Below are 70,605 nucleotides of genomic sequence, written 5' to 3' on the forward strand. Positions count from 1 at the left end.
GCGCCTACCTAGAGAACAAGGGAAAACAGTTCAAGTTTCGAGGAAAAAGCAGTGCAAGTGTTGGAAATGGCCCACTTGGAGAACAAGGGAAAATAGTTCAAGTTTCGAGAAAAAATCACTGCAAGTGTTGGCAATCATGCAACCACCTGGAGAACAAGGGAAAGCAGTTTAAGTTTTAAGGAAATTCAGTTCAAGTTCAGCAATCAGGAGCAAACTTGGAGAACAAGGGAAAGCAGTTCAAGTTTCAAGGAAAAACAGTGCAAGTGTTGGAAATCAAGCGCTCACCTGGAGAACAAGGGAAAAAAGTTCAAGTTTCGAGGAAAAGGTAGTGCAAGTGTTGGAAATCAGGCATCCACCTGGAGAACAAGGGAAAATAGTTCAAGTTTCGGGTAAAAAGCAGTGCAAGTGTTGGAAATCAGGCGCCCACATGGAGAACAAGGGAAAATAATTCATGTTTCGAGGAAAAAACAGTGCAAGTGTTGGCAATCATGCGCCCACTTGGAGAACAAGGGAAAGTAGTTTAAGTTTCAAGGAAAAGCAGTTCAAGTTCAGCAATCAGGCGCCCACTTGGAGAACAAGGGAAAGCATCAAGTTACAAGGAAAAACAGTGCATGTGTTGGAAATCAAGTGCCTACATGGACAACAAGAGAAAATAGGTCAAGTTTCGAGGAAAAAGAAGTGCAAGTGTTGGAAATCAGGCGCCCACCTGGATAACAAGGGAAAACAGTTCAAGTTTCGAGAAAAAAGCACTTCAAGTGTTGGCAATCATACGACCACCTGGAGAACAAGGGAAAGCAGTTTAAGTTTCAAGGAAAATCAGTTCAAGTTTTGCAATAAGGCGCCCACTTGGAGAACAAGGGAAAGCAGTTCAAGTTTTGAGAAAAAAGCACTTCAAGTGAAGGCAATCATACGCCCTCCTGGAGAACAAGGGAAAGCAGTTTAAGTTTCAAGGAAAATCAGTTCAAGTTCAGCAATCAGGCGCCCACTTGGAGAACAAGGGAAAACAATTCAAGTTTCGAGGAAAAAGCAGTGCAAGTGTTGGAAATCATACGCCCACCTAGAGAACAAGGGAAAACATTTCAAGTTTCGAGGAAAAACAGTGCAAGTGTTGGAAATCAAGAGCCCACTTAGAGAACAAGGGAAAACAGTTCAAGTTTCGAGGAAAAATAGTGCAAGTGTTGGAAATCAGGTGCCCACCTAGAGAACAAGGGAAAACAATTCAAGTTTCGAGGAAAAAGCAGTGCAAGTGTTGTAAATCAGGCGCCCACCTGGAGAACAAGGGAAAACAGTTCAAGTTTCGAGGAAAAAGAAATGCAAGTGTTGGAAATCAGGAGTCCACCTGGAGATCAGGGGAAAATAGTTCAAGTTTCGAGGAAAAAATAGTGCAAGTGTTGGCAATCATGCGCCCACTTTGAGAACAAGGGAAAGTAGTTTAAGTTTCAAGGAAAAGCAGTTCAAGTTCAGCAATCAGGCGCCCACTTGGAGAACAAGGGAAAGCATCAAGTTTCAAGGAAAAACAGTGCATATGTTGGAAATCTAGTGCCTACATGGACAACAAGAGAAAATAAGTCAAGTTTCGAGGAAAAAGAAGTGCAAGTGTTTGAAATCAGGCGCCCACCTGGATAACAAGGGAAACCGGTTCAAGTTTCGAGAAAAAAGCACTTTAAGTGTTCGCAATCATACGACCACCTGGAGAACAAGGGAAAGCAGTTTAAGTTTCAAGGAAAATCAGTTCAAGTTTAGCAATAAGGCGCCCACTTGGAGAACAAGGGAAAACAGTTCAAGTTTTGAGAAAAAAGCACTTCAAGTGTTGGCAATCATACGCCCACCTGAAGAACAAGGGAAAGCAGTTTAAGTTTCAAGGAAAATCAGTTCAAGTTCAGCAATCAGGCACCCACTTGGAGAACAAGGGAAAGCAGTTCAAGTTTCAAGGAAATATAGTGCAAGTGTTGGAAATCAAGCGCCCACCTGAAGAACAAGGGAAAACAATTCAAGTTTCGAGGAAAAAGCAGTGCAAGTGTTGGAAATCAGGCGCCCACCTAGAGAACAAGGGAAAATAGTTCAAGTTTCGAGGAAAAACAGTGCAAGTGTTGGAAATCAAGCGCCCACCTGGAGAACAAGGGAAAACAGTTCAAGTTTCGAGAAAAAATAGTGCAAGTGTTGGCAATCATGCGCCCACTTGGAGAACAAGGGAAAGTAGTTTAAGTTTCAAGGAAAAGCAGTTCGAGTTTCAGCAATCAGGCGCCCACCTGAATTACAAGGGAAGGCAGTCCACGTTTTGAAGGAAGAGAGTTCGAGTGTTGGCAATCTGGCTCCCACCTGGAAAACAAGGGAATGTAGTTCAAGTTTCAAGAAAAAAACATTGCAAGTGTTGGAAATCAGGAGCCTACCTAGAGAACAAGGGAAAGCAGTTCAAGTTTCACGGAAAAACAATGCAAGTATTGGAAATGAGGCGCCTACCTAGAGAACAAGGGAAAACAGTTCAAGTTTCGAGGAAAAAGCAGTGCAAGTGTTGGAAATGGCCCACTTGGAGAACAAGGGAAAATAGTTCAAGTTTCGAGAAAAAATCACTGCAAGTGTTGGCAATCATGCAACCACCTGGAGAACAAGGGAAAGCAGTTTAAGTTTTAAGGAAATTCAGTTCAAGTTCAGCAATCAGGAGCAAACTTGGAGAACAAGGGAAAGCAGTTCAAGTTTCAAGGAAAAACAGTGCAAGTGTTGGAAATCAAGCGCTCACCTGGAGAACAAGGGAAAAAAGTTCAAGTTTCGAGGAAAAGGTAGTGCAAGTGTTGGAAATCAGGCATCCACCTGGAGAACAAGGGAAAATAGTTCAAGTTTCGGGTAAAAAGCAGTGCAAGTGTTGGAAATCAGGCGCCCACATGGAGAACAAGGGAAAATAATTCATGTTTCGAGGAAAAAACAGTGCAAGTGTTGGCAATCATGCGCCCACTTGGAGAACAAGGGAAAGTAGTTTAAGTTTCAAGGAAAAACAGTTCAAGTTTAGCAATCAGGCGCCCACCTGGAGAACAAGGGAAAACAATTCAAGTTTCAAGGAAAAATAGTGCAAGTGTTGGCAATCATGCGCCCACCTGGAGAACAAGGGAAAGTAGTTTAAGTTTCAAGGAAAAGCAGTTCAAGTTCAGCAATCAGGCGCCCACTTGGAGAACAAGGGAAAACAATTCAAGTTTCGAGGAAAAAGCAGTGCAAGTGTTGGAAATCATACGCCCACCTAGAGAACAAGGGAAAACATTTCAAGTTTCGAGGAAAAACAGTGCAAGTGTTGGAAATCAAGAGCCCACTTAGAGAACAAGGGAAAACAGTTCAAGTTTCGAGGAAAAATAGTGCAAGTGTTGGAAATCAGGTGCCCACCTAGAAAACAAGGGAAAACAATTCAAGTTTCGAGGAAAAAGCAGTGCAAGTGTTGTAAATCAGGCGCCCACCTGGAGAACAAGGGAAAACAGTTCAAGTTTCGAGGAAAAAGAAATGCAAGTGTTGGAAATCAGGAGTCCACCTGGAGATCAGGGGAAAATAGTTCAAGTTTCGAGGAAAAAATAGTGCAAGTGTTGGCAATCATGCGCCCACTTTGAGAACAAGGGAAAGTAGTTTAAGTTTCAAGGAAAAGCAGTTCAAGTTCAGCAATCAGGCGCCCACTTGGAGAACAAGGGAAAGCATCAAGTTTCAAGGAAAAACAGTGCATATGTTGGAAATCTAGTGCCTACATGGACAACAAGAGAAAATAAGTCAAGTTTCGAGGAAAAAGAAGTGCAAGTGTTTGAAATCAGGCGCCCACCTGGATAACAAGGGAAACCGGTTCAAGTTTCGAGAAAAAAGCACTTTAAGTGTTCGCAATCATACGACCACCTGGAGAACAAGGGAAAGCAGTTTAAGTTTCAAGGAAAATCAGTTCAAGTTTAGCAATAAGGCGCCCACTTGGAGAACAAGGGAAAATAGTTCAAGTTTTGAGAAAAAAGCACTTCAAGTGTTGGCAATCATACGCCCACCTGAAGAACAAGGGAAAGCAGTTTAAGTTTCAAGGAAAATCAGTTCAAGTTCAGCAATCAGGCACCCACTTGGAGAACAAGGGAAAGCAGTTCAAGTTTCAAGGAAATATAGTGCAAGTGTTGGAAATCAAGCGCCCACCTGAAGAACAAGGGAAAACAATTCAAGTTTCGAGGAAAAAGCAGTGCAAGTGTTGGAAATCAGGCGCCCACCTAGAGAACAAGGGAAAATAGTTCAAGTTTCGAGGAAAAACAGTGCAAGTGTTGGAAATCAAGCGCCCACCTGGAGAACAAGGGAAAACAGTTCAAGTTTCGAGAAAAAATAGTGCAAGTGTTGGCAATCATGCGCCCACTTGGAGAACAAGGGAAAGTAGTTTAAGTTTCAAGGAAAAGCAGTTCAAGTTCAGCAATCAGGCGCCCACTTGGAGAACAAGGGAAAGCATCAAGTTTCAAGGAAAAACAGTGCATGTGTTGGAAATCAAGTGCCTACATGGACAACAAGAGAAAATAGGTCAAGTTTCGAGGAAAAAGTAGTGCAAGTGTTGGAAATCAGGCGCCCACCTGGATAACAAGGGAAAACGGTTCAAGTTTCGAGAAAAAATAGTGCAAGTGTTGGCAATCATGCGCCCACTTGGAGAACAAGGGAAAGTAGTTTAAGTTTCAAGGAAAAGCAGTTCAAGTTCAGCAATCAGGCGCCCACTTGGAGAACAAGGGAAAGCATCAAGTTTCAAGGAAAAACAGTGCATGTGTTGGAAATCAAGTGCCTACATGGACAACAAGAGAAAATAGGTCAAGTTTCGAGGAAAAAGTAGTGCAAGTGTTGGAAATCAGGCGCCCACCTGGATAACAAGGGAAAACGGTTCAAGTTTCGAGAAAAAAGCACTTTAAGTGTTGGCAATCATACGACCACCTGGAAAACAAGGGAAAGCAGTTTAAATTTCAAGGAAAATCAGTTCAAGTTCAGCAATCAGGCGCCCACTTGGAGAACAAGGGAAAGCAGTTCAAGTTTTGAGAAAAAAGCACTTCAAGTGTTGGAAATCATACGCCTAGTTCAGCATGGCGTAAGTTGAAAAAAGCACTTCAAGTTTTGAGAACAAGGGAAAGTAGTTTAAGTTTCAAGGAAAAGCAGTTCAAGTTCAGCAATCAGGCGCCCACTTGGAGAACAAGGGAAAGCATCAAGTTTCAAGGAAAAACAGTGCATATGTTGGAAATCTAGTGCCTACATGGACAACAAGAGAAAATAAGTCAAGTTTCGAGGAAAAAGAAGTGCAAGTGTTTGAAATCAGGCGCCCACCTGGATAACAAGGGAAACCGGTTCAAGTTTCGAGAAAAAAACACTTTAAGTGTTGGCAATCATACGACCACCTGGAGAACAAGGGAAAGCAGTTTAAGTTTCAAGGAAAATCAGTTCAAGTTTAGCAATAAGGCGCCCACTTGGAGAACAAGGGAAAGCAGTTCAAGTTTTGAGAAAAAAGCACTTCAAGTGTTGGCAATCATACGCCCACCTGAAGAACAAGGGAAAGCAGTTTAAGTTTCAAGGAAAATCAGTTCAAGTTCAGCAATCAGGCACCCACTTGGAGAACAAGGGAAAGCAGTTCAAGTTTCAAGGAAAAATAGTGCAAGTGTTGGAAATCAAGCGCCCACCTGAAGAACAAGGGAAAACAATTCAAGTTTCGAGGAAAAAGCAGTGCAAGTGTTGGAAATCAGGCGCCCACCTAGAGAACAAGGAAAAATAGTTCAAGTTTCGAGGAAAAACAGTGCAAGTGTTGGAAATCAAGCGCCCACCTGGAGAACAAGGGAAAACAGTTCAAGTTTCGAGAAAAAATAGTGCAAGTGTTGGCAATCATGCGCCCACTTGGAGAACAAGGGAAAGTAGTTTAAGTTTCAAGGAAAAGCAGTTCAAGTTCAGCAATCAGGCGCCCACTTGGAGAACAAGGGAAAGCATCAAGTTTCAAGGAAAAACAGTGCATGTGTTGGAAATCAAGTGCCTACATGGACAACAAGAGAAAATAGGTCAAGTTTCGAGGAAAAAGAAGTGCAAGTGTTGGAAATCAGGCGCCCACCTGGATAACAAGGGAAAACGGTTCAAGTTTCGAGAAAAAAGCACTTTAAGTGTTGGCAATCATACGACCACCTGGAGAACAAGGGAAAGCAGTTTAAGTTTCAAGGAAAATCAGTTCAAGTTTAGCAATAAGGCGCCCACTTGGAGAACAAGGGAAAGCAGTTCAAGTTTTGAGAAAAAAGCACTTCAAGTGTTGGCAATCATACGCCCACCTGAAGAACAAGGGAAAGCAGTTTAAGTTTCAAGGAAAATCAGTTCAAGTTCAGCAATCAGGTACCCACTTGGAGAACAAGGGAAAGCAGTTCAAGTTTCAAGGAAAAATAGTGCAAGTGTTGGAAATCAAGCGCCCACCTGAAGAACAAGGGAAAACAATTCAAGTTTCGAGGAAAAAGCAGTGCAAGTGTTGGAAATCAGGCGCCCACCTAGAGAACAAGGGAAAATAGTTCAAGTTTCGAGGAAAAACAGTGCAAGTGTTGGAAATCAAGCTCCCACCTGAAGAACAAGGGAAAACAGTTCAAGTTTCGAGGAAAAAGCAGTGCAAGTGTTGGAAATCAGGCGCCCACGTGGAGAACAAAGGAAAACAGTTCAAGTTTCGAGGAAAAGCAGTGCAAGTGTTGGAAATAAGGCGCCCACCTAGAGAACATGCTAAAACAGTTCAAGTTTCGAGAAAAAACTACTTCAAGTGTTGGCAATCATACGCCCACCTGGAGAACAAGGGAAAGCAGTTTAAGTTTCAAGGAAATCAGTTCAAGTTCAGCAATCAGGCGCCCACTTGGAGAACAAGGGAAAAAAGTTAAAGTTTTAAGGAAAAACAATGCAAGTGTTGGAAATCAAGCGCCTATCTGGAGAACAAGGGAAAACAATTCAAGTTTCGAGGAAAAAGTAGTGCAATTGTTGGAAATCAGGCGCCCACCTGGAGAACAAAGGGAAAACAGTTCAAGTTTCGAGGAAAAAGCAGTGCAAGTTTTGGAAATCAGGCGCCCACCTGGAGAACAAGGGAAATCAGTTCAAGTTTTGAGGAAAAAGCAGTGCAAGCGTTGGAAATCAGGCGCCCACCTGGAGAACAAGGGATAACAATTTAAGTTTTGAGGAATAAGCAATGCAAGTGTTGGAAATCAGGCGCCCACATGGAGAACAAGGGAAAATAGTTTAAGTTTCTAGAAAAAAGCAGTGCAACTGTTGGCAATCATGCGCCCACCTGGAAAACAAGGGAAATCAGTTTAAGTTTCAAGGAAAAGCAGTTGAAGTTCAGCAATCAGGCGCCCACTTAAAAAATAAGGGAAAATAGTTCAAGTTTCAAGGAAAAACAGTGCAAGTGTTGGAAATCAGGCGCCCACCTGGAGAACAAGGGAAAACAGTTCAAGTTTCAAGGAAAAAGCAGTGCAAGTGTTGGAAATCAGGTGCCCACCTGGAGAACAAGGGAAAACAGTTCATGTTTCGAGGAAAAAGCAGTACAAGTGTTGGCAATAAGGCGCCCACCCGGAGAACAAGGGAAAACAGCTCAAGTTTCAAGTAAAAATAGTGTAAGCGTTGGCAATCAGACGCATACCTGGAGGACAAGGGAAAACAATTTAAGGTTCAAGGAAAAACAGTTCAAGTTCAGCAATCAGGCGCCCACTTGGAGAACAAGGGAAAGCATCAAGTTTCAAGGAAAAACAGTGCAAGTGTTGGAAGTCAAGTGCCTACATGGACAACAAGGGAAAATAGTTCAAGTTTCGAGCAAAAAAGCAGTGCAAGTGTTGGAAATCAGGCGCCCACCTGGAGAACAAGGAAAAACAATTCAAGTTTCGAGAAAAAAACACTGCAAGCGTTAGCAATCATGCGCCCACCTGGAGAACAAGGGAAAGCAGTTCAAGTTACAAGGAAAAGCAGTTCAAGTTCAGCAATCCGGGGCCCATTTGGAGAACAAGGGAAAGTAGTTTAAGTTTCAAGGAAAAGCAGTTCAAGTTCAGCAATCAGGCTCCCACTTGGAGAACAAGGGAAAGCATCAAGTTTCAAGGAAAAACAGTGCAAGTGTTGGAAATCAAGCGCCTACATGGAGAACAAGGGAAAACAATTCAAGTTTCGAGGAAAAAGCAGTGCAAGTGTTGGAAATCAGGCGCCCACCTAGAGAACAAGGGAAACCAGTTCAAGTTTCGAGGAAAAAGCAGTGCATGTTTTGGAAATCAGGCGCCCACCTGGAGAACAAGGGAAATCAGTTCAAGTTTTGAGGAAAAAGCAGTGCAAGCGTTGGAAATCAGGCTCCCACCTGGAGAACAAGGGATAACAATTTAAGTTTCGAGGAAAAAGCAATGCAAGTGTTGGAAATCAGGCGCCCACATGGAGAACATGGGAAAATAGTTTAAGTTTCTAGAAAAAAGCAGTGCAAGTGTTGGCAATCATGCGCCCACCTGGAAAACAAGGGAAATTAGTTTAAGTTTCAAGGAAAAGCAGTTCAAGTTCAGCAATCAGGCGCCCACTTAGAAAATAAGGGAAAACAGTTCAAGTTTCAAGGAAAAACAGTGCAAGTGTTGGAAATCAGGCGCCCACCTGGACAACAAGGGAAAACAGTTCAAGTTTCAAGGAAAAAGCAGTGCAAGTGTTGGAAATCAGGTGCCCACCTGGAGAACAAGGGAAAACAGTTCATTTTTCGAGGAAAAAGCAGTACAAGTGTTGGCAATAAGGTGCCCACCTGGAGAACAAGGGAAACAATTTAAGTTTTGAGGAATAAGCAATGCAAGTGTTGGAAATCAGGCGCCCACATGGAGAACAAGGGAAAATAGTTTAAGTTTCTATAAAAAAGCAGTGCAACTGTTGGCAATCATGCGCCACCTGGAAAACAAGGGAAATCAGTTTAAGTTTCAAGGAAAAGCAGTTCAAGTTCAGCAATCAGGCGCCCACTTAGAAAATAAGGGAAAATAGTTCAAGTTTCAAGGAAAAACAGTGCAAGTGTTGGAAATCAGGCGCCCACCTGGAGAACAAGGGAAAGCAGTTCAAGTTTCAAGGAAAAAGCAGTGCAAGTGTTGGAAATCAGGTGCCCACCTGGAGAACAAGGGAAAACAGTTCATGTTTCGAGGAAAAAGCAGTACAAGTGTTGGCAATAAGGCGCCCACCTGGAGAAAAAGGGAAAACAGCTCAAGTTTCAAGTAAAAATAGTTTAAGCGTTGGCAATCAGACGCATACCTGGAGGACAAGGGAAAACAATTTAAGGTTCAAGGAAAAATAGTTCAAGTTCAGCAATCAGGTGCCCAATTGGAGAACAAGGGAAAGCAGTTCAAGTTTCAAGGGAAGCAGTTCAAGTTTCAGTAATCAGGCGCCCACCTAAATAACAAGGGAAGGCAGTCAAAGTTTTGAAGGAAGAGAGTTCAAGTGTTGGCAATCAGGCTCCCACCTGGAAAACAAGGGAAAGTAGTTCAAGTTTCAAGAAAAAAACATTGCAAGTGTTGGAAATCAGGAGCCTACCTAGAGAACAAGAGAAATCAGTTCAAGTTTCAAGGAAAAATAGTGCAAGTATTGGAAATCAGGTGCCCACCTAGAGAACAAGGGAAAACAGTTCAAGTTTCAAGGAAAAAGCAGTGCAAGTGTTGGAAATCTGGCGCCCACCTAGTGAACAAGGGAAAATAGTTCAAGTTTCGAGAAAAAATCACTCCAAGTGTTGGCAATCATGCACCCACCTGGAAAACAAGCGAAAGCAGTTTAAGTTTCAAGGGAAATCAGTTCAAGTTCAGCAATCATGCGCAAACTTGGTAAACAAGGGAAAGCAGTTCAAGTTTCAAGGAAAAATAGTGCAAGTGTTGGAAATCAGGCGCCCACCTGGAGAACAAGGGAAAAAAGTTCAAGTTTCGAGGAAAAGGTAGTGCAAGTGTTGGAAATCAGACGTCCACCTGGAGAATAAGGGAAAACAGTTCAAGTTTCGAGGAAAAAGCAGTGAAAGTGTTGGAAATCTGGCACCCACCTAGAGAATAAGGGAAATCAGTTCAAGTTTCGAGAAAAAAGCTGTGGAAATGTTGGAAATCAGGCGCCCACCTGGAGAACAAGGGAAAATAATTCATGTTTCGAGGAAAAAGCAATGCAAGTGTTGGAAATCAGGCGCGCACCTGGAGACCATGGGAAAATAGTTCAAGTTTCGAGGAAAAAACAGTGCAAGTGTTGGCAATCATAGGCCCACTTGAAGAACAAGGGAAAGTAGTTTAAGTTTCAAGGAAAATCAGTTCAAGTTCAGCAATCAGGCGCCCACTTGGAAAACAAGGGAAAGCAGTTGAAGTTTCAAGGAAAAACAGTGCAAGTGTTGGAAATCAAGCGCCCATCTGGAGAACAAGGGAAAACAATTCAAGTTTTGAGCAAAAAAGCAGTGCAAGTGTTGGAAATCAGGCGCCCACCTGGAGAACAAGGGAAAACAATTCAAGTTTCGAGAAAAAAGCACTGCAAGTGTTAGCAATCATGTGCCCACCTGGAGAACAAGGGAAAGCAGTTCAAGTTTCAAGGAAAAAGAGTTCAAGTTCAGCAATCAGGCGCCCACTTGGAGAACAAGGGAAAGCATCAAGTTTCAAGGAAAAACAGTGCAAGTGTTGGAAGTTTAGTGCCTACATGGACAACAAGGGAAAATAGTTCAAGTTTCGAGCAAAAAAGCAGTGCAAGTGTTGGAAATCAGGTGCCCACCTGGAGAACAAGGAAAAACAATTCAAGTTTCGAGAAAAAAGCACTGCAAGTGTTAGCAATCATGCGCCCACCTGGAGAACAAGGGAAAGCAGTTCAAGTTCAGCAATCCGGGGCCCATTTGGAGAACAAGGGAAAGTAGTTTAAGTTTCAAGGAAAAACAGTTCAAGTTTAGCAATCAGGCTCCCACTTGGAGAACAAGGGAAAGCATCAAGTTTCAAGGAAAAACAGTGCAAGTGTTGGAAATCAAGCGCCTACATGGAGAACAAGGGAAAACAATTCAAGTTTCGAGGAAAAAGCAGTGCAAGTGTAGGAAATCAGGCGCCCACCTGGAGAACAAGGGAAAACAGTTCAAGTTTCGAGGAAAAAGCAGTGCATGTTTTGGAAATCAGGCGCCCACCTGGAGAACAAGGGAAATCAGTTCAAGTTTTGAGGAAAAAGCAGTGCAAGCATTGGAAATCAGGCGCCCACCTAGAGAACAAGGGATAACAATTTAAGTTTCGAGGAAAAAGCAATGCAAGTGTTGGAAATCAAGCGCCCACATGGAGAACATGGGAAAATAGTTTAAGTTTCTATAAAAAAGTAGTACAAGTGTTGGGAATCATGCGCCCACCTGGAAACCAAGGGAAATCAGTTTAAGTTTCAAGGAAAAGAAGTTCAAGTTCAGCAATCAGGCGCCCACTTAGAAAATAAGGGAAAACAGTTCAAGTTTCAAGGAAAAACAGTGCAAGTGTTGGAAATCAGGCGCCCACCTGGACAACAAGGGAAAACAGTTCAAATTTCAAGGAAAAACCAGTGCAAGTGTTGGAAATCAGGTGCCCACCTGGAGAACAAGGGAAAACAGTTCATTTTTTGAGGAAAAAGCAGTACAAGTGTTGGCAATAAGGCGCCCACCTGGAGAACAAGGGAAAGCAGCTCAAGTTTCAAGTAAAAATAGTGTAAGTGTTGGCAATCAGACGCATACCTGGAGGACAAGGGAAAACAAATTAAGGTTCAAGGAAAAGCAGTTCAAGTTCAGCAATCAGGTGCCCACCTAGAGAACAAGGGAAAGCAGTTCAAGTTTCAAGGGAAGCAGTTTGAGTTTCAGCAATCAGGCGCCCACCTAAATAATAAAGGAAGGCAGTCCAAGTTTTGAAGGAAGAGAGTTCGAGTGTTGGCAATCAGGCTCCCACCTGGAAAATATGGGAAAGTAGTTCAAGTTTGAAGAAAAAAACATTGCAAGTGTTGGAAATCAGGAGCCTACCTAGAGAACAAGGGAAAGCAGTTCATGTTTCAAGGAAAAACAGTGCAAGTATTGGAAATCTGGTGCCCACCTAGAGAACAAGGGCAAACAGTTCAAGTTTCGAGAAAAAATCACTCCAAGTGTTGGCAATCATGCACCCACCTGGAAAACAAGGGAAAGCAGTTTAAGTTTCAAGGGAAATCAGTTCAAGTTCAGCAATCATGCGCAAACTTGGAGAACAAGGGAAAGCAGTTCAAGTTTCAAGGAAAAATAGTACAAGTGTTGGAAATCAAGCGCCCACCTGGAGAACAAGGGAAAAAAGTTCAAGTTTCGAGGAAAAGGTAGTGCAAGTGTTGGAAATCAGACGTCCACCTGGAGAATAAGGGAAAATAGTTCAAGTTTCGAGGAAAAAGTAGTGAAAGTGTTGGAAATCTGGCACCCACCTAGAGAATAAGGGAAATCAGTTCAAGTTTCGAGAAAAAAGCTGTGGAAATGTTGGAAATCAGGCGCCCACCTGGAGAACAAGGGAAAATAATTCATGTTTCGAGGAAAAAGCAATGCAAGTGTTGGAAATCAGGCGCGCACCTGGAGACCATGGGAAAATAGTTCAAGTTTCGAGGAAAAAATAGTGCAAGTGTTGGCAATCATAGGCCCACTTGAAGAACAAGGGAAAGTAGTTTAAGTTTCAAGGAAAATCAGTTCAAGTTCAGCAATCAGGCTCCCACTTGGAGAACAAGGGAAAGCAGTTCAAGTTTCAAGGAAAAACAGTGCAAGTGTTGGAAATCAAGCGCCCATCTGGAGAACAAGGGAAAACAATTCAAGTTTCGAGGAAAAAGCAGTGCAAGTGTTGGAAATCAGGCGCCCACCTAGAGAACAAGGGAAAACAGTTGAAGTTTCGAGGAAAAATAAGTGCAAGTTTTGGAAATCAGGCGCCCACCTGGAGAACAAGGGAAAACAGTTCAAGTTTCGAGGAAATGCAGTGCAAGTGTTGGAAATAAGGCGCCCACCTAGAGAACAAGCTAAAACGGTTCAAGTTTCGAGAAAAAAGCACTTCAAGTGTTGGCAATCATACGCCCACCTGGAGAACAAGGGAAAGCAGTTTAAGTTTCAAGGAAATCAGTTCAAGTTCATCAATCAGGCGCCCACTTGGAGAACAAGGGAAAGCAGTTCAAATTTTAAGGAAAAACAGTGCAAGTGTTGGAAATTAAGTGCCTATCTGGAGTACAAGGGAAAACAATTCAAGTTTCGAGGAAAAAGCAGTGCAAGTGTTGGAAATCAGGCGCCCACCTGGAGAACAAGGGAAAATAATTCATGTTTCGAAGAAAAAGCAATGTAAGTGTTGGAAATCAGGCGCGCACCTGGAGACCAGGGGAAAATAGTTCAAGTTTCGAGGAAAAAACAGTGCAAGTGTTGGCAATCATGCGCCCACTTGAAGAACAAGGGAAAGTAGTTTAAGTTTCAAGGAAAAACAGTTCAAGTTCAGCAATCAGGCGCCCACTTGGAGAACAAGGGAAAGCATCAAGTTTCAAGGAAAAACAGTGCAAGTGTTGGAAGTCAAGTGCCTACATGGACAACAAGGGAAAATAGTTCAAGTTTCGAGCAAAAAAGCAGTGCAAGTGTTGGAAATCAGGCGCCCACCTGGAGAACAAGGAAAAACAATTCAAGTTTCGAGAAAAAAGCACTGCAAGCGTTAGCAATCATGCGCCCACCTGGAGAACAAGGGAAAGCAGTTCAAGTTACAAGGAAAAGCAGTTCAAGTTCAGCAATCCGGGGCCCATTTGGAGAACAAGGGAAAGTAGTTTAAGTTTCAAGGAAAAGCAGTTCAAGTTCAGCAATCAGGCTCCCACTTGGAGAACAAGGGAAAGCATCAAGTTTCAAGGAAAAACAGTGCAAGTGTTGGAAATCAAGCGCCTACATGGAGAACAAGGGAAAACAATTCAAGTTTCGAGGAAAAAGCAGTGCAAGTGTTGGAAATCAGGCGCCCACCTAGAGAACAAGGGAAACCAGTTCAAGTTTCGAGGAAAAAGCAGTGCATGTTTTGGAAATCAGGCGCCCACCTGGAGAACAAGGGAAATCAGTTCAAGTTTTGAGGAAAAAGCAGTGCAAGCGTTGGAAATCAGGCTCCCACCTGGAGAACAAGGGATAACAATTTAAGTTTCGAGGAAAAAGCAATGCAAGTGTTGGAAATCAGGCGCCCACATGGAGAACATGGGAAAATAGTTTAAGTTTCTAGAAAAAAGCAGTGCAAGTGTTGGCAATCATGCGCCCACCTGGAAAACAAGGGAAATTAGTTTAAGTTTCAAGGAAAAGCAGTTCAAGTTCAGCAATCAGGCGCCCACTTAGAAAATAAGGGAAAACAGTTCAAGTTTCAAGGAAAAACAGTGCAAGTGTTGGAAATCAGGCGCCCACCTGGACAACAAGGGAAAACAGTTCAAGTTTCAAGGAAAAAGCAGTGCAAGTGTTGGAAATCAGGTGCCCACCTGGAGAACAAGGGAAAACAGTTCATTTTTCGAGGAAAAAGCAGTACAAGTGTTGGCAATAAGGTGCCCACCTGGAGAACAAGGGAAAGCAGCTCAAGTTTCAAGTAAAAATAGTGTAAGTGTTGGCAATCAGACGCATACCTGGAGGACAAGGGAAAACAAATTAAGGTTCAAGGAAAAGCAGTTCAAGTTCAGCAATCAGGTGCCCACCTGGAGAACAAGGGAAAGCAGTTCAAGTTTCAAGGGAAGCAGTTCGAGTTTCAGCAATCAGGCGCCCACCTAAATAACAAAGGAAGGCACTCCAAGTTTTGAAGGAAGAGAGTTCGAGTATTGTAGAAAAAAACATTGCAAGTGTTGGAAATCAGGAGCCTACCTATAGAACAAGGGAAAGCAGTTCAAGTTTCAAGGAAAAACAGTGCAAGTATTGGAAATTAGGTGCCCACCTAGAGAACAAGGGCAAACAGTTCAAGTTTCGAGAAAAAATCACTGCAAGTGTTGGCAATCATGCACCCACCTGGGAAACAAGGGAAAGCAATTTAAATTTCAAGGGAAATCAGTTCAAGTTCAGCAATCAGGCGCAAACTTGGAGAACAAGGGAAAGCAGTTCAAGTTTCAAGGAAAAATAGTGCAAGTGTTGGAAATCAAGCGCCCACCTGGAGAACAAAGGAAAAAAGTTCAAGTTTCGAGGAAAAGGTAGTGCAAGTGATGGAAATCAGACGTCCACCTGGAGAATAAGGGAAAACAGTTCAAGTTTCGAGGAAAAAGTAGTGCAAGTGTTGGAAATCAGACGTCCACCTGGAGAATAAGGGAAATCAGTTCAAGTTTCGAGAAAAAAGCAGTGGAAATGTTGGAAATCAGGCGCCCACCTGGAGAACAAGGGAAAATAATTCATGTTTCGAGGAAAAAGCAATGCAAGTGTTGGAAATCAGGCGCGCACCTGGAGACCATGGGAAAATAGTTCAAGTTTCGAGTAAAAAACAGTGCAAGTGTTGGCAATCATGCGCCCACATGAAGAACAAGGGAAAGTAGTTTAAGTTTCAAGGAAAAGCAGTTCAAGTTCAGCAATCAGGCACACACTTGGAGAACAAGGGAAAGCATCAAGTTTCAAGGAAAAACAGTGCAAGTGTTGGAAATCAAGTGCCTACATGGACAACAAGGGAAAATAGTTCAAGTTTCGAGCAAAAAAGTAGTGCAAGTGTTGGAAATCAGGCGCCCACCTGGAGAACAAGGGAAAACAATTCAAGTTTCGAGAAAAAAGCACTGCAAGTGTTATCAATCATGCGCTCACCTGGAGAATAAGGGAAAGCAGTTCAAGTGTTGGCAATCATCCGCCCATTTGGAGAACAAGGGAAAGTAGTTTAAGTTTCAAGGAAAAGCAGTTCAAGTTCAGCAATCAGGCACACACTTGTAGAACAAGGGAAAGCATCAAGTTTCAAGGAAAAACAGTGCAAGTGTTGGAAATTAAGTGCCTACATGGACAACAAGGGAAAATAGTTCAAGTTTCGAGCAAAAAAGCAGTGCAAGTGTTGGAAATCAGGCGCACACCTGGAGAACAAGGGAAAACAATTCAAGTTTTGAGAAAAAAGCACTGCAAGTGTTATCAATCATGCGCTCACCTGGAGAATAAGGGAAAGCAGTTCAAGTTCAGCAATCCAGCGCCCATTTGGAGAACAAGGGAAAGTAGTTTAAGTTTCAAGGAAAAGCAGTTCAAGTTCAGCAATTTGGCACCCACTTGGAGAACAAGGGAAAGCAACAAGTTTCAAGGAAAAACAGTGCAAGTGTTGGAAATCAAGCGACTACCTGGAGAACAAGGGAAAACAGTTCAAGTTTCGAGGAAAAGGCAGTGCAAGTTTTGGAAATCAGGCGCCCACCTGGAGAACAAGGGAAATTAGTTCAAGTTTTGAGGAAAAAGCAGTGCAACCGTTGGAAATCAGGCGCCCACCTGGAGAACAAGGGATAACAATTTAAGTTTCGAGGAAAAAGCAATGCAAGTGTTGGAAATCAGGCGCCCACATGGAGAACAAGGGAAAATAGTTTAAGTTTCTAGAAAAAAGCAGTGCAAGTGTTGGCAATCATGCGCCCACCTGGAAAACAAGGGAAATCAGTTTAAGTTTCAAGGAAAAGCAGTTCAAGTTCAGCAATCAGGCGCCCACTTAGAAAATAAGGGAAAACAGTTCAAGTTTCAAGGAAAAACAGTGCAAGTGTTGGAAATCAGGCGCCCACCTGGAGAACAAGGGAAAACAGTTCAAGTTTCAAGGAAAAAGCAATGCAAATGTTGGAAATCAGGTGCCCACCTGGAGAACAAGGGAAAACAGTTCATGTTTCGAGGAAAAAGCAGTACAAGGGTTGGCAATAAGGCGCCCACCTGGAGAACAAGGGAAAGCAGCTCAAGTTTCACGTAAAAATAGTGTAAGCGTTGGCAATCAGACGTATACCTGGAGGACAAGGGAAAACAATTTAAGGTTCAAGGAAAAGCAGTTCAAGTTCAGCAATCAGGTGCCCACTTGGAGAACAAGGGAAAGCAGTTCAAGTTTTAAGGGAAGCAGTTCGAGTTTCAGCAATCAGGCACCCACCTAAATAACAAGGGAAGGCAGTCCAAGTTTTGAAGGAAGAGAGTTCGAGTATTGTCAATCAGGCTCCCACCTGGAAAACAAGGGAAAGTAATTCAAGTTTCAAGAAAAAAACATTGCAAGTGTTGGAAATCAGGAGCCTACCTAGAAAACAAGGGAAAGCAGTTCAAGTTTCAAGGAAAAACAGTGCAAGTATTGGAAATCAGGTGCCCACCTAGAGAACAAAGGAAAACAGTTCAAGTTTCGAGGAAAAAGCAGTGCAAGTGTTGGAAATCAGGCGCCCCCCTGGAGAACAAGGGAAAATAGTTCAAGTTTCGAGAAAAAATCACTGCAAGTGTTGGCAATCAGGCACCCACCTGGAAAACAAGGGAAAGCAGTTCAAGTTTCAAGGAAAAACAGTGCAAGTATTGGAAATCAGGTGCCCACCTAGAGAACAAAGGAAAACAGTTCACGTTTCGAGGAAAAAGCAGTGCAAGTGTTGGAAATCAGGCGCCCACCTGGAGAACAAGGGAAAATAGTTCAAGTTTCGAGAAAAAATCACTCCAAGTGTTGGCAATCATGCACCCACATGAAGAACAAGGGAAAGCAGTTTAAGTTTCAAGGAAAATCAGTTCAAGTTCAGCAATCAGGCGCAAACTTGGAGAACAAGGGAAAGCAGTTCAAGTTTCAAGGAAAAATAGTGCAAGTGTTGGAAATCAAGCGCCCACCTGGAGAACAAGGGAAAAAAGTTCAAGTTTCGAGGAAAAAGTAGTGCAAGTGTTGGAAATCAGAAGTCCACCCGGAGAATAAGGGAAAACAGTTCAAAGCAGTGAAAGTGTTGGAAATCAGCCACCCACCTAGAGAATAAGGGAAATCACTTCAAGTTTCGAGAAAAAAGCAGTGCAAATGTTGGAAATCAGGCGCCAACCTGGAGAACAAGGGAAAATAATTCATGTTTCGAGGAAAAAGCAATGCAAGTGTTGGAAATCAGGCGCGCACCTGGAGACCAGGGGAAAATAGTTCAAGTTTCGAGGAAAAAACAGTGCAAGTGTTGGCAATCATGCGCCCACTTGAAGAACAAGGGAAAGTAGTTTAAGTTTCAAGGAAAAACAGTTCAAGTTCAGCAATCAGGCGCCCACTTGGAGAACAAGGGAAAGCATCAAGTTTCAAGGAAAAACAGTGCAAGTGTTGGAAGTTAAGTGCCTACATGGACAACAAGGGAAAATAGTTCAAGTTTCGAGCAAAAAAGCAGTGCAAGTGTTGGAAATCAGGCGCCCACCTGGAGAACAAGGAAAAACAATTCAAGTTTCGAGAAAAAAGCACTGCAAGCGTTAGCAATCATGCGCCCACCTGGAGAACAAGGGAAAGCAGTTCAAGTTACAAGGAAAAGCAGTTCAAGTTCAGCAATCCGGGGCCCATTTGGAGAACAAGGGAAAGTAGTTTAAGTTTCAAGGAAAAGCAGTTCAAGTTCAGCAATCAGGCTCCCACTTGGAGAACAAGGGAAAGCATCAAGTTTCAAGGAAAAACAGTGCAAGTGTTGGAAATCAAGCGCCTACATGGAGAACAAGGGAAAACAATTCAAGTTTCGAGGAAAAAGCAGTGCAAGTGTTGGAAATCAGGCGCCCACCTAGAGAACAAGGGAAACCAGTTCAAGTTTCGAGGAAAAAGCAGTGCATGTTTTGGAAATCAGGCGCCCACCTGGAGAACAAGGGAAATCAGTTCAAGTTTTGAGGAAAAAGCAGTGCAAGCGTTGGAAATCAGGCTCCCACCTGGAGAACAAGGGATAACAATTTAAGTTTCGAGGAAAAAGCAATGCAAGTGTTGGAAATCAGGCGCCCACATGGAGAACATGGGAAAATAGTTTAAGTTTCTAGAAAAAAGCAGTGCAAGTGTTGGCAATCATGCGCCCACCTGGAAAACAAGGGAAATTAGTTTAAGTTTCAAGGAAAAGCAGTTCAAGTTCAGCAATCAGGCGCCCACTTAGAAAATAAGGGAAAACAGTTCAAGTTTCAAGGAAAAACAGTGCAAGTGTTGGAAATCAGGCGCCCACCTGGACAACAAGGGAAAACAGTTCAAGTTTCAAGGAAAAAGCAGTGCAAGTGTTGGAAATCAGGTGCCCACCTGGAGAACAAGGGAAAACAGTTCATTTTTCGAGGAAAAAGCAGTACAAGTGTTGGCAATAAGGTGCCCACCTGGAGAACAAGGGAAAGCAGCTCAAGTTTCAAGTAAAAATAGTGTAAGTGTTGGCAATCAGACGCATACCTGGAGGACAAGGGAAAACAAATTAAGGTTCAAGGAAAAGCAGTTCAAGTTCAGCAATCAGGTGCCCACCTGGAGAACAAGGGAAAGCAGTTCAAGTTTCAAGGGAAGCAGTTCGAGTTTCAGCAATCAGGCGCCCACCTAAATAACAAAGGAAGGCACTCCAAGTTTTGAAGGAAGAGAGTTCGAGTATTGTAGAAAAAAACATTGCAAGTGTTGGAAATCAGGAGCCTACCTATAGAACAAGGGAAAGCAGTTCAAGTTTCAAGGAAAAACAGTGCAAGTATTGGAAATTAGGTGCCCACCTAGAGAACAAGGGCAAACAGTTCAAGTTTCGAGAAAAAATCACTGCAAGTGTTGGCAATCATGCACCCACCTGGGAAACAAGGGAAAGCAATTTAAATTTCAAGGGAAATCAGTTCAAGTTCAGCAATCAGGCGCAAACTTGGAGAACAAGGGAAAGCAGTTCAAGTTTCAAGGAAAAATAGTGCAAGTGTTGGAAATCAAGCGCCCACCTGGAGAACAAAGGAAAAAAGTTCAAGTTTCGAGGAAAAGGTAGTGCAAGTGATGGAAATCAGACGTCCACCTGGAGAATAAGGGAAAACAGTTCAAGTTTCGAGGAAAAAGTAGTGCAAGTGTTGGAAATCAGACGTCCACCTGGAGAATAAGGGAAATCAGTTCAAGTTTCGAGAAAAAAGCAGTGGAAATGTTGGAAATCAGGCGCCCACCTGGAGAACAAGGGAAAATAATTCATGTTTCGAGGAAAAAGCAATGCAAGTGTTGGAAATCAGGCGCGCACCTGGAGACCATGGGAAAATAGTTCAAGTTTCGAGTAAAAAACAGTGCAAGTGTTGGCAATCATGCGCCCACATGAAGAACAAGGGAAAGTAGTTTAAGTTTCAAGGAAAAGCAGTTCAAGTTCAGCAATCAGGCACACACTTGGAGAACAAGGGAAAGCATCAAGTTTCAAGGAAAAACAGTGCAAGTGTTGGAAATCAAGTGCCTACATGGACAACAAGGGAAAATAGTTCAAGTTTCGAGCAAAAAAGTAGTGCAAGTGTTGGAAATCAGGCGCCCACCTGGAGAACAAGGGAAAACAATTCAAGTTTCGAGAAAAAAGCACTGCAAGTGTTATCAATCATGCGCTCACCTGGAGAATAAGGGAAAGCAGTTCAAGTGTTGGCAATCATCCGCCCATTTGGAGAACAAGGGAAAGTAGTTTAAGTTTCAAGGAAAAGCAGTTCAAGTTCAGCAATCAGGCACACACTTGTAGAACAAGGGAAAGCATCAAGTTTCAAGGAAAAACAGTGCAAGTGTTGGAAATTAAGTGCCTACATGGACAACAAGGGAAAATAGTTCAAGTTTCGAGCAAAAAAGCAGTGCAAGTGTTGGAAATCAGGCGCACACCTGGAGAACAAGGGAAAACAATTCAAGTTTTGAGAAAAAAGCACTGCAAGTGTTATCAATCATGCGCTCACCTGGAGAATAAGGGAAAGCAGTTCAAGTTCAGCAATCCAGCGCCCATTTGGAGAACAAGGGAAAGTAGTTTAAGTTTCAAGGAAAAGCAGTTCAAGTTCAGCAATTTGGCACCCACTTGGAGAACAAGGGAAAGCAACAAGTTTCAAGGAAAAACAGTGCAAGTGTTGGAAATCAAGCGACTACCTGGAGAACAAGGGAAAACAGTTCAAGTTTCGAGGAAAAGGCAGTGCAAGTTTTGGAAATCAGGCGCCCACCTGGAGAACAAGGGAAATTAGTTCAAGTTTTGAGGAAAAAGCAGTGCAACCGTTGGAAATCAGGCGCCCACCTGGAGAACAAGGGATAACAATTTAAGTTTCGAGGAAAAAGCAATGCAAGTGTTGGAAATCAGGCGCCCACATGGAGAACAAGGGAAAATAGTTTAAGTTTCTAGAAAAAAGCAGTGCAAGTGTTGGCAATCATGCGCCCACCTGGAAAACAAGGGAAATCAGTTTAAGTTTCAAGGAAAAGCAGTTCAAGTTCAGCAATCAGGCGCCCACTTAGAAAATAAGGGAAAACAGTTCAAGTTTCAAGGAAAAACAGTGCAAGTGTTGGAAATCAGGCGCCCACCTGGAGAACAAGGGAAAACAGTTCAAGTTTCAAGGAAAAAGCAATGCAAATGTTGGAAATCAGGTGCCCACCTGGAGAACAAGGGAAAACAGTTCATGTTTCGAGGAAAAAGCAGTACAAGGGTTGGCAATAAGGCGCCCACCTGGAGAACAAGGGAAAGCAGCTCAAGTTTCACGTAAAAATAGTGTAAGCGTTGGCAATCAGACGTATACGTGGAGGACAAGGGAAAACAATTTAAGGTTCAAGGAAAAGCAGTTCAAGTTCAGCAATCAGGTGCCCACTTGGAGAACAAGGGAAAGCAGTTCAAGTTTTAAGGGAAGCAGTTCGAGTTTCAGCAATCAGGCACCCACCTAAATAACAAGGGAAGGCAGTCCAAGTTTTGAAGGAAGAGAGTTCGAGTATTGTCAATCAGGCTCCCACCTGGAAAACAAGGGAAAGTAATTCAAGTTTCAAGAAAAAAACATTGCAAGTGTTGGAAATCAGGAGCCTACCTAGAAAACAAGGGAAAGCAGTTCAAGTTTCAAGGAAAAACAGTGCAAGTATTGGAAATCAGGTGCCCACCTAGAGAACAAAGGAAAACAGTTCAAGTTTCGAGGAAAAAGCAGTGCAAGTGTTGGAAATCAGGCGCCCCCCTGGAGAACAAGGGAAAATAGTTCAAGTTTCGAGAAAAAATCACTGCAAGTGTTGGCAATCAGGCACCCACCTGGAAAACAAGGGAAAGCAGTTCAAGTTTCAAGGAAAAACAGTGCAAGTATTGGAAATCAGGTGCCCACCTATAGAACAAAGGAAAACAGTTCAAGTTTCGAGGAAAAAGCAGTGCAAGTGTTGGAAATCAGGCGCCCACCTGGAGAACAAGGGAAAATAGTTCAAGTTTCGAGAAAAAATCACTCCAAGTGTTGGCAATCATGCACCCACATGAAGAACAAGGGAAAGCAGTTTAAGTTTCAAGGAAAATCAGTTCAAGTTCAGCAATCAGGCGCAAACTTGGAGAACAAGGGAAAGCAGTTCAAGTTTCAAGGAAAAATAGTGCAAGTGTTGGAAATCAAGCGCCCACCTGGAGAACAAGGGAAAAAAGTTCAAGTTTCGAGGAAAAAGTAGTGCAAGTGTTGGAAATCAGAAGTCCACCCGGAGAATAAGGGAAAACAGTTCAAAGCAGTGAAAGTGTTGGAAATCAGCCACCCACCTAGAGAATAAGGGAAATCACTTCAAGTTTCGAGAAAAAAGCAGTGCAAATGTTGGAAATCAGGCGCCAACCTGGAGAACAAGGGAAAATAATTCATGTTTCGAGGAAAAAGCAATGCAAGTGTTGGAAATCAGGCGCGCACCTGGAGACCAGGGGAAAATAGTTCAAGTTTCGAGGAAAAAACAGTGCAAGTGTTGGCAATCATGCGCCCACTTGAAGAACAAGGGAAAGTAGTTTAAGTTTCAAGGAAAAACAGTTCAAGTTCAGCAATCAGGCGCCCACTTGGAGAACAAGGGAAAGCATCAAGTTTCAAGGAAAAACAGTGCAAGTGTTGGAAGTCAAGTGCCTACATGGACAACAAGGGAAAATAGTTCAAGTTTCGAGCAAAAAAGCAGTGCAAGTGTTGGAAATCAGGCGCCCACCTGGAGAACAAGGAAAAACAATTCAAGTTTCGAGAAAAAAGCACTGCAAGCGTTAGCAATCATGCGCCCACCTGGAGAACAAGGGAAAGCAGTTCAAGTTACAAGGAAAAGCAGTTCAAGTTCAGCAATCCGGGGCCCATTTGGAGAACAAGGGAAAGTAGTTTAAGTTTCAAGGAAAAGCAGTTCAAGTTCAGCAATCAGGCTCCCACTTGGAGAACAAGGGAAAGCATCAAGTTTCAAGGAAAAACAGTGCAAGTGTTGGAAATCAAGCGCCTACATGGAGAACAAGGGATAACAATTCAAGTTTCGAGGAAAAAGCAGTGCAAGTGTTGGAAATCAGGCGCCCACCTAGAGAACAAGGGAAACCAGTTCAAGTTTCGAGGAAAAAGCAGTGCATGTTTTGGAAATCAGGCGCCCACCTGGAGAACAAGGGAAATCAGTTCAAGTTTTGAGGAAAAAGCAGTGCAAGCGTTGGAAATCAGGCTCCCACCTGGAGAACAAGGGATAACAATTTAAGTTTCGAGGAAAAAGCAATGCAAGTGTTGGAAATCAGGCGCCCACATGGAGAACATGGGAAAATAGTTTAAGTTTCTAGAAAAAAGCAGTGCAAGTGTTGGCAATCATGCGCCCACCTGGAAAACAAGGGAAATTAGTTTAAGTTTCAAGGAAAAGCAGTTCAAGTTCAGCAATCAGGCGCCCACTTAGAAAATAAGGGAAAACAGTTCAAGTTTCAAGGAAAAACAGTGCAAGTGTTGGAAATCAGGCGCCCACCTGGACAACAAGGGAAAACAGTTCAAGTTTCAAGGAAAAAGCAGTGCAAGTGTTGGAAATCAGGTGCCCACCTGGAGAACAAGGGAAAACAGTTCATTTTTCGAGGAAAAAGCAGTACAAGTGTTGGCAATAAGGTGCCCACCTGGAGAACAAGGGAAAGCAGCTCAAGTTTCAAGTAAAAATAGTGTAAGTGTTGGCAATCAGACGCATACCTGGAGGACAAGGGAAAACAAATTAAGGTTCAAGGAAAAGCAGTTCAAGTTCAGCAATCAGGTGCCCACCTGGAGAACAAGGGAAAGCAGTTCAAGTTTCAAGGGAAGCAGTTCGAGTTTCAGCAATCAGGCGCCCACCTAAATAACAAAGGAAGGCACTCCAAGTTTTGAAGGAAGAGAGTTCGAGTATTGTAGAAAAAAACATTGCAAGTGTTGGAAATCAGGAGCCTACCTATAGAACAAGGGAAAGCAGTTCAAGTTTCAAGGAAAAACAGTGCAAGTATTGGAAATTAGGTGCCCACCTAGAGAACAAGGGCAAACAGTTCAAGTTTCGAGAAAAAATCACTGCAAGTGTTGGCAATCATGCACCCACCTGGGAAACAAGGGAAAGCAATTTAAATTTCAAGGGAAATCAGTTCAAGTTCAGCAATCAGGCGCAAACTTGGAGAACAAGGGAAAGCAGTTCAAGTTTCAAGGAAAAATAGTGCAAGTGTTGGAAATCAAGCGCCCACCTGGAGAACAAAGGAAAAAAGTTCAAGTTTCGAGGAAAAGGTAGTGCAAGTGATGGAAATCAGACGTCCACCTGGAGAATAAGGGAAAACAGTTCAAGTTTCGAGGAAAAAGTAGTGCAAGTGTTGGAAATCAGACGTCCACCTGGAGAATAAGGGAAATCAGTTCAAGTTTCGAGAAAAAAGCAGTGGAAATGTTGGAAATCAGGCGCCCACCTGGAGAACAAGGGAAAATAATTCATGTTTCGAGGAAAAAGCAATGCAAGTGTTGGAAATCAGGCGCGCACCTGGAGACCATGGGAAAATAGTTCAAGTTTCGAGTAAAAAACAGTGCAAGTGTTGGCAATCATGCGCCCACATGAAGAACAAGGGAAAGTAGTTTAAGTTTCAAGGAAAAGCAGTTCAAGTTCAGCAATCAGGCACACACTTGGAGAACAAGGGAAAGCATCAAGTTTCAAGGAAAAACAGTGCAAGTGTTGGAAATCAAGTGCCTACATGGACAACAAGGGAAAATAGTTCAAGTTTCGAGCAAAAAAGTAGTGCAAGTGTTGGAAATCAGGCGCCCACCTGGAGAACAAGGGAAAACAATTCAAGTTTCGAGAAAAAAGCACTGCAAGTGTTATCAATCATGCGCTCACCTGGAGAATAAGGGAAAGCAGTTCAAGTGTTGGCAATCATCCGCCCATTTGGAGAACAAGGGAAAGTAGTTTAAGTTTCAAGGAAAAGCAGTTCAAGTTCAGCAATCAGGCACACACTTGTAGAACAAGGGAAAGCATCAAGTTTCAAGGAAAAACAGTGCAAGTGTTGGAAATTAAGTGCCTACATGGACAACAAGGGAAAATAGTTCAAGTTTCGAGCAAAAAAGCAGTGCAAGTGTTGGAAATCAGGCGCACACCTGGAGAACAAGGGAAAACAATTCAAGTTTTGAGAAAAAAGCACTGCAAGTGTTATCAATCATGCGCTCACCTGGAGAATAAGGGAAAGCAGTTCAAGTTCAGCAATCCAGCGCCCATTTGGAGAACAAGGGAAAGTAGTTTAAGTTTCAAGGAAAAGCAGTTCAAGTTCAGCAATTTGGCACCCACTTGGAGAACAAGGGAAAGCAACAAGTTTCAAGGAAAAACAGTGCAAGTGTTGGAAATCAAGCGACTACCTGGAGAACAAGGGAAAACAGTTCAAGTTTCGAGGAAAAGGCAGTGCAAGTTTTGGAAATCAGGCGCCCACCTGGAGAACAAGGGAAATTAGTTCAAGTTTTGAGGAAAAAGCAGTGCAACCGTTGGAAATCAGGCGCCCACCTGGAGAACAAGGGATAACAATTTAAGTTTCGAGGAAAAAGCAATGCAAGTGTTGGAAATCAGGCGCCCACATGGAGAACAAGGGAAAATAGTTTAAGTTTCTAGAAAAAAGCAGTGCAAGTGTTGGCAATCATGCGCCCACCTGGAAAACAAGGGAAATCAGTTTAAGTTTCAAGGAAAAGCAGTTCAAGTTCAGCAATCAGGCGCCCACTTAGAAAATAAGGGAAAACAGTTCAAGTTTCAAGGAAAAACAGTGCAAGTGTTGGAAATCAGGCGCCCACCTGGAGAACAAGGGAAAACAGTTCAAGTTTCAAGGAAAAAGCAATGCAAATGTTGGAAATCAGGTGCCCACCTGGAGAACAAGGGAAAACAGTTCATGTTTCGAGGAAAAAGCAGTACAAGGGTTGGCAATAAGGCGCCCACCTGGAGAACAAGGGAAAGCAGCTCAAGTTTCACGTAAAAATAGTGTAAGCGTTGGCAATCAGACGTATACGTGGAGGACAAGGGAAAACAATTTAAGGTTCAAGGAAAAGCAGTTCAAGTTCAGCAATCAGGTGCCCACTTGGAGAACAAGGGAAAGCAGTTCAAGTTTTAAGGGAAGCAGTTCGAGTTTCAGCAATCAGGCACCCACCTAAATAACAAGGGAAGGCAGTCCAAGTTTTGAAGGAAGAGAGTTCGAGTATTGTCAATCAGGCTCCCACCTGGAAAACAAGGGAAAGTAATTCAAGTTTCAAGAAAAAAACATTGCAAGTGTTGGAAATCAGGAGCCTACCTAGAAAACAAGGGAAAGCAGTTCAAGTTTCAAGGAAAAACAGTGCAAGTATTGGAAATCAGGTGCCCACCTAGAGAACAAAGGAAAACAGTTCAAGTTTCGAGGAAAAAGCAGTGCAAGTGTTGGAAATCAGGCGCCCCCCTGGAGAACAAGGGAAAATAGTTCAAGTTTCGAGAAAAAATCACTGCAAGTGTTGGCAATCAGGCACCCACCTGGAAAACAAGGGAAAGCAGTTCAAGTTTCAAGGAAAAACAGTGCAAGTATTGGAAATCAGGTGCCCACCTAGAGAACAAAGGAAAACAGTTCAAGTTTCGAGGAAAAAGCAGTGCAAGTGTTGGAAATCAGGCGCCCACCTGGAGAACAAGGGAAAATAGTTCAAGTTTCGAGAAAAAATCACTCCAAGTGTTGGCAATCATGCACCCACATGAAGAACAAGGGAAAGCAGTTTAAGTTTCAAGGAAAATCAGTTCAAGTTCAGCAATCAGGCGCAAACTTGGAGAACAAGGGAAAGCAGTTCAAGTTTCAAGGAAAAATAGTGCAAGTGTTGGAAATCAAGCGCCCACCTGGAGAACAAGGGAAAAAAGTTCAAGTTTCGAGGAAAAAGTAGTGCAAGTGTTGGAAATCAGAAGTCCACCCGGAGAATAAGGGAAAACAGTTCAAAGCAGTGAAAGTGTTGGAAATCAGCCACCCACCTAGAGAATAAGGGAAATCACTTCAAGTTTCGAGAAAAAAGCAGTGCAAATGTTGGAAATCAGGCGCCAACCTGGAGAACAAGGGAAAATAATTCATGTTTCGAGGAAAAAGCAATGCAAGTGTTGGAAATCAGGCGCGCACCTGGAGACCAGGGGAAAATAGTTCAAGTTTCGAGGAAAAAACAGTGCAAGTGTTGGCAATCATGCGCCCACTTGAAGAACAAGGGAAAGTAGTTTAAGTTTCAAGGAAAAACAGTTCAAGTTCAGCAATCAGGCGCCCACTTGGAGAACAAGGGAAAGCATCAAGTTTCAAGGAAAAACAGTGCAAGTGTTGGAAGTCAAGTGCCTACATGGACAACAAGGGAAAATAGTTCAAGTTTCGAGCAAAAAAGCAGTGCAAGTGTTGGAAATCAGGCGCCCACCTGGAGAACAAGGAAAAACAATTCAAGTTTCGAGAAAAAAGCACTGCAAGCGTTAGCAATCATGCGCCCACCTGGAGAACAAGGGAAAGCAGTTCAAGTTACAAGGAAAAGCAGTTCAAGTTCAGCAATCCGGGGCCCATTTGGAGAACAAGGGAAAGTAGTTTAAGTTTCAAGGAAAAGCAGTTCAAGTTCAGCAATCAGGCTCCCACTTGGAGAACAAGGGAAAGCATCAAGTTTCAAGGAAAAACAGTGCAAGTGTTGGAAATCAAGCGCCTACATGGAGAACAAGGGATAACAATTCAAGTTTCGAGGAAAAAGCAGTGCAAGTGTTGGAAATCAGGCGCCCACCTAGAGAACAAGGGAAACCAGTTCAAGTTTCGAGGAAAAAGCAGTGCATGTTTTGGAAATCAGGCGCCCACCTGGAGAACAAGGGAAATCAGTTCAAGTTTTGAGGAAAAAGCAGTGCAAGCGTTGGAAATCAGGCTCCCACCTGGAGAACAAGGGATAACAATTTAAGTTTCGAGGAAAAAGCAATGCAAGTGTTGGAAATCAGGCGCCCACATGGAGAACATGGGAAAATAGTTTAAGTTTCTAGAAAAAAGCAGTGCAAGTGTTGGCAATCATGCGCCCACCTGGAAAACAAGGGAAATTAGTTTAAGTTTCAAGGAAAAGCAGTTCAAGTTCAGCAATCAGGCGCCCACTTAGAAAATAAGGGAAAACAGTTCAAGTTTCAAGGAAAAACAGTGCAAGTGTTGGAAATCAGGCGCCCACCTGGACAACAAGGGAAAACAGTTCAAGTTTCAAGGAAAAAGCAGTGCAAGTGTTGGAAATCAGGTGCCCACCTGGAGAACAAGGGAAAACAGTTCATTTTTCGAGGAAAAAGCAGTACAAGTGTTGGCAATAAGGTGCCCACCTGGAGAACAAGGGAAAGCAGCTCAAGTTTCAAGTAAAAATAGTGTAAGTGTTGGCAATCAGACGCATACCTGGAGGACAAGGGAAAACAAATTAAGGTTCAAGGAAAAGCAGTTCAAGTTCAGCAATCAGGTGCCCACCTGGAGAACAAGGGAAAGCAGTTCAAGTTTCAAGGGAAGCAGTTCGAGTTTCAGCAATCAGGCGCCCACCTAAATAACAAAGGAAGGCACTCCAAGTTTTGAAGGAAGAGAGTTCGAGTATTGTAGAAAAAAACATTGCAAGTGTTGGAAATCAGGAGCCTACCTATAGAACAAGGGAAAGCAGTTCAAGTTTCAAGGAAAAACAGTGCAAGTATTGGAAATTAGGTGCCCACCTAGAGAACAAGGGCAAACAGTTCAAGTTTCGAGAAAAAATCACTGCAAGTGTTGGCAATCATGCACCCACCTGGGAAACAAGGGAAAGCAATTTAAATTTCAAGGGAAATCAGTTCAAGTTCAGCAATCAGGCGCAAACTTGGAGAACAAGGGAAAGCAGTTCAAGTTTCAAGGAAAAATAGTGCAAGTGTTGGAAATCAAGCGCCCACCTGGAGAACAAAGGAAAAAAGTTCAAGTTTCGAGGAAAAGGTAGTGCAAGTGATGGAAATCAGACGTCCACCTGGAGAATAAGGGAAAACAGTTCAAGTTTCGAGGAAAAAGTAGTGCAAGTGTTGGAAATCAGACGTCCACCTGGAGAATAAGGGAAATCAGTTCAAGTTTCGAGAAAAAAGCAGTGGAAATGTTGGAAATCAGGCGCCCACCTGGAGAACAAGGGAAAATAATTCATGTTTCGAGGAAAAAGCAATGCAAGTGTTGGAAATCAGGCGCGCACCTGGAGACCATGGGAAAATAGTTCAAGTTTCGAGTAAAAAACAGTGCAAGTGTTGGCAATCATGCGCCCACATGAAGAACAAGGGAAAGTAGTTTAAGTTTCAAGGAAAAGCAGTTCAAGTTCAGCAATCAGGCACACACTTGGAGAACAAGGGAAAGCATCAAGTTTCAAGGAAAAACAGTGCAAGTGTTGGAAATCAAGTGCCTACATGGACAACAAGGGAAAATAGTTCAAGTTTCGAGCAAAAAAGTAGTGCAAGTGTTGGAAATCAGGCGCCCACCTGGAGAACAAGGGAAAACAATTCAAGTTTCGAGAAAAAAGCACTGCAAGTGTTATCAATCATGCGCTCACCTGGAGAATAAGGGAAAGCAGTTCAAGTGTTGGCAATCATCCGCCCATTTGGAGAACAAGGGAAAGTAGTTTAAGTTTCAAGGAAAAGCAGTTCAAGTTCAGCAATCAGGCACACACTTGTAGAACAAGGGAAAGCATCAAGTTTCAAGGAAAAACAGTGCAAGTGTTGGAAATTAAGTGCCTACATGGACAACAAGGGAAAATAGTTCAAGTTTCGAGCAAAAAAGCAGTGCAAGTGTTGGAAATCAGGCGCACACCTGGAGAACAAGGGAAAACAATTCAAGTTTTGAGAAAAAAGCACTGCAAGTGTTATCAATCATGCGCTCACCTGGAGAATAAGGGAAAGCAGTTCAAGTTCAGCAATCCAGCGCCCATTTGGAGAACAAGGGAAAGTAGTTTAAGTTTCAAGGAAAAGCAGTTCAAGTTCAGCAATTTGGCACCCACTTGGAGAACAAGGGAAAGCAACAAGTTTCAAGGAAAAACAGTGCAAGTGTTGGAAATCAAGCGACTACCTGGAGAACAAGGGAAAACAGTTCAAGTTTCGAGGAAAAGGCAGTGCAAGTTTTGGAAATCAGGCGCCCACCTGGAGAACAAGGGAAATTAGTTCAAGTTTTGAGGAAAAAGCAGTGCAACCGTTGGAAATCAGGCGCCCACCTGGAGAACAAGGGATAACAATTTAAGTTTCGAGGAAAAAGCAATGCAAGTGTTGGAAATCAGGCGCCCACATGGAGAACAAGGGAAAATAGTTTAAGTTTCTAGAAAAAAGCAGTGCAAGTGTTGGCAATCATGCGCCCACCTGGAAAACAAGGGAAATCAGTTTAAGTTTCAAGGAAAAGCAGTTCAAGTTCAGCAATCAGGCGCCCACTTAGAAAATAAGGGAAAACAGTTCAAGTTTCAAGGAAAAACAGTGCAAGTGTTGGAAATCAGGCGCCCACCTGGAGAACAAGGGAAAACAGTTCAAGTTTCAAGGAAAAAGCAATGCAAATGTTGGAAATCAGGTGCCCACCTGGAGAACAAGGGAAAACAGTTCATGTTTCGAGGAAAAAGCAGTACAAGGGTTGGCAATAAGGCGCCCACCTGGAGAACAAGGGAAAGCAGCTCAAGTTTCACGTAAAAATAGTGTAAGCGTTGGCAATCAGACGTATACCTGGAGGACAAGGGAAAACAATTTAAGGTTCAAGGAAAAGCAGTTCAAGTTCAGCAATCAGGTGCCCACTTGGAGAACAAGGGAAAGCAGTTCAAGTTTTAAGGGAAGCAGTTCGAGTTTCAGCAATCAGGCACCCACCTAAATAACAAGGGAAGGCAGTCCAAGTTTTGAAGGAAGAGAGTTCGAGTATTGTCAATCAGGCTCCCACCTGGAAAACAAGGGAAAGTAATTCAAGTTTCAAGAAAAAAACATTGCAAGTGTTGGAAATCAGGAGCCTACCTAGAAAACAAGGGAAAGCAGTTCAAGTTTCAAGGAAAAACAGTGCAAGTATTGGAAATCAGGTGCCCACCTAGAGAACAAAGGAAAACAGTTCAAGTTTCGAGGAAAAAGCAGTGCAAGTGTTGGAAATCAGGCGCCCCCCTGGAGAACAAGGGAAAATAGTTCAAGTTTCGAGAAAAAATCACTGCAAGTGTTGGCAATCAGGCACCCACCTGGAAAACAAGGGAAAGCAGTTCAAGTTTCAAGGAAAAACAGTGCAAGTATTGGAAATCAGGTGCCCACCTAGAGAACAAAGGAAAACAGTTCAAGTTTCGAGGAAAAAGCAGTGCAAGTGTTGGAAATCAGGCGCCCACCTGGAGAACAAGGGAAAATAGTTCAAGTTTCGAGAAAAAATCACTCCAAGTGTTGGCAATCATGCACCCACATGAAGAACAAGGGAAAGCAGTTTAAGTTTCAAGGAAAATCAGTTCAAGTTCAGCAATCAGGCGCAAACTTGGAGAACAAGGGAAAGCAGTTCAAGTTTCAAGGAAAAATAGTGCAAGTGTTGGAAATCAAGCGCCCACCTGGAGAACAAGGGAAAAAAGTTCAAGTTTCGAGGAAAAAGTAGTGCAAGTGTTGGAAATCAGAAGTCCACCCGGAGAATAAGGGAAAACAGTTCAAAGCAGTGAAAGTGTTGGAAATCAGCCACCCACCTAGAGAATAAGGGAAATCACTTCAAGTTTCGAGAAAAAAGCAGTGCAAATGTTGGAAATCAGGCGCCAACCTGGAGAACAAGGGAAAATAATTCATGTTTCGAGGAAAAAGCAATGCAAGTGTTGGAAATCAGGCGCGCACCTGGAGACCAGGGGAAAATAGTTCAAGTTTCGAGGAAAAAACAGTGCAAGTGTTGGCAATAATGCGCCCACTTGAAGAACAAGGGAAAGTAGTTTAAGTTTCAAGGAAAAAGCAGTGCAAGTGTTGGAAATCAGGCGCCCACCTGGATAACAAAGGAAAACAGTTCAAGTTTCGAGAAAAAAGCACTTCAAGTGTTGGCAATCATACGCCCACCTGGAGAACAAGCAAAAGCAGTTTAAGTTTCAAGGAAAATCATTTCAAGTTCAGCAATCAGGTGCCCACTTGGAGAACAAGGGAAAACAGTTCAAGTTTTGAGAAAAAAGCACTTCAAGTGTTGGCAATCATACGCCCACTTGAAGAACAAGGGAAAGTAGTTTAAGTTTCAAGGAAAAAGCAGTGCAAGTGTTGGAAATCAGGCGCCCACCTGGATAACAAAGGAAAACAGTTCAAGTTTCGAGAAAAAAGCACTTCAAGTGTTGGCAATCATACGCCCACCTGGAGAACAAGCAAAAGCAGTTTAAGTTTCAAGGAAAATCATTTCAAGTTCAGCAATCAGGTGCCCACTTGGAGAACAAGGGAAAGCAGTTCAAGTTTCGAGGAAAAAGCAGTGCAAGTGTTGTAAATCAGGCGCCCACCTGGAGAACAAGGGAAAACAGTTCAAGTTTCGAGGAAAAACAATTCAAGTTCAGCAATCAGGCGCCCACATGGAGAACAAGGGAAAATAGTATAAGTTTCGAGAAAAAAGCACTTCAAGTGTTGGCAATCATACGCCCACCTGGAGAACAAGCAAAAGCAGTTTAAGTTTCAAGGAAAATCATTTCAAGTTCAGCAATCAGGTGCCCACTTGGAGAACAAGGGAAAGCAATTCAAGTTTCGAGGAAAAAGCAGTGCAAGTGTTGTAAATCAGGCGCCCACCTGGAGAACAAGGGAAAACAGTTCAAGTTTCGAGGAAAAACAGTGCAAGTGCTGGAAATCAAGCGCCCACCTGGAGAACAAGGGAAAACAATTCAAGTTTCGAGGAAAAAGCAGTGCAAGTGTTGGAAATCAGGCGCCCACCTGGAGAACAAGGAAAAACAGTTCAAGTTTCGAGGAAAAGCAGTACAAGTGTTGGAAATAAGGCGCCCACATAGAGAACAAGCTAAAACAGTTCAAGTTTCGAGAAAAAAACACTTCAAGTGTTGGCAATCATACGCCAACCTGGAGAACAAGGGAAAGCAGTTTAAGTTTCAAGGAAATAAGTTCAAGTGTTGGCAATCAGCTACCCACTTGGAGAACAAGGGAAAGCAGTTCAAGTTTCAAGGAAAAACAGTGCAAGTATTGGAAATCAGGTGCCCACCTAGAGAACAAAGGAAAACAGTTCAAGTTTCGAGGAAAAAGCAGTGCAAGTGTTGGAAATCAGGCGCCCACCTGGAGAACAAGGGAAAATAGTTCAAGTTTCGAGAAAAAATCACTCCAAGTGTTGGCAATCATGCACCCACATGAAGAACAAGGGAAAGCAGTTTAAGTTTCAAGGAAAATCAGTTCAAGTTCAGCAATCAGGCGCAAACTTGGAGAACAAGCAATGCAAATGTTGGAAATCACACGCCCACAGGGAGAACAAGGGAAAATAGAATAAGTTTCTAGAAAAAAGCAGTGCAAGTGTTGGCAATCATACGCCCACTTGGAGAACAAGGGAAATCAGTTTAAGTTTCAAGTAAAAGCAGTTCAAGTTCAGCAATCAGGCGCCCACTTAGAAAATAAAGGAAAACAATTCAAGTTTCTAGGAAAAACAGTGCAAGTGTTGGAAATCAGGCGCCCACCTAGAGAACAAGGGAAAACATTTCAAGTTTCAAGGAAAAAGCAGTGCAAGTGTTGGAAATCAGGTGCCCACCTGGAGAACAAGGGAAAACAGTTCATGTTTCGAGGAAAAAGCAGTACAAGTGTTGGCAATAAGGCGCCCACCTGGAGAACAAAGGAAATTCGCTCAAGTTTCAAGTAAACATAGTGTAAGCGTTGGCAATCAGACGCATACCTAGAGGACAAGGGAAAACAATTTAAGGTTCAAGGAAAAGCAGTTCAAGTTTAGCAATCAGGTGCCTACCTGGAGAACAAGGGAAAATAGTTCAAGTTTCAAGGGAAGCAGTTCGAGTTTCAGCAATCAGGCGCCCACCTAAATAACTAAGGAAGACAGTCCAAGTTTTGAAGGAAGAGAGTTCGAGTGTTGGCAATCAGGCTCCCACCTGGAAAATAAGGGAAAGTAGTTCAAGTTTGAAGAAAACATTGCAAGTGTTGGAAATCCGGAGCCTACCTAGAGAACAAGGGAAAGCAGTTCAAGTTTCAAGGAAAAACAATGCAAGTATTGGAAATCAGGCTCCCACCTGGAGAACAAGGGAAAACATTTCAAGTTTCGAGGAAAAAGCAGTGCAAGTGTTGGAAATCAGGCGCCCACCTGGAGCCCAAGGGAAAATAGTTCAAGTTTCAAGAAAAAATCACTGCAAGTGTTGGCAATCATGCACCCACCAGGAGAACAAGGAAAAGTAGTTTAAGTTTCAAGGAAAATCAGTTCAAGTTCAGCAATCAGGCGCCAACTTGGAGAACAAGGGAAAGCAGTTCAAGTTTCAAGGAAAAATAGTGCAAGTGTTGGAAATCAAGCGCCCACCTGGAGAACAAGGGAAAAAATTCAAGTTTCAAGGAAAAGGTAGTGCAAGTGTTGGAAATCAGGCGTCCACCTGGAGAACAAGGGAAAACAGTTCAAGTTTTGAGGAAAAAGTTGTGCAAGTGTTGGAAATCAGGCATTCACCTGGAGAACAAGGGAAATCAGTTCAAGTTTCGAGAAAAAAGCAGTGCAAGTTTTGGAAATCAGGCGCCCACCTGGAGAACAAGGGAAAATAATTCATGTTTCGAGGAAAAAGTGATGCATGTGTTGGAAATCAGGCGCGCACCAGGAGACCAGGGGAAAATAGTTCAAGTTTCAAGGAAAAAACAGTGCAAGTGTTGGCAATCATGCGCCCACTTGAAGAACAAGGGAAAGTAGTTTAAGTTTCAAGGAAAAGCAGTTCAAGTTCAGCAATCAGGCGCCCACTTGGAGAACAAGGGAAAGCATCAAGTTTCAAGGAAAAACAGTGCAAGTGTTGGAAATCAAGTACCTACATGGACAACAAGGCAAAATAGTTCAAGTTTCGAGCAAAAAAGCAGTGCAAGTGTTGGAAATCAGGCGCCCACCTGGAGAACAAGGGAAAACAATTCAAGTTTCGAGAAAAAAGCACTGCAAGTGTTAGCAATCATGCGCCCACCTGGAGAACAACAACAGTGCAAGCGTTGGAAATCAGGCGCCCACCTGGAGAACAAGGGATAACAATTTATGTTTCGAGGAAAAAGCAATGCAAATGTTGGAAATCAGGCGCCCACATGGAGAACAAGGGAAAATAGTATAAGTTTCTAGAAAAAAGCAGTGCAAGTGTTGGCAATCATGCGCCCACCTGGAGAACAAGGGAAATCAGTTTAAGTTTCAAGTAAAAGCAGTTCAAGTTCAGCAATCAGGCGCCCACTTAGAAAATAAGGGAAAACAGTTCAAGTTTCAAGGAAAAACAGTGCAAGTGTTGGAAATTAGGCGCCCACCTGGAGAACAAGGGAAAACAGTTCAAGTTTCAAGGAAAAAGCAGTGCAAGTGTTGGAAATCAGGTGCCCACCTGGAGAACAAGGGAAAACAGTTCATGTTTCGAGGAAAAAGCAGTACAAGTGTTTGCAATAAGGCGCCCACCTGGAGAACAAAGGAAAGCCGCTCAAGTTTCAAGTAAAAATAGTGTAAGCGTTGGCAATCAGACGCATACCTAGAGGACAAGGGAAAACAATTTAAGGTTCAAGGAAAAGCAGTTCAAGTTCAGCAATTAGGTGCCTACCTGGAGAACAAGGGAAAATAGTTCAAGTTTCAAGGGAAGTAGTTCGAGTTTCAGCAATCAGGCGCCCACTTAAATAACAAAGGAAGACAGTCCAAGTTTTGAAGGAAGAGAGTTCGAGTGTTGGCAATCAGGCTCCCACCTGGAAAATAAGGGAAAGTAGTTCAAGTTTGAAGAAAAAAACATTGCAAGTGTTGGAAATAAGGAGCCTACCTAGAGAACAAGGGAAAGCAGTTCAAGTTTCAAGGAAAAACAGTGCAAGTATTGGAAATCAGGCGCCCACCTGGAGAACAAGGGAAAACATTTCAAGTTTCGAGGAAAAAGCAGTGCAAGTGTTGGAAATCAGGCGCCCACCTGGAGACCAAGGGAAAATAGTTCAAGTTTCGAGAAAAAATCACTGCAAGTGTTGGCAATCATGCACCCACCAGGAGAACAAGGAAAAGTAGTTTAAGTTTCAAGGAAAATCAGTTCAAGTTCAGCAATCAGGCGCCAACTTGGAGAACAAGGGAAAACAGTTCAAGTTTCAAGGAAAAATAGTGCAAGTGTTGGAAATCAAGCGCCCACCTGGAGAACAAGGGAAAAAAATTCAAGTTTCAAGGAAAAGGTAGTGCAAGTGTTGGAAATCAGGCGTCCACCTGGAGAACAAGGGAAAACAGTTCAAGTTTTGAGGAAAAAGTTGTGCAAGTGTTGGAAATCAGGCATTCACCTGGAGAACAAGGGAAATCAGTTCAAGTTTCGAGAAAAAAGCAGTGCAAGTTTTGGAAATCAGGCGCCCACCTGGAGAACAAGGGAAAATAATTCATGTTTCGAGGAAAAAGTGATGCATGTGTTGGAAATCAGGCGCGCACCAGGAGACCAGGGGAAAATAGTTCAAGTTTCAAGGAAAAAACAGTGCAAGTGTTGGCAATCATGCGCCCACTTGAAGAACAAGGGAAAGTAGTTTAAGTTTCAAGGAAAAACAGTTCAAGTTCAGCAATCAGGCGCCCACTTGGAGAACAAGGGAAAGCATCAAGTTTCAAGGAAAAACAGTGCAAGTGTTGGAAATCAACTGCCTACATGGACAACAAGGGAAAATAGTTCAAGTTTCGAGCAAAAAAGCAGTGCAAGTGTTGGAAATCAGGCGCCCACCTGGAGAACAAGGGAAAACAATTCAAGTTTCGAGAAAAAAGCACTGCAAGTGTTAGCAATCATGCGCCCACCTGGAGAACAACGGAAATCAGTTCAAGTTTCGAGGAAAAACCAGTGCAAGGGTTGGAAATCAGGCGCCCACTTGGAGAACAAGGGATAACAATTTAATGTTTCGAGGAAAAACAATGCAAATGTTGGAAATCAGGCGCCCACATGGAGAACAAGGGAAAATAGTATAAGTTTCTAGAAAAAAGTAGTGCAAGTGTTGGCAATCATGCGCCCACCTGGAGAACAAGGGAAATCAGTTTAAGTTTCAAGTAAAAGCAGTTCAAGTTCAGCAATCAGGCGCCCACTTAGAAAATAAGGGAAAACAGTTCAAGTTTCAAGGAAAAATAGTGCAAGTGTTGGAAATATGGCGCCCACCTGGAGAACAAGGGAAAACAGTTCAAGTTTCAAGGAAAAAGCAGTGCAAGTGTTGGAAATCAGGTGCCCACCTGGAGAACAAGGGAAAACAGTTCATGTTTCGAGGAAAAAGCAGTACAAGTGTTGTCAATAAGGCGCCCACTTGGAGAACAAAGGAAAGCCGCTCAAGTTTCAAGTAAAAATAGTGTAAGCATTGGCAATCAGACGCATACCTAGAGGACAAGGGAAAACAATTTAAGGTTCAAGGAAAAGCAGTTCAAGTTCAGCAATCAGGTGCCTACCTGGAGAACACGGGAAAATAGTTCAAATTTCAAGGGAAGCAGTTCGAGTTTCAGCAATCAAGCGCCCACCTAAATAACAAAGGAAGGCATTCCAAGTTTTGAAGGAAGAGAGTTCGAGTGTTGGCAATCAGGCTCCCACCTGGAAAATAAGGGAAAGTAGTTCAAGTTTGAAGAAAAAAACATTGCAAGTGTTGGAAATCAGGAGCCTACCTAGAGAACAAGGGAAAGCAGTTCAAGTTTCAAGGAAAAACAGTGCAGGTATTGGAAATCAGGCGCCCACCTGGAGAACAAGGGAAAACATTTCAAGTTTCGAGGAAAAAGCAGTGCAAGTGTTGGAAATCAGGTGCCCACCTGGAGACCAAGGGAAAATAGTTCAAGTTTCGAGAAAAAATCACTGCAAGTGTTGGCAATCATGCACCCACCAGGAGAACAAGGAAAAGCAGTTTAAGTTTCAAGGAAAATCAGTTCAAGTTCAGCAATCAGGCGCCAACTTGGAGAACAAGGGAAAGCAGTTCAAGTTTCAAGGAAAAATAGTACAAGTGTTGGAAATCAAGCTCCCACCTGGAGAACAAGGGGAAAAAATTCAAGTTTCGAGGAAAAGGTAGTGCAAGTGTTGGAAATCAGGCGTCCACCTGGAGAACAAGGGAAAAGAGTTCAAGTTTTGAGGAAAAAGTTGTGCAAGTGTTGGAAATCAGGCACTCACCTGGAGAACAAGGGAAATCAGTTCATGTTTCGAGAAAAAACAGTGCAAGTTTTGGAAATCAGGCGCCCACCTGGAGAACAAGGGAAAATAATTCATGTTTCGAGGAAAAAGCGATGCAAGTGTTGGAAATCAGGCGCGCAGCAGGAGACCAGGGGAAAATAGTTCAATTTTAGAGAAAAAAACAATGCAAGTGTTGGCAATCATGCGCCCACTTGAAGAACAAGGGAAAGTAGTTTAAGTTTCAAGGAAAATCAGTTCAAGTTCAGCAATCAGACGCCCACTTGGAGAACAAGGGAAAGCAGTTCAAGTTTTGAGAAAAAAGCACTTCAAGTGTTGGCAATCATACGCCCACATGGAGAACAAGGGAAAACAGTTCAAGTTTCAAGGAAAACAGTGCAAGTGTTGTAAATCAGGCGCCCACCTGGAGAACAAAGGAAAACAGTTCAAGTTTCGAGGAAAAGCAGTGCAGGTGTTGGAAATCAAGCACCCACCTAGAGAACAAGGGAAAACAATTCAAGTTTGGAGGAAAAAGCAGTGCAAGATTGGAAATCAGGCGCCCACCTGGAGAACAAGGGAAAATAATTCATGTTTCGAGGAAAAAGCAATGCAAGTGTTGGAAATCAGGCGCCCACCTGAAGAACAGGGGAAATAGTTCAAGTTTCGAGGAAAAAACAGTGCAAGTGTTGGCAATCATGCTCCCATTTGGAGAACAAGGGAAAGTAGTTTAAGTTTCAAGGAAAAGCAGTTCAAGTTCAGCAATTAGGCGCCCACTTGGAGAACAAGGGAAAGCATCAAGTTTCAAGGAAAAACAGTGCAAGTGTTGGAAATCAAGCGACTACCTGGAGAACAAGGGAAAACAGTTCAAGTTTCGAGGAAAAGGCAGTGCAAGTTTTGGAAATCAGGCGCCCACCTGGAGAACAAGGGAAAATAATTCATGTTTCGAGGAAAAAGCGATGCAAGTGTTGGAAATCAGGCGCGCAGCAGGAGACCAGGGGAAAATAGTTCAATTTTAGAGAAAAAAACAATGCAAGTGTTGGCAATCATGCGCCCACTTGAAGAACAAGGGAAAGTAGTTTAAGTTTCAAGGAAAAGCAGTTCAAGTTCAGCAATCAGGCGCCCACTTGGAGAACAAGGGAAAGCATCAAGTTTCAAGGAAAAACAGTGCAAGTGTTTGAAATCAAGTGCCTACATGGACAACAAGGGAAAATAGTTCAAGTTTCGAGCAAAAAAGCAGTGCAGGTATTGGAAATCAGGCGCCCACCTGGAGAACAAGGGAAAACAATTCAAGTTTCGAGAAAAAAACACTGCAAGTGTTAGCAATCATGCGCCCACCTGGAGAACAAGGGAAAGCAGTTCAAGTTTCAAGGAAAAGCAGTTCAAGTTCAGCAATCCGGCGCCCATTTGGAGAACAAGGGAAAGTAGTTTAAGTTTCAAGGAAAAGCAGTTCAAGTTCAGCAATCAGACACCCACTTGGAGAACAAGGGAAAACATCCAGTTTCAAGGAAATACAGTGCAAGTGTTGGCAATCATGCGCCCACTTGGAGAACAAGCGAAAGCAGTTTAAGTTTCAAGGAAAATCAGTTCAAGTTCAGCAATCAGGCGCCCACTTGGAGAACAAGGGAAAGCAGTTCAAGATTCGAGAAAAAAGCACTTCAAGTGTTGGCAATCATACGCCCACCTGATGAACAAGGGAAAGCAGTTTAAGTATCAAGGAAAATCAGTTCAAGTTCAGCAATCAGACGCCCACTTGGAGAACAAGGGAAAGCAGTTCAAGTTTTGAGAAAAAAGCACTTCAAGTGTTGGCAATCATACGCCCACATGGAGAACAAGGGAAAACAGTTCAAGTTTCAAGGAAAACAGTGCAAGTGTTGTAAATCAGGCGCCCACCTGGAGAACAAAGGAAAACAGTTCAAGTTTCGAGGAAAAGCAGTGCAGGTGTTGGAAATCAAGCACCCACCTAGAGAACAAGGGAAAACAATTCAAGTTTGGAGGAAAAAGCAGTGCAAGATTGGAAATCAGGCGCCCACCTGGAGAACAAGGGAAAATAATTCATGTTTCGAGGAAAAAGCAATGCAAGTGTTGGAAATCAGGCGCCCACCTGAAGAACAGGGGAAATAGTTCAAGTTTCGAGGAAAAAACAGTGCAAGTGTTGGCAATCATGCTCCCATTTGGAGAACAAGGGAAAGTAGTTTAAGTTTCAAGGAAAAGCAGTTCAAGTTCAGCAATTAGGCGCCCACTTGGAGAACAAGGGAAAGCATCAAGTTTCAAGGAAAAACAGTGCAAGTGTTGGAAATCAAGCGACTACCTGGAGAACAAGGGAAAACAGTTCAAGTTTCGAGGAAAAGGCAGTGCAAGTTTTGGAAATCAGGCGCCCACCTGGAGAACAAGGGAAATTAGTTCAAGTTTTGAGGAAAAAGCAGTGCAACCGTTGGAAATCAGGCGCGCACCAGGAGACCAGGGGAAAATAGTTCAAGTTTAGAGGAAAAAACAATGCAAGTGTTGGCAATCATGCGCCCACTTGAAGAACAAGGGAAAGTAGTTTAAGTTTCAAGGAAAAGCAGTTCAAGTTCAGCAATCAGGCGCCCACTTGGAGAACAAGGGAAAGCATCAAGTTTCAAGGAAAAACAGTGCAAGTGTTTGAAATCAAGTGCCTACATGGACAACAAGGGAAAATAGTTCAAGTTTCGAGCAAAAAAGCAGTGCAAGTGTTGGAAATCAGGCGCCCACCTGGAGAACAAGGGAAAACAATTCAAGTTTCGAGAAAAAAACACTGCAAGTGTTAGCAATCATGCGCCCACCTGGAGAACAAGGGAAAGCAGTTCAAGTTTCAAGGAAAAGCAGTTCAAGTTCAGCAATCCGGCGCCCATTTGGAGAACAAGGGAAAGTAGTTTAAGTTTCAAGGAAAAGCAGTTCAAGTTCAGCAATCAGACACCCACTTGGAGAACAAGGGAAAGCATCCAGTTTCAAGGAAATACAGTGCAAGTGTTGGCAATCATGCGCCCACTTGGAGAACAAGCGAAAACAGTTTAAGTTTCAAGGAAAATCAGTTCAAGTTCAGCAATCAGGCGCCCACTTGGAGAACAAGGGAAAGCAGTTCAAGGTTCGAGAAAAAAGCACTTCAAGTGTTGGCAATCATACGCCCACCTGATGAACAAGGGAAAGCAGTTTAAGTATCAAGGAAAATCAGTTCAAGTTCAGCAATCAGACGCCCACTTGGAGAACAAGGGAAAGCAGTTCAAGTTTTGAGAAAAAAGCACTTCAAGTGTTGGCAATCATACTCCCACATGGAGAACAAGGGAAAACAGTTCAAGTTTCAAGGAAAACAGTGCAAGTGTTGTAAATCAGGCGCCCACCTGGAGAACAAAGGAAAACAGTTCAAGTTTCGAGGAAAAGCAGTGCAGGTGTTGGAAATCAAGCACCCACCTAGAGAACAAGGGAAAACAATTCAAGTTTGGAGGAAAAAGCAGTGCAAGATTGGAAATCAGGCGCCCACCTGGAGAACAAGGGAAAATAATTCATGTTTCGAGGAAAAAGCAATGCAAGTGTTGGAAATCAGGCGCCCACCTGAAGAACAGGGGAAATAGTTCAAGTTTCGAGGAAAAAACAGTGCAAGTGTTGGCAATCATGCTCCCATTTGGAGAACAAGGGAAAGTAGTTTAAGTTTCAAGGAAAAGCAGTTCAAGTTCAGCAATTAGGCGCCCACTTGGAGAACAAGGGAAAGCATCAAGTTTCAAGGAAAAACAGTGCAAGTGTTGGAAATCAAGTGCCTACATGGACAACAAGGGAAAATAGTTCAAGTTTCGAGCAAAAAAGCAGTGCAAGTGTTGGAAATCAGGCGCCCACCTGGAGAACAAGGGAAAACAATTCAAGTTTCGAGAAAAAAGCACTGCAAGTGTTAGCAATCATGCGCCCACCTGGAGAACAGGGAAAAATAGTTCAAGTTTCGAGGAAAAAATAGTGCAGGTGTTGGCTATCATGCGCCCACTTGGAGAACAAGGGAAAGTAGTTTAAGTTTCAAGGAAAAGCAGTTCAAGTTTAGCAATCAGGCGCCCACTTGGAGAACAAAGGAAAGCATCAAGTTTCAAGGAAAAACAGTGCAAGTGTTGGAAATCAAGTGCCTACATGGACAACAAGGGAAAATAGTTCAAGTTTCGAGGAAAAAGCAGTACAAGTGTTGGAAATCAGGCGCCCACCTGGAGAACAAGGGAAAACAGTTCAAGTTTCGAGAAAAAAGCACTGCAAGTGTTGGAAATCAGGCGGCCAACTGGAGAACAGGGGAAAATAGTTCAAGTTTCGAGGAAAAAAAAGTGCAAGTGTTGGCAATCATGCGCCCACTTGGAGAACAAGGGAAAGCATCAAGTTTCAAGGAAAAACAGTGCAAGTGTTGGAAATCATGCGCCCACTTGGAGAACAAGGGAAAGTAGTTTAATTTTGAAGGAAAAGCAGTTCAAGTTCAGCAATCAGGCGCCCACTTGGGGAACAAGGGAAAGCATCAAGTTTCAAGGAAAAACGGTGCAAGTGTTGTAAATCAAGTGCCTACATGGACAACAAGGGAAAATAGTTCAAGTTTCGAGGAAAAAGCAGTGCAAGTGTTGGAAATCAGGCACCCACCTATAGAACAAGGGAAAACCGTTCATGTTTCGAGGAAAAAGCAATGCAAGTGTTGTAAATCAGGCACCCATCTGGAGAACAGGAGAAAATAGTTCAAGTTTCGCGGGAAAAACAGTGCAAGTGTTAGCAATCATGCGCCCACTTGGAGAACAAGGGAAAGCATCAAGTTTCAAGGAAAAACAGTGCAAGTGTTGGAAATCATGCGCCCACTTGGAGAACAAGGGAAAGTAGTTTAAGTTTGAAGGAAAAGCAGTTCAAGTTCAGCAATCAGGCGCCCACTTGGGGAACAAGGGAAAGCATCAAGTTTCAAGGAAAAACGGTGCAAGTGTTGTAAATCAAGTGCCTACATGGACAACAAGGGAAAATAGTTCAAGTTTCGAGGAAAAATAGTGCAAGTGTTAGCAATCATGCGCCCACTTGGAGAACAAGGGAAAGTAGTTTAAGTTTCAAGGAAAAGCAGTTCAAGTTCAGCAATCAGGCGCCCACATGGAGAACAAGGGAAATCAGTTCAAGTTTCGAGAAAAAAGCACTTCAAGTGTTGGCAATCATACGCCCACCTGGAGAACAAGGGAAAGCATTTTAAGTTTCAAGGAAATTGAGTTCAAGTTCAGCAATCAGGCGCCCACTTGGAGAACAAGGGAAAAAAGTTCAAGTTTCAAGGAAAAACAATGCAAGTGTTGGAAATCAAGCGCCCACCTGGAGAACAAGGGAAAACAATTCAAGTTTCGAGGAAAAAACAGTGCAAGTGTTGGAAATCAGGCGCCCACCTAAAGAATAAGGGAAACAGTTCAAGTTTCGAGGAAAAAGCAGTGCAAGTTTTGGAAATCAGGCGCCCACCTGGAGAACAAGGGAAATCAGTTCAAGTTTCGAGGAAAAAGTAGTACAAGCGTTGGAAGTCAGGCGCCCACCTGGAGAACAAGGGATAACAATTTAAGTTTCGAGGAAAAAGCAATGCTAGTGTTGGAAATCAGGCGCCCACATGGAGAACAAGGGAAAATAGTTTAAGTTTCTAGAAAAAAGCAGTGCAAGTGTTGGCAATCATGCTCCCACCTAGAGAACAAGGAAAAGCAGTTGAAGTTTCAAGGAAAAGCAGTTCAAGTTCAGCAATCAGGCGCCCACTTAGAAAATAAGCGAAAACAGTTCAAGTTTCAAGGAAAAACAGTGCAAGTGTTGGAAATTAGGCGCCCACCTGGAGAACAAGGGAAAATAGTTCAAGTTTCAAGGAAAAAGCAGTGCAAGTGTTGGAAATCAGGTTCCCACCTAGAGAAGAAGGGAAAATTGTTCATGTTTCGAGGAAAAAGAAGTATAAGTGTTGGCAATAAGGCACCCACATGGAGAACAAGGGAAAGAAGCTCAAGTTTCAAATCAAAAATAGTGTAAGCGTTGGCAATCAGACGCATACCTGGAGGACAAGGGAAAACAATTTAAGGTTAAAGGAAAAGCAGTTCAAGTTTAGCAATTAGCTGCCCACCTGGAGAACAAGGGAAAGCAGATCAAGTTTCAAGGGAAGCAGTTCGAGTTTCAACAATCAGGCGCCCACCTGAATAACATGGGAAGTCAATCCAAGTTTTGAAGGAAGAGAGTTCGAGTGCTGGCAATCAGGCGCCCACCTGGAAAACAAGGGAAAGTTGTTCAAGTTTAAAGAAAAAAACATTGCAAGTGTTGGAAATCAGGAGCCTACCTAGAGAACAAGGGAAGGCAGTGCAAGTTTCAAGGAAAAATAGTGCAACTTTTGGAAATCAGTCGCCCACTTGGAGAATAAGGGAAAACAATTCAAGTTTCGGGGAAAAAGCAGTGCAAGTGTTGGAAATCAGGCGCCCACCTGGAGAACACGGGAAAATATTTCAAGTTTCGAGAAAAAATCACTGCAAGTGTTGGCAATCACGCACCCACCTGGAGAACAAGGGAAAGAAGTTTAAGTTTCAAGGAAAATCAGTTCAAGTTTTGCAATCAGGTACCCACTTGGAGAACAAGTGAAAGCAGTTCAAGTTTCAAGGGAAGCAGTTCGAGTTTCAGCAATCAGGCGCCCACCTGGAGAACAAGGGAAGGCAGTCCAAGTTTTGAAGGAAGACAGGTCGAGTGTTGGCAATCAGGCGCCCACCTGGAAAACAAGGGAAAGTAGTTCAAATTTCAAGAAAAAACATTGCAAGTGTTGGAAATCAGGAGCCTACCTAGAGAACAAGGGAAAGCAGTTCAAGTTTCAAGGAAAAACAATGCAAGTACTGATAATCAGGCGCCCACCTGGAGAACAAGGGAAAATAGTTCAAGTTTCGAGGAAAAAACAGTGCAAGTGTTGGAAATCAGGCGCCCACATGGAGAACAAGGGAAAATAGTTCAAGTTTCGAGAAAAAAGCACTGCAAGTGTTTGCAATCATGCGCCCACCTGGAGAACAAGGGAAAACAGTTTAAGTTTCAAGGAAAATCAGTTCAAGCTAAGCAATCAGGCGCCCACTTGGAGAACAAGGGAAAGCAGTTCAAGTTTCAAGGAAAAACAGTGCAAGTATTGGAAATCAGGAGCCCCCTGGAGAACAAGGGAAAACAGTTCAAGTTTCGAGGAAAAAGCAGTGTAAGTGTTGGAAATCAGGCGCCCACCTGGAGAACAAGGGAAAACAATTCAAGTATCGAGTAAAAAGCACTGCAAGTGTTGGCAATCATGCGCCCACCTAGAGAACAAGGGAAAGTAGTTTAAGTTTCAAGGAAAATCAATTTAGGTTCAGCAATCAGGCGCCCACTTGGAGAACAAGGGAAAACAGTTCAAGTTTCAAGGAAAAACAGTACAAGTGTTGGAAATAAAGCGTCCACCTGGAGAACAAGGGAAAATAATTCATGTTTCGAGGAAAAAGCACTGCAAGTGTTGGAAATCAGGCGCCCACCTGGAGAACAAGGGAAAATAATTCATGTTTCGAGGAAAAAGCAGTGCAAGTGTTGGAAATCAGGCGCCCACCTAGAGAACAGGGGAAAATATTTCAGGTTTCAAGGAAAAAGCAGTGCAAGTGTTGGCAAGCATGCGCCTACTTGGAGAACAAGGGAAAGTAGTTTAAGTTTCAAGGAAAAGCAGTTCAAGTTCAGCAATCAGGCGCCCAACTTGGAGAACAAGGGAAAGCAGTTCAAGTTTCAAGGAAAAACAGTGCAAGTGTTGGAAATTAAGTGCCCACCTAGAGAACAAGGGAAAACAGTTCAAGTTTCGAGGAAAAATCAGTGCAAGTGTTGGAAATCAGGCTCCCACCAAGAGAACAAGGGAAAACAATTCAAGTTTCGAGGAAAAAGCAGTGCAAGTTTTGGAAATCTTGCGCCCACCTGGAGAACAAGGTAAATAAGTTCAAGTTTCGAGGAAAAATCAATGCAAGTGTTGGAAATCAGGCGCCCACATAGAGAACAAGGGAAAATAATTTAAGTTTCGAGGAAAAAACAATACAAGTGTTGGAAATCAGGCGCACACCTGGAGAACAAGGGAAAGCAGTTCCAGTTTCAAGGAAAAATAGTGCAAGTGTTGGAAATCAGGCGCCCACCTGGAGAACAAGGGAAAATAATTCATGTTTCGAGGAAAAAGCAGTGCAAATGTTGGAAATCAGGCGCCCACCTAGAGAACAGGGGAAATTATTTCAGGTTTCGAGGAAAAAGCAGTGCAAGTGTTGGCAAGCATGTGCCTACTTGGAGAACAAGGGAAAGTAGTTTAAGTTTCAAGGAAAAACAGTTCAAGTTCAGCAATCAGGCGTCCACCTGGAGAACAAGGGAAAACAATTCAAGTTTCAAGGAAAATAGTGCAAGTGTTGGCATTCATGCGCCCACCTGGAGAACAAGGGAAAGTAGTTTAAGTTTCAAGGAAAAGCAGTTCAAGTTCAGCAATTAGGCGCCCACTTGGAGAACAAGGGAAAATAGTTCAAGTTTCAAGGAAAAGCAGTACAAGTGTTTGAAATAAAGCGCCCATCTGGAGAACAAGGGAAAATAATTCATGTTTCGAGGAAAAAGCACTACAAGTGCTGGAAATCAGGCGCCCACCTGGAGAACAAGGGAAAATAATTCATGTTTCGAGGAAAAAGCACTACAAGTGTTGGAAATCAGGCGCCCACCTAGAGAACAAGGGAAAACAATTCAAGTTTGGAGGAAAAAGCAGTGCAAGATTGGAAATCAGGCGCCCACCTGGAGAACAAGGGAAAATAATTCATGTTTCGAGGAAAAAGCAATGCAAGTGTTGGAAATCAGGCGCCCACCTGAAGAACAGGGGAAATAGTTCAAGTTTCGAGGAAAAAGCAGTGCAAGTGTTGGCAAGCATGCGCCCACTTGGAGAACAAGGGAAAGTAGTTTAAGTTTCAAGGAAAAGCAGTTCAAGTTCAGCAATCAGGCGCCCACCTGGAGAACAAGGGAAAGCAGTTCAAGTTTCAAGGAAAAATAGTGCAAGTGTTGGCAATCATGCGCCCACGTGGAGAACAAGGGAAAGTAGTTTAAGTTTCAAGGAAAAGCAGTTCAAGTTCAGCAATTAGGCGCCCACTTGGAGAACAAGGGAAAGCAGTTCAAGTTTCAAGGAAAAACAGTGCAAGTGTTGGAAATCTTGCGCCCACCTAGAGAACAAGGGAAAATAATTCATGTTTCGAGGAAAAAGCACTGCAAGTGTTAGAAATCAGGCGCCCACCTGGAGAACAAGGGAAAATAATTCATGATTCGAGGAAAAAGCACTGCAGGTGTTGGAAATCAGGCGCCCACCTGAAGAACAAGGGAAAGCAGTTCAAGTTTCAAGGAAAAATAGTGCAAGTGTTGGAAATCAGGCGCCCACCTGGAGAACAAGGGAAAATAATTCATGTTTCAAGGAAAAAGCAGTGCAAGTGTTGGAAATCAGGCGCCCACCTAGAGAACAGGGGAAAATATTTCAGGTTTCGAGGAAAAAGCAGTGCAAGTGTTGGCAAGCATGCGCCTACTTGGAGAACAAGGGAAAGTAGTTTAAGTTTCAAGGAAAAACAGTTCAAGTTCAGCAATCAGGCTCCCACCTGGAGAACAAGGGAAAACAATTTAAGTTTCGAGGAAAAAGCAATACAAGTGTTGGAAATCAGGCGCACACCTGGAGAACAAGGGAAAGCAGTTCCAGTTTCAAAGAAAAATAGTGCAAGAGTTGGAAATCAGGCGCCCACCTGGAGAACAAGGGAAAATAATTCATGTTTCGAGGAAAAAGCAGTGCAAGTGTTGGAAATCAGGCGCCCACCTAGAGAACAGGGGAAAATATTTCAGGTTTCAAGGAAAAAGCAGTGCAAGTGTTGGCAAGCATGCGCCTACTTGGAGAACAAGGGAAAGTAGTTTAAGTTTCAAGGAAAAGCAGTTCAAGTTCAGCAATCAGGCGCCCAACTTGGAGAACAAGGGAAAGCAGTTCAAGTTTCAAGGAAAAACAGTGCAAGTGTTGGAAATCAAGCGCCCACCTAGAGAACAAGGGAAAACAGTTCAAGTTTCGAGGAAAAATCAGTGCAAGTATTGGAAATCAGGCTCCCACCAAGAGAACAAGGGAAAACAATTCAAGTTTCGAGGAAAAAGCAGTGCAAGTTTTGGAAATCTTGCGCCCACCTGGAGAACAAGGTAAATAAGTTCAAGTTTCGAGGAAAAATCAATGCAAGTGTTGGAAATCAGGCGCCCACATAGAGAACAAGGTAAAACAATTTAAGTTTCGAGGAAAAAGCAATACAAGTGTTGGAAATCAGGCGCACACCTGGAGAACAAGGGAAAGCAGTTCCAGTTTCAAGGAAAAATAGTGCAAGTGTTGGAAATCAGGCGCCCACCTGGAGAACAAGTGAAAATAATTCATGTTTCGAGGAAAAAGCAGTGCAAGTGTTGGAAATCAGGCGCCCACCTAGATAACAGGGGAAAATATTTCAGGTTTCGAGGAAAAAGCAGTGCAAGTGTTGGCAAGCATGTGCCTACTTGGAGAACAAGGGAAAGTAGTTTAAGTTTCAAGGAAACACAGTTCAAGTTCAGCAATCAGGCGCCCACCTGGACAACAAGGGAAAACAATTCAAGTTTCAAGGAAAATAGTGCAAGTGTTGGCATTCATGCGCCCACCTGGAGAACAAGGGAAAGTAGTTTAAGTTTCAAGGAAAAGCAGTTCAAGTTCAGCAATCAGGCGCCCAACTTGGAGAACAAGGGAAAGCAGTTCAAGTTTCAAGGAAAAACAGTGCAAGTGTTGGAAATCAAGCGCCCACCTAGAGAACAAGGGAAAACAGTTCAAGTTTCGAGGAAAAAGCAGTGCAAGTGTTGGAAATCAGGCTCCCACCAGGAGAACAAGGGAAAACAGTTCAAGTTTCGAGGATAAAGCAGTGCAAGTTTTGGAAATCTTGCGCCCACCTGGAGAACAAGGTAAATAAGTTCAAGTTTCGAGGAAAAATCAATGCAAGTGTTGGAAATCAGACGGCCACATAGAGAACAAGGGAAAACAATTTAAGTTTCGAGGAAAAAGCAATAAAAGTGTTGGAAATCAGGCGCACACCTGGAGAACAAGGGAAAGCAGTTCCAGTTTCAAGGAAAAATAGTGCAAGTGTTGGAAACCAGGCGCCCACCTGGAGAACAAGGAAAAATAATTCATGTTTCGAGGAAAAAGCAGTGCAAGTGTTGGAAATCAGGCGCCCACCTAGAGAATAGGGGAAAATATTTCAGGTTTCGAGGAAAAAGCAGTGCAAGTGTTGGCAAGCATGCGCCCACTTGGAGAACAAGGGAAAGTAGTTTAAGTTTCAAGGAAAAGCAGTTCAAGTTCAGCAATCAGGCGCCCACCTGGAGAACAAGGGAAAGCAGTTCAAGTTTCAAGGAAAAATAGTGCAAGTGTTGGAAATCAGGCGCCCACCTGGAGAACAAGGGAAAATAATTCATGTTTCGAGGAAAAAGCAGTGCAAGTGTTGGAAATCAGGCGCCCAACTAGAGAACAGGGGAAAATATTTCAGGTTTTGAGGAAAAAGCAGTGCAAGTGTTGGCAAGCATGCGCCTACTTGGAGAACAAGGGAAAGTAGTTTAAGTTTCAAGGAAAAGCAGTTCAAGTTCAGCAATCAGGCGCCCAACTTGGAGAACAAGGGAAAGCAGTTCAAGTTTCAAGGAAAAACAGTGCAAGTGTTGGAAATCAAGCGCCCACCTAGAGAACAAGGGAAAACAGTTCAAGTTTCGAGGAAAAATCAGTGCAAGTGTTGGAAATCAGGCTCCCACCAGGAGAACAAGGGAAAACAGTTCAAGTTTCGAGGAAAAAGTAGTGCAAGTTTTGGAAATCTTGCGCCCACCTGGAGAACAAGGTAAATAAGTTCAAGTTTCGAGGAAAAATCAATGCAAGTTTTGGAAATCAGGCGCCCACATAGAGAACAAGGGAAAACAATTTAAGTTTCGAGGAAAAAGCAATTCAAGTGTTGGAAATCAGGCGCACACCTGGAGAACAAGGGAAAGCAGTTCCAGTTTCAAGGAAAAATAGTGCAAGTGTTGGAAATCAGGCGCCCACCTGGGGAACAAGGGAAAATAATTCATGTTTCCAGGAAAAAGCAGTGCAAGTGTTGGAAATCAGGCGCCTACCTAGAGAACAGGGGAAAATATTTCAGGTTTCGAGGAAAAAGCAGTGCAAGTGTTGGCAAGCATGCGCCTACTTGGAGAACAAGGGAAAGTAGTTTAAGTTTCAAGGAAAAACTGTTCAAGTTCAGCAATCAGGCGCCCACCTGGACAAAAGGGAAAACAATTCAAGTTTCAAGGAAAAATAGTGCAAGTGTTGGCAAGCATGCGCCTACTTGGAGAACAAGGGAAAGTAGTTTAAGTTTCAAGGAAAAGCAGTTCAAGTTCAGCAATCAGGCGCCCAACTTGGAGAACAAGGGAAAGCAGTTCAAGTTTCAAGGAAAAACAGTGCAAGTGTTGGAAATCAAGCGCCCACCTAGAGAACAAGGGAAAACAGTTCAAGTTTCGAGGAAAAAGCAGTGCAAGTGTTGGAAATCAGGCTCCCACCAGGAGAACAAGGGAAAACAGTTCAAGTTTCGAGGAAAAAGCAGTGCAAGTTTTGGAAATCTTGCGCCCACCTGGAGAACAAGGTAAATAAGTTCAAGTTTCGAGGAAAAATCAATGCAAGTGTTGGAAATCAGACGCCCACATAGAGAACAAGGGAAAACAATTTAAGTTTCGAGGAAAAAGCAATACAAGTTTTGGAAATCAGGCGCACACCTGGAGAACAAGGGAAAGCAGTTCCAGTTTCAAGGAAAAATAGTGCAAGTGTTGGAAACCAGGCGCCCACCTGGAGAACAAGGAAAAATAATTCATGTTTCGAGGAAAAAGCAGTGCAAGTGTTGGAAATCAGGCGCCCACCTAGAGAACAGGGGAAAATATTTCAAGTTTCGAGGAAAAAGCAGTGCAAGTGTTGGCAAGCATGCGCCTACTTGGAGAACAAGGGAAAGTAGTTTAAGTTTCAAGGAAAAGCAGTTCAAGTTCAGCAATCAGGCGCCCAACATGGAGAACAAGGGAAAGCAGTTCAAGTTTCAAGAAAAAACAGTGCAAGTGTTGGAAATCAAGCGCCCACATAGAGAACAAGGGAAAACAGTTCAAGTTTCGAGGAAAAATCAGTGCAAGTGTTGGAAATCAGGCTCCCACCAGGAGAACAAGGGAAAACAGTTCAAGTTTCGAGGAAAAAGCAGTGCAAGTTTTGGAAATCTTGCGCCCACCTGGAGAACAAGGTAAATAAGTTCAAGTTTCGAGGAAAAATCAATGCAAGTGTTGGAAATCAGACGCCCACATAGAGAACAAGGGAAAACAATTTAAGTTTCGAGGAAAAAGCAATACAAGTGTTGGAAATCAGGCGCACACCTGGAGAACAAGGGAAAGCAGTTCCAGTTTCAAGGAAAAATAGTGCAAGTGTTAGAAACCAGGCGCCCACCTGGAGAACAAGGAAAAATAATTCATGTTTCGAGGAAAAAGCAGTGCAAGGGTTGGAAATCAGGCGCCCACCTAGAGAACAGGGGAAAATATTTCAGGTTTCGAGGAAAAAGCAGTGCAAGTGTTGGCAAGCATGCGCCCACTTGGAGAACAAGGGAAAGTAGTTTAAGTTTCAAGGAAAAGCAGTTCAAGTTCAGCAATCAGGCGCCCACCTGGAGAACAAGGGAAAGCAGTTCAAGTTTCAAGGAAAAATAGTGCAAGTGTTGGAAATCAGGCGCCCACCTGGAGAACAAAGGGAAAATAATTCATGTTTCGAGGAAAAAGCAGTGCAAGTGTTGGAAATCAGGCGCCCACCTAGAGAGCAGGGGAAAATATTTCAGGTTTCGAGGAAAAAGCAGTGCAAGTGTTGGCAAGCATGCACCCACTTGGAGAACAAGGGAAAGTAGTTTAAGTTTCAAGGAAAAACAGTTGAAGTTCAGCAATCAGGCGCCCACCTGGAGAACAAGGGAAAGCAGTTCAAGTTTCAAGGAAAAATAGTGCAAGTGTTGGCAATCATGCGCCCACCTGGAGAACAAGGGAAAGTAGTTCAAGTTCAGCAATCAGGCGCCCAACTTGGAGAACAAGAGAAAGCAGTTCAAGTTTCAAGGAAAAACAGTGCAAGTGTTGGAAATCAAGCGCCCACCTAGAGAACAAGGGAAAACAGTTCAAGTTTCGAGGAAAAAGCAGTGCAAGTGTTGGAAATCAGGCTCCCACCTGGAGAACAAGGGAAAACAGTTCAAGTTTCGAGGGAAAAGCAGTGCAAGTTTTGGAAATCAGGCGCCCACCTGGAGAACAAGGTAAATAAGTTCAAGTTTCGAGCAAAAATCAATGCAAGTGTTGGAAATCAGGCGCCCACCTAGAGAACAAGGTAAAATAATTTAAGTTTCGAGGAAAAGCAGTTCAAGTTCAGCAATCAGGCGCCTACCAAGAGAAAAGGGGAAAATAGTTCAAGTTTCGAGGAAAAAGCAGTGCAAGTGTTGGCAAGCACGCGCCCACCTGGAGAACAAGGGAAAGCAGTTTAAGTTTCAAGGAAAATCAGTTCAAGTTCAGCAATCAGGCGCCCACTTGGAGAACAAGGGAAAGTAGTTCAAGTTTCAAGGAAAAACAGTGCAAGTGTTGGAAATCAAGCGCCCACCTGGAGAACAAGGGAAAACAGTTCAAGTTTCAAGGAAAAAGCAGTGCAAGTCTTGGAAATCAGGCGCCCACCTGGAGAACAAGGGAAAACAATTCAAGTTTCGAGTAAAAAGCAGTGCAAGTGTTGGAAATCAGGTGCCCACCTAGAGAACAAGGGAAATCAGTTCAAGTTTCGAGGAAAAAGCAGTGCAAGTGTTGGAAATCAGGCGCCCACCTAGAGAACAAGGGAAAACAATTCAAGTATCGAGAAAAAAGCACTGCAAGTGTTGGCAATCATGCGCCCACTTGGAGAACAAGGGAAAGTAGTTTAAGTTTCAAGGAAAATCAGTTTAAGTTCAGTAATCAGGCGCCCACTTGGAGAACAAGGGAAAACAGTTCAAGTTTCAAGAAAAAACAGTACAAGTGTTGAAAATAAAGCGCCCACCTGGAGAACAAGGGAAAATAATTCATGTTTCGAGGAAAAAGCACTGCAAGTGTTGTAAATCAGGCGCCCACCTGGAGAACAAGGGAAAATAATTCATGTTTCGAGGAAAAAGCACTACAGGTGTTGGAAATCAGGAGCCCACCTGAAGAACAAGGGAAAGCAGTTCATGTTTCAAGGAAAAATAGTGCAAGTATTGGAAATTAGGCGCCCACCTGGAGAACAAGGGAAAATAATTCATGTTTCGAGGAAAAAGCAGTGCAAGTGTTAGAAATCAGGCGCCCACCTAGAGAACAGGGGAAAATATTTCAGGTTTCGAGGAAAAAGCAGTGCAAGTGTTGGCAAGCATGCGCCTACTTGGAGAACAAGGGAAAGTAGTTTAAGTTTCAAGGAAAAACAGTTCAAGTTTAGCAATCAGGCGCCCACCTGGAGAACAAGGGAAAACAATTCAAGTTTCAAGGAAAAATAGTGCAAGTGTTGGCAATCATGCGCCCACCTGGAGAACAAGGGAAAGTAGTTTAAGTTTCAAGGAAAAGCAGTTCAAGTTCAGCAATCAGGCGCCCAACTTGGAGAACAAGGGAAAGCAGTTCAAGTTTCAAGGAAAAACAGTGCAAGTGTTGGAAATCAAGCGCCCACCTAGAGAACAAGGGAAAACAGTTCAAGTTTCGAGGAAAAAGCAGTGCAAGTGTTGGAAATCAGGCGCCCACCTAGAGAACAAGGGAAAACAATTCAAGTATCGAGAAAAAAGCACTGCAAGTGTTGGCAATCATGCGCCCACTTGGAGAACAAGGGAAAGTAGTTTAAGTTTCAAGGAAAATCAGTTTAAGTTCAGTAATCAGGCGCCCACTTGGAGAACAAGGGAAAACAGTTCAAGTTTCAAGGAAAAACAGTACAAGTGTTGAAAATAAAGCGCCCACCTGGAGAACAAGGGAAAATAATTCATGTTTCGAGGAAAAAGCACTGCAAGTGTTGTAAATCAGGCGCCCACCTGGAGAACAAGGGAAAATAATTCATGTTTCGAGGAAAAAGCACTACAGGTATTGGAAATCAGGAGCCCACCTGAAGAACAAGGGAAAGCAGTTCATGTTTCAAGGAAAAATAGTGCAAGTATTGGAAATCAGGCGCCCACCTGGAGAACAAGGGAAAATAATTCATGTTTCGAGGAAAAAGCAGTGCAAGTGTTAGAAATCAGGCGCCCACCTAGAGAACGGGGGAAAATATTTCAGGTTTCGAGGAAAAAGCAGTGCAAGTGTTGGCAAGCATGCGCGTACTTGGAGAACAAGGGAAAGTAGTTTAAGTTTCAAGGAAAAACAGTTCAAGTTTAGCAATCAGGCGCCCACCTGGAGAAAAAGGGAAAACAATTCAAGTTTCAAGGAAAAATAGTGCAAGTGTTGGCAATCATGCGCCCACCTGGAGAACAAGGGAAAGTAGTTTAAGTTTCAAGGAAAAGCAGTTCAAGTTCAGCAATCAGGCGCCCAACTTGGAGAACAAGGGAAAGCAGTTCAAGTTTAAAGGAAAAACAGTGCAAGTGTTGGAAATCAAGCGCCCACCTAGAGAACAAGGGAAAACAGTTCAAGTTTCGAGGAAAAAGTAGTGCAAGTGTTGGAAATCAGGTGCCCACCTAGAGAACAAGGGAAATCAGTTCAAGTTTCGAGGAAAAAGCAGTGCAAGTGTTGGAAATCAGGCGCCCACCTAGAGAACAAGGGAAAACAATTCAAGTATCGAGAAAAAAGCACTGCAAGTGTTGGCAATCATGCGCCCACTTGGAGAACAAGGGAAAGTAGTTTAAGTTTCAAGGAAAATCAGTTTAAGTTCAGTAATCAGGCGCCCACTTGGAGAACAAGGGAAAACAGTTCAAGTTTCAAGGAAAAACAGTACAAGTGTTGGAAATCAGGCGCCCACCTAGATAACAGGGGAAAATATTTCAGGTTTCGAGGAAAAAGCAGTGCAAGTGTTGGCAAGCATGTGCCTACTTGGAGAACAAGGGAAAGTAGTTTAAGTTTCAAGGAAACACAGTTCAAGTTCAGCAATCAGGCGCCCACCTGGACAACAAGGGAAAACAATTCAAGTTTCAAGGAAAATAGTGCAAGTGTTGGCATTCATGCGCCCACCTGGAGAACAAGGGAAAGTAGTTTAAGTTTCAAGGAAAAGCAGTTCAAGTTCAGCAATCAGGCGCCCAACTTGGAGAACAAGGGAAAGCAGTTCAAGTTTAAAGGAAAAAGCAGTGCAAGTGTTGGAAATCAGGCTCCCACCAGGAGAACAAGGGAAAACAGTTCAAGTTTCGAGGAAAAAGTAGTGCAAGTTTTGGAAATCTTGCGCCCATTTGGAGAACAAGGTAAATAAGTTCAAGTTTCAAGGAAAAATCAATGCAAGTGTTGGAAATCAGGCGCCCACATAGAGAACAAGGGAAAACGATTTAAGTTTCGAGGAAAAAGCAATACAAGAGTTGGAAATCAGGCGCACACCTGGAGAACAGGGGAAAATAGTTCAAGTTTCGAGGAAAAAGCAGTGCAAGTGTTGGCAAGCATGCGCCCACTTGGAGAACAAGGGATAGTAGTTTAAGTTTCAATAAAAAGCAGTTCAAGTTCAGCAATCAGGCGCCCACCTGGAAAACAAGGGAAAACAGTTCAAGTTTCAAGGAAAAATAGTGCAAGTGTTGGCAATCATGCGCCCACCTGGAGAACAAGGGAAAGTAGTTTAAGTTTCAAGGAAAAGCAGTTCAAGTTCAGCAATCAGGCGCCCACCTGGAAAACAAGGGAAAACAGTTCAAGTTTCAAGGAAAAATAGTGCAAGTGTTGGCAATCATGCGCCCACCTGGAGAACAAGGGAAAGTAGTTTAAGTTTCAAGGAAAAGCAGTTCAAGTTCAGCAATCAGGCACCCAACTTGGAGAACAAGGGAAAGCAGTTCAAGTTTCAAGGAAAAACAGTGCAAGTGTTGGAAATCAAGCGCCCACCTAGAGAACAAGGGAAAACAGTTCAAGTTTCGAGGAAAAAGCAGTGCAAGTGTTGGAAATCAGGCTCCCACTTGGAGAACAATGGAAATTAGTTCAAGTTTCGAGGAAAAAGCAGTGCAAGTTTTGGAAATCTTGCGCCCACCTGGAGAACAAGGTAAATAAGTTCAAGTTTCGAGGAAAAATCAATGCAAGTGTTGGAAATCAGGCGCCCACCTAGAGAACAAGGGAAAACAATTTAAGTTTCGAGGAAAAAGCAATACAAGTGTTGGAAATCAGGCGCACACTTGGAGAACAAGGGAAAATAGTTCAAGTTTCGAGAAAAAAAAAAGTGCAAGTGTTGGCAATCATGCGCCTACTTGGAGAACAAGGGAAAGCAATTTAAGTTTCAAGGAAAATCAGTTCATGTTCAGCAATCAGGCGCCCACTTGGAGAACAAGGGAAAGCAAATCAAGTTTCAAGGAAAAACAATGCAAGTATTGCAAATCAGGCGCCCTCCTAGAGAACAAGGGAAAACTGTTCAAGTTTCGAGGAAAAAGCACTGCTAGTATTGGCAATCACGCGCCCACCTGGAGAACAAGGGAAAGCAGTTTAAGTTTCAAGGAAAATCAGTTAAAGTTCAGCAATCAGGCGCCTACTTGGAGAACAAGGGAAAGTAGTTCAAGTTTCAAGGAAAAAGCAGTGCAAGTGTTGGAAATCAGGCTCCCACTAGGAGAACAAGGGAAAACAGTTCAAGTTTCGAGGAAAAAGCAGTGCAAGTTTTGGAAATATTGCGCCCAGCTGGAGAACAAGGTAAACAAGTTCAAGTTTCAAGGAAAAATCAATGCAAGTGTTGGAAATCAAGCGCCCACATAGAGAACAAGGGAAAACAATTTAAGTTTCGAGGAAAAAGCAATACAAGAGTTGGAAATCAGGCGCACACCTGGAGAACAGGGGAAAATAGTTCAAGTTTTGAGGAAAAAGCAGTGCAAGTGTTAGCAAACATGCGCCCACTTGGAGAACAAGGGAAAGTAGTTTAAGTTTCAAGGAAAAGCAGTTCAAGTTCAGCAATCAGGCGCCCACCTGGAGAACAAGGGAAAACAGTTCAAGTTTCAAGGAAAAATAGTGCAAGTGTTGGCAATCATGCGCCCACCTGGAGAACAAGGGAAAGTAGTTTAAGTTTCAAGGAAAAGCAGTTCAAGTTCAGCAATCAGGCGCCCAACTTGGAGAACAAGGGAAAGAAGTTCAAGTTTCAAGGAAAAACAGTGCAAGTGTTGGAAATCAAGCGCCCACCTAGAGAACAAGGGAAAACAGTTCAAGTTTCGAGGAAAAAGCAGTGCAAGTGTTGGAAATCAGGCTCCCACCAGGAGAACAAGGGAAAACAGTTCAAGTTTCGAGGGAAAAGTAGTGCAAGTTTTGGAAATCTTGCGCCCACCTGGAGAACAAGGTAAATAAGTTCAAGTTTCGAGGAAAAATCAATGCAAGTGTTGGAAATCAGGCGCCCACATAGAGAACAAGGGAAAACAATTTATGTTTCGAGGAAAAAGCAATACAAGTGTTGGAAATCAGGCGCACACCTGGAGAACAAGGGAAAGCAGTTCCAGTTTCAAAGAAAAATAGTGCAAGTGTTGGAAATCAGGCACCCACCTGGAGAACAAGGGAAAATAATTTAAGTTTCGAGGAAAAAGCAATACAAGAGTTGGAAATCAGGCGCACACCTGGAGAACAGGGGAAAATAGTTCAAGTTTCGAGGAAAAAGCAGTGCAAGTGTTGGCAAGCATGCGCCCACTTGGAGAACAAGGGAAAGTAGTTTAAGTTTCAATAAAAAGCAGTTCAAGTTCAGCAATCAGGCGCCCACCTGGAAAACAAGGGAAAACAGTTCAAGTTTCAAGGAAAAATAGTGCAAGTGTTGGCAATCATGCGCCCACCTGGAGAACAAGGGAAAGTAGTTTAAGTTTCAAGGAAAAGCAGTTCAAGTTCAGCAATCAGGCGCCCAACTTGGAGAACAAGGGAAAGCAGTTCAAGTTTCAAGGAAAAACAGTGCAAGTGTTGGAAATCAAGTGCCCACCTAGAGAACAAGGGAAAACAGTTCAAGTTTCGAGGAAAAAGCAGTGCAAGTGTTGGAAATCAGGCTCCCACCTGGAGAACAATGGAAAACAGTTCAAGTTTCGAGGAAAAAGCAGTGCAAGTTTTGGAAATCTTGCGCCCACCTGGAGAACAAGGTAAATAAGTTCAAGTTTCGAGGAAAAATCAATGCAAGTGTTGGAAATCAGGCGCCCACCTAGAGAACAAGGGAAAACAATTTAAGTTTCGAGGAAAAAGCAATACAAGTGTTGGAAATCAGGCGCACACATGGAGAACAAGGGAAAATAGTTCAAGTTTAAAGGAAAAAACAGTGCAAGTGTTGGCAATCATGCGCCTACTTGGAGAACAAGGGAAAGCAATTTAAGTTTCAAGGAAAATCAGTTCATGTTCAGCAATCAGGCGCCCACTTGGAGAACAAGGGAAAGCAGTTCAAGTTTCAAGGAAAAACAATGCAAGTATTGCAAATCAGGCGCCCTCCTAGAGAATAAGGGAAAACCGTTCAAGTTTCGAGGAAAAAGCACTGCTAGTGTTGGCAATCACGCGCCCACATGGAGAACAAGGGAAAGCAGTTTAAGTTTCAAGGAAAATCAGTTAAAGTTCAGTAATCAGGCGCCTACTTGGAGAACAAGGGAAAGTAGTTCAAGTTTCAAGGAAAAAACAGTGCAAGTGTTGGAAATCAAGCGCCCACCTAGAGAACAAGGTAAAACAGTTCAAGTTTCGAGGAAAAAGCAGTGCAAGTGTTGGAAATCAGGCTCCCACCTGGAGAACAATGGAAAACAGTTCAAGTTTCGAGGAAAAAGCAGTGCAAGTTTTGGAAATCTTGCGCCCACTTGGAGAACAAGGTAAATAAGTTCAAGTTTCGAGGAAAAATCAATGCAAGTGTTGGAAATCAGGCGCCCACCTGGAGAACAAGGGAAAATAGTTCAAGTTTCGAGGAAAAAGCAGTGCAAGTGTTGGAAATCAGGCACCCATATGGAGAACAAGGGAAAATAGTTCAAGTTTAGAGAAAAAAGTACTGTAAGTGTTTGCAATCATGCGCCCACCTGGAGAACAAGGGAAAGCAGTTTAAGTTTCAAGGAAAATCAGGTCAAGTTCAGCAATCAGGCGCCCACTTGGAGAACAAGGGAAAGCAGTTCAAGTTTCAAGGAAAAACAGTGCAAGTATTGGAAATCAGGCGCCCCCCGGAGAACAAGGGAAAACAGTTCAAGTTTCGAGGAAAAAGCAGTGCAAGTGTTGGAAATCAGGCGCCCACCTGGAGAACAAGGGAAAACAATTCAAGTATCGAGAAAAAAGCACTGCAAGTGTTGGCAATCATGCGCCCACCTAGAGAACAAGGGAAAGTAGTTTAAGTTTCAAGGAAAATCAGTTCAAGTTCAGCAATCAGGCGCCCACTTGGAGAACAAGGGAAAATAGTTCAAGTTTCAAGGAAAAAGCAGTGCAAGTGTTGGAAATCAGGCGCCCACCTGGAGAACAAGGGAAAACAGTTCAAGTTTCGAGGAAAAAGCAGTGCAAGTTTTGGAAATCAGGCGCCCACCTGGAGAACAAGGGAAATCAGTTCAAGTTTAGAGGAAAAAGTAGTGCAAGTGTTGGAAATCAGCGCCCACCTGGAGAACAAGGGAAAACAATTTAAGTTTCGAGGAAAAAGCAATGCAAGTGTTGGAAATCAGCCGTCCACCTAGAGAACAAGGGAAAACAATTAATGTTTCGAGGAAAAAGCAATGCAAGTGTTGGAAATGAGGCACCCACCTGGAGAACAAGGGAAAGCAGTTTAAGTTTTAAGGAAAAGCAGTTCAAGTTCAGCAATCAGGCGCCCACTTAGAGAACAAGGGAAAACAGTTCAAGTTTCAAGGAAAAATAGTACAACTGTTGGAAATCAGGCGCCCACCTGGAGAACAAGGGAAAACAATTCAAGTTTCGAGGAAAAAGCAGTGCAAGTGTTGGAAATCAGGTGCCCACATAGAGAACAAGGGAAAACAGTTTATGTTTCGATAAAAAAGAAATACAAGTGTTGGCAATAAGGCGCCCACCTAGAGAAAAAGGGAAAACAGTTCAAGTTTCAAGGAATAATAGTGCAAGTGTTGGAAATCAGGCGCCCACTTGGAGAACAAGGGAAAGCAGCTCAAGTTTCAAGTAAAAATAGTGCAAGCTTTGGCAATCAGACACATACTTGGAGAACAAGGGAAATCAATTTAAGGTTCAAGGAAAAGCAGTTCAAGTTCATCAATTAGGCGCGCACCTGGAGAACAAGGGAAAGCAGTTCAAGTTTCAAGGGAAGCAGTTCGAGTTTCAGCAATCAGGCGCCCACCTGGAGAACAAGGAAAGGCAGTCCAAGTTTTGAAGTAAGACAGTTCGAGTGTTAGCAATCAGGCGCCCACCTGGAAAACAAGGGAATTCACTTCAGAATGCAATTCAAGTCAGCAACAAAGGAAGCTCACCTAGAGAGTACAAGTCAACAGAGCATCAGAAACTGCGAGATCAAGTTTGAAGATATGTAGATAGGATTTTTGTAATTCATAGATCATAGTTTAGTCTAGTTTCTTATTTTGTCTTGGCGTAATAAGGAGTTCAGCAAGCAGTAGTAGCAGCAGCAATAGTGAAATCACAGCTTCGCGGTAGTCCCAGCTACCGAAACTTCCTGAACTACACTGACCTGATTCCTTTATAGCCAATGATATGTAGGCAATCTTGGAAGCAAGGTGCGGTCAAATATTTCAAAAATTCTTCCCACAAAGTATCCAAACGGTCAAAAATCGCTCGTATCCGCTCACTTTATCTTTATACGAAAACTCTTTGTATTTTCGAGCAAAGAGAGGCAGCTGTGAGCACGTGATTTTTGCCCTATATGAATTACTCCTATAAAATCCAAGAAATGGATTTTTTCCAGCTATTTGCCATTTTATAAAATTTTGTAGGATTTTTTTTGTTAATTGTTTGCATTTCTATACATGTTTACTTTTATTTAAATCATGAAAAATACCATGCATTGTATTTAGCTTTTGTTTTTACATTTTTCAGGGTTAATTAGTTAATTATTTATTTTATTAAAATGAAAATTATAAAAATGGCCCATTTTACATTTTTTACCTTTTTAAATGCTAGATTATTGATTTTTCTTTTTGATTTAGTATTTAGGAATTTTTATAATTTTAGGAAAATTGGTTGGTGCTACAGTTTAGGTTAATTTAGGATTTTAATTTAGGTTTTAGTTAAATAAAAAGAAAAGAAAAAATAAATAAAAAGAAAATGAAATAAAATAATTGAATAGAAAAAGGGGTTAATTGAAAAGGTTTTATTTTTGTTGCTATTTGGACTTGATCAAAAAGGTTCCTTACCCCCCCCCCCAAAATCCAGCCCAATACCCCCAAATACCCGGTCCAACTCCCACTTAAACTCCAAACGACACCGTTTCGAGGTTTTCATCATCACATCCGTTGATCTTATATGATCCAACGTCTGTGAACTAGGCACCCAAATTATATTTAAGTGTCTGAATTAGACCCCCCTCCCCTCATTTCCAATCCCCATTATTTCATCTCTAAACCTCTAAGAGTCCAAACCCTAGCCGCCCTCTCACACCCTCACCGGCTAGGCCCATCGCCATCGCCGAAAATCACTCTACGGCGGTGGCACCACTCCAAACCTCCCCAAATTTGCACCAGTCAGTCCCTGTCCTCTCCCTTTTCCAAATCCATAAACCAATTCCTTCAAATACCCACCAATCTCCTACGATTTCAGATCTAAAGTACCAACCCCAAAAACCCTAACTCACTCAAACCGCCCCAAACTCACACCCTATAATCACTAGGCCTCCCCAAACCCAAAACCCTTAACAATTTCATCAAACAATCTCTGAAACTTGTCAAATCCCGAATTTAGGTTCAACCTATTTTCTGATTTTAGGGATTTCTTTGAAGCTTTGTTTCGTCTTGGTTGGAAGCTCGCCCAAATAGGTTATTCTTGTCCAGAATAATTGTTTGGGTCAGTTTCAAGCCTTGTCGAAGCATTCTGAACTTGGCCAGCTTGTCGCTTTTGCTTTTGTTGATCGTCTGGCTGATTAAATCGGTACTCCCTGACCTTTAGTCATTTATTCATCTGTGTTCTCTTATGATCTTTCCTCTCAATACTGTTTAGTTACATGGTAGGTTTTTGTGTGTCACCTATTTTGTTTTCATATTAGGGCTTCAGATTAGGTTTTCATCACAGGTTTAATGTCAATTTAGTCGATGTACGAAATAAGTCTGTTTCCAATAGTAGTTTCTGATTTTCAGTTTATGATAGAAGAATTTAAGTGTAGCTCAAGGTTCAAATTGCATTGTTTTTGGTTAATTGAGCATGTTTAGTTGTTAATTCTATTTTAGAATGCATTAATTTACCCATTCTGATTGCTAGAAGCATTCCAGTGTTTGTGCAAGATCCATTTGGGGTTCTTTGTCCAGCTTAGTTCATTATGAATTGATTTCATGTTAGAAGTTTAGGTTCATTCATCAGTTTCAGATATTCCTTTCCACTTTGAACTTTGGTTTGCTTTTAATCCGTTTTTAGATATTAGTTGGTTTGTTTTCTGTTTGTTTAGTTTGTAAATATTTAGAACTTTCAGGGTAGTTAAATGAACAACTAAGAACTTAGGGGTTAATGTGGGACACAGAAATAGGGTTTTCAGATAAGGTTTAGTATAGGAAGTTTCTAGAACCTAGGGCAGCTGTCCTCATTTAGTTTGCACAAAATGCATAGGCCAATGAGGGACAGTCAGCTGTCCAGGTGGTTAAAAAGATGTCTTTTGCAGGCTGGGAATAATTCCCAAGGCTGTTTTTGAGCACATGGCCTTAGAGGCCTATAAAACAATGCCCTTTTCTTCATTCTAAAAAACAGACCTAAGGAATCATTCTCTGCACCAAAATACTAAAAACACATTAGAATTTCAGAGAAAAAGGTTTTTTTGCATTACTTGGTTGGTTTTCTAGGCTTCTAAGATAAAATTTGGCTAGTTTAAAGCTGTTTTACTGGGTTTTTCATCACTGATCCCTGCTGCTGTGTTGAGTCATTGTTGTTGGATTTTCTTCATATTACTTGGCTGTTGTTTCTCTGTTGTTACTCTTTCAAGTTACTCTTTCCAGTTCATTTCTCGTGCAATGCTTTTCTTTTTATGAAATGGAATGATTGTTCAAGGAATGGATCTCATGTGAATGTTGGTAAGCTAATATGAATCTGATTCAAACCCTTGTTTGAAAATCAGTGTGATTCTTGTTATATTCGTTGATTAATCATTTGTGACTTCTTATCTACCCATTGTTTAAGTTTAAAGTTTGTTTTCAAGTTGTAGGATAGACTATGAAAGGTCCAGCATGTTTAGAATAACCTATAAGGGTCCATGTGAGGGTTGAAACCTGCTCCCATTTTATTGTTTTGTAATTTAACATAGTAGACTAATTAGTAAAATTTGTGAGAGAGTTTTAAGGGGAGTTGGACATGTTTTGGTTAAGCTTTCCTTATGTGATTGAAACAAATGAGGGGTTATAACTGTACTAACTTTGGTTTTGTCTGCCTGGTGCTATAATGAATCAAATACAGATTTGTAAGTTAGCTCTATAGCTGCTCTTGCAAATCCAATCATGTTTGGAATCAAACCCCCCCCCCCCCCCTTGGATGGAGTTTGCTACTTTTAATAAAAGGATGGATCATCTTTACAAAGTTTTTATTTTATTAATGAATAGTCAGATCATTTAGTTGTTATGATTGGATTGTGTAACTTGTTATTTCAGTTAATCTATTCGTATAGTTGATCTTGATACATTTAGCTTGATAGTTATTTGTAATTCATTTTATGTGCTTTAAATATATTCAGTGAGCCGATATGTTTTATTAATGAATTGGGCCTGGCTCGTGAGTGGCCCGAGCAAGGATATGAACGTGAGTTTGAATGCTTTCATGCCTTGAGCCCAAGAGCTCGACTCAAATAAATCGTATGGGCTTAAATTGGCTCTTGTGTGATCAAAGTATATTTGGCTTATCAAAAAGCATGATTTCGAAATGTTTGGGCCTTCCCTGAAAGTTTGTGTGATTTTGGACGTTTGAAATCACAACTCCAATTGATTTTAAAATGTATGCTAAATTTGTTGCACGTCAGAGCTGTAGTGGTTAAGTGATTCAACTAAGTTTATATTCAACAGTAATTGCAATGCACGTTACTAGTGAAATAAAGGGAGAGTCATTTTTATGGAATAGATTAATATTTGTAGAAAATCCTTTAGGCGCGTTTAAAATACTATTGTAATTGTGTACATATTCACGTGACATAATTACGATTCTAAAAACCAATTCGGAGTATGCGTTCGCGCAACTTCGATCAAACTCTCTTAATAATAAAATTATTTTTAATAGGCCGCTAAATTAAATTTAGTTCATATAGTCCGAGGTGCGCCATCCAATTTAATCATCCATGGACCTCGTATTAATCTCATGACTCAGTTATTAAAAATGATATTCGTAGTATGCTTTAGACACATTTAATATACCATCGTGATTGCGTACACGTTCGCGAGACATAATCACGATTCTAAAAACAAAATCGGAGTATGAGTTTGCACAACTTTAGCCAAACATTTCTTAATAATAATAACACGTTATTAATTGTGGATACGTTTGCGTGACATGATTTTTGACGCGCCAAACAAATGGGTACACGTTTGTGTGACCCGTTTCAAGATAATTTTAATTAAAAAGGGAAAATGCACATAGGTTCTAAAGTGAGTAATTAGACAATTTTAATAAGCCAGGTATGATCAAAGCGACCGTGCTAGAACCACGGAACTCGGGAATGCGTAACACCTTCTCCCGAGTTAATAGAATTCCTTACCCGGATTTTTTGTTTGCAGACCGTAAATAGAGTCAAACTTCCTCAATTCGAGATTTTTAATCGGTGACTTGGGACACCATAAATTATCCCAAGTGTCGACTCTGATTTTAATAAATAATCATGTTTTGATTATCACTTAAATTGGAAAAAACTCCATTATATCCCTTTCGGGATAGTAAAAAGGAAGTGTGACAATAACAGTTCAACAACTCTAATACATGACTACCTCAATGATTTGGTGTCATAATCCACGAACGTCTGCAAAATTTTACAAATACTGGTTTAAAGAAGTACATCTGTTGTCACAATAGAAAGAGACAGGAAAATCCAAAATGGGGGAAAGGGGACTCTAGGTTCTGCGAACACCAGCAGATCTACCTTGGGTCTCCCATGGACTGAAGGCAGCAACCCAAACTCTACTCACGAGCTCCAGCACCGAAATCTGCACAAAAAGTGCAGAGTACAGTATCAGTACAACCGACCCCATATACTGGTAAGTGTCAAGCCTAACCTCGACGAAGTAGTGATAAGGCTAGGACACGACAATAATATAAACCTATGCAGTTAAATCATATACGAGAAAACAATAATAACAAGAATTTAAAATATAAAGACAGGAAGGGAAAACATGTTACTGGGAATATCAGATTCTGACAGTAATTCAATGGAGTAGCAAAGTAAAGACCATATTTGAACCAACAGAAATAATGATATAGTAACACGTGCACAACATCACCCTTCGTGTTTTTACTCTCGTCCTCACCATAAGAAACAACATAAACAGTATGGCATCACCCTTCGTGCATTAACTCTCATAAACATGGCACGACATCACCCCTTGTGCATTAACTCTCAAAATTATGGCACGACATCACCCTTTATGCATTAACACTCACAGAATATGGCATCGCATCACCCTTCGTGCATTAACACTCACTCGCAATATTGTGCACGACATCACCCTTTGTTCTTTATACTCTTCCTCACTCAAACAGTAGAAACAATAACATCCCGGCAAGGGAATCAACAATAACAAATCTCATTTCAACAGTTAACTTCACAAAATAAGTCTCAACTAGAGTCAATACTCGACAATGATCCAATACCAAGAAAATATCATAACACTTGTTCAACATGGAGAATCATCAATTTAAGCATGAACAATACGTAATAAGAGATAAATGGTCACAATATAAGACTCACTTGCATGCTCAACATCAACGTATAGGTACTCGTCACCACACCTAAACGTCGTACTCAATACTAACACATAGTAAATAGGACAATAACACCTATTCCCTCAAGCTAAGGTTAGACCAAACACTTACCTCGATTCTACGGCCAAACTCAAGCCTCAAATACCGCTTTACCTCTCAGTTCCACTTTACCTAGATTTCAAAATCAGTTGCATTTCCAATCCGCTTGTATCTGGTCATAATTAACTTAATAACATCAATAAATGCTAAAGAACTCAATTCCTGCTTAATTATAGATTTTCCAACATTTTTCCAAAGAGTCAAAAATTGACCCCGGGCCCGCTTGGTCAAAACACGAAGTTCGGACCCAAACCCGATTACCCATTCACTCACGATCCCAAATATGCAATTGGATTTGAAATCCGACGTCAATTTGAGGTCTAAATCCCCAAATTTTGAAATTCCTAAATTCTACACAAAAACACCCAATTTTCAATGAAAACCCCTAGATTTTATGATGAAATCTTGTAAAAAGATGAGATAGATTAAAGGAAATGAGTTAAAAATCATTTACCTATGAGTTGGGGAAGAACTCTTCTTTGGAAAATCGCCTATGGCAGATTAGGGTTTGAAAATTTGAAAGAATGATCCCGTCTAAATCATGTTTTGATTAGTTGCAGATGTCGCATTTGCGACCAGAGCTTGGCATCTGCGAAGCTCGCAAATGCGAGACGGAAATCGCAATTGCGAACCTTTTGTTGCAATTGCGAGGATTGCCTCTCCCTGATATGTTCGCGAATGCGAACTATGCTAGCCCAGGTCTTCTTCGTAATTGAAATAAAACCCTCACAATTTCCAAGCGTGTGAAGCTCACAAATACAAAGTCTGCTTTCGCGATTGCGAGATCAGAGGCCTGTAACAGCAGATTTTCTATGTCCAACTCACTCCGCGGCCTACCCAAAGCTCACCCGAGCCCTCAGGGCTCCAAACCAAACATGCACATAAGTATAAAAACATCATACAGACTTGCTCGTGTGATCAAATTACCAAAATAACATCTTAAACAATGAATTTAACACCAGAACTCACGAAATCCTTTGAAATTTCTATTTTCACAACCGTACGTCCGAATCGCGTCAAATTAGTCCCGTTTCTCACCAAATTTCACAAACACGATTTAAATACTATATCAAACCTGTACCAGGCTCCAAAACAAAGATACGGGCCCAATACCAACGAGATCATACACTATTCCTAAAAATTCTTACATTTTCCAACAAATAATTTTCTTCAAAAATTCATTTCTCTGGCTAGGGACCTCGAAATTCAATTCCGAGCATACTCCCAAGTCCCATATTTTACTACGGACCCTATGGGATCGTCAAATCATGGGTCTGGGTCCGTTTACTAAAAATGTTGACTGCAGTCAACTTTAATCAATTTTAAAGTTACACTTAAATATTTTTCTTAAATTTTATATAACCGCTTTTTTGAAATGCACCCGAATTGTGCACACAAATCGAGTAGAAAGAGTTTGAGGCTACCAAGGCCTCAGAACCCGGATTCGGATTATAAAACAAAAGATGGCCCTTTGGGTCATCACAATTGGAGTGTTAGTAGAATTATTGTGAAGCATGAATTGTGATAGTTTTAACAGAGTGTGTTCATGAAAAGTGTTAAGATCAATATGAAGATATTGAATGCCTAGTTGTTGCTAGACTAGTTGTGCTTGGTGACATTCAAAGAACAGATGTGTTGTGGTTTCGTCAGTAATCTGGCAGACTGGGCACAGTGAATTCTAGGTTAAATGTATAGTGTAAAGATAACTTGGGGTTGGTAGTCGATGATGGACCATAAACCAAAGGAAGTGCTTTTTTATGAGGTGTTTTTAGGTTCCATAACCAGTGGAAGAAGGTGTTGTCTGGTTTAGCACGCAATTGTCTATGTAAAGATTGTACTGTGAAAAGTCCCTTGGGGGTGAGGCCCCAGTAAATGTGATCATGGGACTGATTATTGGTGATGTTAGGGATATATTGACTACGGATTTGGTCATGCAAATTTTGAGGGAGTTCAAAGAGTATTTTAGAAATATCTATTAAGTTTCCTTCAATATAAGAAGCTAAACTGGAGGAGTAGTCATTGTGGGGCAGAGGCCCTTCAATTAATTTCCTGAGTATTTCATTGGTCCCTATCCAAGGTTCTGTCTAAAATTTGATGTGATTTCCATTTACAATATGCCAGTGTATGCCAATTTGACATGAAGCACACTCTTGTTTGATGGCTTTCCAAGTGGAGGAAATGTTAGTAGAATTGGTGGTCTTTGAGTAATTTGAAATTAGAATTGAAGCCGAGTAGGATGAAGATGATTGAAATAATCTCCAAGCTAGGGATCCCAGTAAGGCATTATTTTTGTACGAAAGATTATGAATTTGCCATAATCTTGGTATCGTTCCTCCAGTTGTTTTTGGGTGTTGGATGGATTCCCATTTGATAAGGTGAAGTTTACGTTTTTGAGCTGTGGATCCCCAAAGAAAATTACATTGATATCGTTCTAACTTATGAGTAATATTATTAGGAAGCTTGATCATTTGCATTACATGATTGGATAGACAATTTAGGGTTGCTTTTATTTGGGTGGTCCTTCTTGCCATAGTAAGACAATTTATTTTCCACCCGGCTAGTCTATTTTTAAAGTTGCCAAGAAGGAATTGAAAGTCGGAAGTTGTATATTTCTTTGTGAAAATAGGATATCCCAGATATTTTCCAAATGTGGATCCTTCCTTCATGTTGAATGAATTGATCACTGTTTCTCTAGCGATTATGGAGTTATTTTTTGATAAAAATATTTTTGATTTAGTGTAATTAATGGTGAGGCCTGAAACTTGTGTAAAAATATTTAGGGTATCTATGATAGTATTGATGCTCTTTGTGGTGTTTTTGAAGTTAAAGTAAATGTCATCACCAAATAAGAGGTGAGCGAGTGGTGGTCCTTGTCTGGATAATTTGATGGGTTGCCATTTTTGGTAATCCACTTCCATGTGTAGTTTGCGTGAGAGCATTTTCATACATAGGATGAAAATATAAGGTGATAGTGGATCCCCTTAACGTATACCTCTTAAAGGAGAGAAAAAAGGGAAGGTTGTCCATTAATGAGAATGGAGATTGATGATGTAGTAATGCAGGACATGATTAATTTGATCAACCTAGGTGGGAATTTGTCAAAAGCTTTTTCGAGGTCCAATTTAAGTAAAAAAGATGCATGAGCACCTCTTTTTTTCTTGAAGTGGTGCATAATTTATTATACTATAAGTGCATTATCAGAAGCCCTGCAGTTAGGTAGGAAAGCTGATTGCTCCGGGATGATAAGACTAGATAAAATTAGTTTAATACGGAGCACTATGATTTTTGTAATTAACTTATAAATAGTGTTACAAAGACTTATGGGCCGATAGTGGGTGATGAGAGTAGGTTGTTGTGTTTTAGGGATGAGGCATAGATAGGTTTTATTAGTTTCTGGAGGTAATTGTTGTGTGTTAAAGATTTCCTTAGAAAAAGAAATGACTGAATGGTTTACTTGAGGCCAATAAGTTTGGAAGAAGTATGGGTGTAATTCATCCGGTCCAGGTGCTTCAAACCGTTGGAATGTTTTTAGTGCATTGCTGATTTCTATTGATGTAAGTGGTGAATCAAGTTTTGAATAGTCATGAGAATTGATGGTATGATGAATAGCTTTGAAATTAGGGAGAGTGTTGTCGGTGTGACTAGTGGTGAATAAATTATGGTAATAGTCTTCTATATAATTGTTGATGTCTCTTTAGTCTAATATCCAGTTGCCCACTAAATTATTAAGAGTAGTAATACGATTACGCCTATATCGTTTTAAAGTTGTAAGGTAAAATTTTTTTGTATTGGCATCTCCTTCTTGTAGCCAACTTATTCTTGATTTTAATTTTCAAAAATGCTCTTCTAGTTTTAGCAGGTCATTGTATTGAGTTATTAGGTCAGTTTCTAAATTTTGTAAAAATTGACTAGTGATGCATTTGGGGGAAGTTTGAATTCCTTTTAGTCTTGCTAGCATAATTTTTTTTGTATGAAATATGCTACTGTTTAGC

Source organism: Nicotiana tabacum, chromosome 6 (assembly GCF_000715075.1).
Source record: "Nicotiana tabacum cultivar K326 chromosome 6, ASM71507v2, whole genome shotgun sequence".
Taxonomy (NCBI): Eukaryota; Viridiplantae; Streptophyta; class Magnoliopsida; order Solanales; family Solanaceae; genus Nicotiana; species Nicotiana tabacum.